At 34.7% G+C, this 58,694-nt stretch overlaps 2 protein-coding genes across 3 annotated transcripts; one reads left to right on the top strand and one right to left on the bottom strand.

Moving 5' to 3' along the window:
• Nucleotides 1-3,684: 3,684 nt before the first annotated feature.
• LOC132562560 (arylsulfatase B-like) lies at nucleotides 3,685-43,616 on the bottom strand. Of its 2 annotated transcripts, none has more exons than XM_060227308.1 (14): nucleotides 43,594-43,616; nucleotides 16,316-16,427; nucleotides 12,786-12,837; nucleotides 12,407-12,510; nucleotides 11,494-11,600; nucleotides 10,529-10,605; nucleotides 9,726-9,827; nucleotides 9,025-9,088; nucleotides 8,691-8,788; nucleotides 8,014-8,150; nucleotides 6,293-6,351; nucleotides 5,864-5,987; nucleotides 4,895-5,040; nucleotides 3,685-4,416 (listed from the first exon to the last, which is right to left on the bottom strand). In XM_060227308.1, the coding sequence occupies exons 3-14, from the start codon at nucleotides 12,819-12,821 to the stop codon at nucleotides 4,244-4,246; spliced, it is 1,227 nt and encodes a 408-aa protein (XP_060083291.1). In that variant the 5' UTR covers nucleotides 12,822-12,837; nucleotides 16,316-16,427; nucleotides 43,594-43,616; the 3' UTR covers nucleotides 3,685-4,243. The 2 variants fall into 2 exon arrangements, with proteins under 2 accessions (XP_060083291.1, XP_060083290.1); XM_060227307.1 differs by lacking the exon at nucleotides 43,594-43,616 and adding an exon at nucleotides 17,676-17,784.
• LOC132562562 (uncharacterized) lies at nucleotides 36,683-47,438 on the top strand. Its single transcript, XM_060227309.1, has 4 exons — nucleotides 36,683-36,811; nucleotides 43,992-44,154; nucleotides 45,119-45,199; nucleotides 46,810-47,438. The coding sequence occupies exons 2-4, from the start codon at nucleotides 43,999-44,001 to the stop codon at nucleotides 47,131-47,133; spliced, it is 561 nt and encodes a 186-aa protein (XP_060083292.1). The 5' UTR covers nucleotides 36,683-36,811; nucleotides 43,992-43,998; the 3' UTR covers nucleotides 47,134-47,438.
• Nucleotides 47,439-58,694: the final 11,256 nt, after the last annotated feature.

Here is a 58,694-nt window from a genome sequence, read left to right as displayed (position 1 = left end):
CTCACCTGAGTATTCTATACGCTTATAAAATACATATAACTTATAATAACTGCAAGAAGTTATAAAAACAGCTACAATAATAACATTCCTAGCAAATACTAAGATACAATCTAAGAAAGGACACCCTAGTGTAGCTTCATACATAAAAACAACAATGCTACGCACAAACAACGAGTGTTTATCAAAGATATTTATTAAGAAAAAGGCTAAGAAAGCAATAATGCGAAGAAAGAGATATTAAGATAGACTTACCACAGTCTACAATCTGTGCCTGTATATTGTCCCTGTAGTGGTTACATCGGGTAAATAACCCGTAAACAACCGCCTGCGGAATTCACTCGACCTCCATGAACTCCCACTCACCTGGTCACTCGGTCGCTCGACAGGGATAACGAAAATACCGAACGTAGACAACAACATATACATACATACGACGTGACATTTGTTTCATTTAATATATTGTCAGTGTCAGTGAATCCAAAGAATGGTTTTTCATTTAGAATTTTTTATATCATGCAATGTCTATGGTGGTGTTGCAGGCATTGTAATCCTCAAGTTTATTATGTCCTTATTACACTAGTTAAAACGTAATTAATCATAATTTAGGTTCCATCCTGTCGATATCCATTACCAATTTATTGTGACGTTTTCTGATCCAAATACGGATACCAGTACCCGTAATCCCACCTTGAATTCTAAATATATACTCATATTTTTTGTCAAGTGTTGCATTTGCTCCACCTTACTGTATTTTCGTATTTCTATATATAGTAACAGTCCGAGTACAGTTACAACGACGAATACACCACAGTGAGGATGCATATCTGTTTAGCGTTAGGACATGCGTATAATTGAACGATGGCGCCTGTGTGTTGGATATTACAAAATTAAAAAAGACATAGGCATCCTTTCTTTTTCGGATAGCTTTAATTTTCAATTAAAAAAAAGTTTAAGGATAAAATACTTAGCTAACACTGATCCAAACATAAGCAGCCACTGTATTCGTTTCGGAAAGAAATAGTTGTGTGACTGATCTGTACTGTTCCAATGGTGAAGGTGAACCAGAATGCACATTTTCTTGAAAAATCTGTTGAAAGCATGCAGTCTCAACCGGGGTCGTGCACAGTGCATAGAGGTAGCTCAGTGTCAAATTCAATTAAATTTCGTCCACGTGTCTAAACCTTATATAACAAAAACCGAAGTTGCGTTTCTTTTTACCTCTTGAATGCATTGTTGAGGAGATGAATTGATTAAAGAAATGATACTCTTATACATACAGACAAATTATTTGAATTAGATTATAATATATAATTAGATTAAAACTTCAAAAATATGGTGAACGGTGTTTTAATAGTACCCAGGCTTAAAATGTTTTAGTGAGATATATATTGAATGTTACATCTAATGATGAAGACCTCCAGGTTCTATAAGCTTGTGCTCTTCTACAGGTAAAATTAGTAATGACCTCATGAAAATGGGCGGTGATTAATTTACACACGGAGAGGACAAAATGTTCCAATACGTGTACTGTAAAACTGTAATTGCATTATTACATACAAATTCAAAACGAATCTGGCATGACCAAGGACCAAATAGTTAAACAGTTCACCATTTAACTTCACATAATAGTGAGAAGCTGAAATATTTTACACCGACATTCCTTAAACCTGTATCCTGACCATTATTTTTCAATAAATTGATAATAGGATATAAAATTAATAAAATATGTATTGTTAAGTCACTAAAATATGTACATTTTACACAAATAACTACTTATCTTTTTTAATGATCAGATTGTTTTCCCTCCATATTCAGATGAAAAAATAGAAAAATAAATATAAAAGATTCATATAGCGCCCTATGTAATTTCACAAATTACTCTAAGGCTCTTTACAGTACATGTAAAAATTTCAGTCATGGTATCAATAATAAAACACCACATGTACATGTAGCAAAAATTACTAGTCATAGAAAAAGCACACCTGAACGGATGGGTCTTTTAAAAGTGGCGAGTGTTGTTGCTTTCCTGGTTTGTGATGGTTGGTTATTTCACAGTGTGGCAGCTACTATCCTAAAACATCGGTCACCACAAGTCACAGTACGCGACTTAGGCACACATAGCAGGGGCTCAGCCTCTGACCGTAATGAACGTGAAGGCTGGTAGGGAGTGAAGAGCTCTAATAACAGGTGCGCTGATTTGACAACAGGATATCTAGGTATCAACAAATTATTTAAGTTGTGTTAATGATACAATTACAGCATAAAAATGCAGATTACATTACAATTTCTGTTGCAGTCTGTAATTGACGTGTTTTTTTCTTCTTTTGTTTTTTGGTTTAGCTAGTTTACAACGGATCAACAGTCTGTACAAATTACAAGGATATATATTTCATTTTCTCAGCAAGGCGACAGCACTACCTATATTATTTGCTGGTGTTGTGCATTTTTCTGGTTACAAGAAATAACACTTAAAACTTTACTATATTTTTCAGAGTTTTATTTGTATAAATTGTTATCGCTATGACAAAAATAAATATTTCAAAATCAAAGACAAATAGTTTATTATTAAATCGACATATTTTGTCCAATGAAAACAAGGCACAACACAACCATATAATACATAATGATAGCAGTTATAGTGGTAAGTAGTATAAATATGTTTACATATGATCCATACCAACTAACTACATTTTGCTTCCATTCAATAAGATTATTAATGTAATTAAGACAAAGAAAAGACCAACCAACAATTTTCACAAACAACTGAATATTCACCTCCTTCGAATCCACATACACACGTGTTATATATCTGTTTCCTCGTTTCCCGGATTCTCGTTTATGACCGCTGTCATAAATGGACATTTTTGATGCTCTTGAGTTTGCCTGCTGGTTTGTTTGTTATATACCTTGCTCTTGTTTGAGAACGTGACATTACTTACTTGGATTGGCCAAGTACTCTTTCGGAAAGTTAGGTCTTATTCTCCTTGTCTTTTTTTGCAAGATTCATCATGTAAATCTTTGTTTTGTTCATATTAAACATCCCTTGGTCCTAAACAGGAATCTAATAAAAGGGACGACGCACTTACCAGAGTAATCCATTTCCCTAATCGTCATCGATTTCTAGAAGACCATCAAATATCTAAGTTATACAATTTTACAAAATCTTATGTCGTTTGAATACAGTGTCCATGGATAATGAAACCACTGAAGGAAGATCTTATAGTGTCTGCAAACTTGAATGGCATAACAACCTGTACACAATCAAAATCTAACTCATGTAATCATAAGCCCCACACAATATATTTCAATGAAGTCAAACACATATCTTATACAACATTAAAATGTAAGAGAATATAAAATACGTCACAATGGATAAAAAGTCAATATTGCTCTTTCGACATGGTGAAACGAAAGTAGTACTTTTCTTGTTGTAGCATTTCCTACGGAATAACTGAATAAGGAAGTTATATACAATATTATGTCACGGGGGTGTACCACGTCACTGTCATCTATATTTGATGATGAACTGATGATTGTTATTGCTAATCATATTAATATTATTTACGCAACTAAGATGGGTACATAATTTGACAATTCAACATAAAAACTTTAAACAGACAAACTTATTAGAAATACTGTAGCTGATATAGGAAGCGAAGTCTTACACTTCCAACAATAGTCAGTATTATCCCTCTTTAACAATCAATGTAGATATGTTTATCAGAATCTTGTTTAGGAACACATTGGTGCTGAACCCTTATCGAAATCACAAGTACGTGTACTTGAATGAATAATCTACTAATACAATGAAGACAACGAAACCATCGTATACAAAGGACTTTTTTCTTATGATTGCAGCGGTGAAACGTTATGATAATGGTGATCTTGAAAACAGTTCGAGTTTTCCACATGCTGTCTGTGAGTGTTTATTCTATATTCTTTAAATACAATTCACATTATCGAATCCTTGTTGCATAAATCGCGCCGTATAACAAGTATATTAAAACTGCGAATAAACAGTAGGTAAAACAACTACAGTAAAGATTGTTTTAAACAGGGCCTCTATTTTTCACTAGATTACGGAAGAGAAAATAATAGGGAAAAGGAAAAAAAGATACTTTGAAATAAGATTGGTAATGTAAGCTCAAGTCAATTGCAGTAATTCCTCTAAAATACATTCCTTTTCAAAGTTAATATTTTGGTGGAGCAACGAAAATTTGAACAAAAAGAAAAAAGAATAACGTTAGCACCATCCAGGGGTCCAGAAGCCATTATAGTTCTTCGGGTCGGCCGTTGACGTACCCGCTGGGTAGTTAGCCGGAACCATCTGTTTGTGATACTCCGCCATCCTTGTCCGAAGTTTCTCCACCAAGTCAGGAAGTTTCGTCGATAGATCATCGTGTTCGTTTGGATCATCTGTAAGACAAGGGATCAAATGTGGATCTGGATGTTTTAAGCGTAATTTTCACATCTTTCCATTCAAAATAATAATACTTTAAAAACAAAAACTGACACAACAGGTTGCTATGGAGATAATTGTAATAATGAAATGTCAAAAATATGCCAAAACAAATAGTGATATAATTTTTTGGCGTGAATTTTACGTCCAGACGTCTTGCCGTCTATAAGTGTTAGTTTATTCCTTTTCATTTTTTTTCACTTATTATGTTTTCATTTCTGTAGCAAAGATTTGTTTGGTTTTTTTCGTAAATAAGGTAAAAAGATTTTATATCAAATTCGTCCCTAAGAAATTATTAAACGCTTAAGCTCAATCGAAAAAAAATACTAAAATTTAAGTAGAGGGATGGATATCCCATATTGTTACGCCATACATCTATTTTGACGAGCTGGTTAGTGTAGTTAATTAAGATAGATATACAAGAAAAAAAATCACCTTTTAGATTGAACAACTGTGTTTTGTTATTCTGGCTGCCGTCGTAGGGCACTTCCTTGATATAGTTATCATCTGTGTATGTGGGAGGGGGATACCAGTTAGGGTACAATCCCGGGTAACCGACAATCAGCTTATAATCTCCCATACTGTTGATAAATAGCAAACTTGAAAAAACTGTAGAATCATGACATCCTTGTGTATTTTGATATGTTACGAAACATACTTGACATACCACAAAAACGACATTTTGTTCTTAAAATAGACCTGATGAATCACCCAACGTAATTCTGAAAAAAAATCTTTAAGGGGATATTAAAGAAGCTAAATTGTAGTAAATGTGTAGTCACCACATATATCCGTAAATAAATGCACATCATCACGGACGTTAATGCATACCATAAATGGGTACATCGACATATCTACATGTAAAACTGTGCCGAGTGATTATCTATTGAAAGTGTTATCTCTTATCAAGAGCATATTTGAAAGATTTGATATTTGATTCAACTCTGTCAACAAGTGAACTGCCGTAATGTAACTAAATTATACAACAAAATGCGTGAGTTGCTCGACTTTCCTAATATTCAATAGTTCACAACTCGACACCATGTGTAAGTTTTTTTTCTCCATTTGTGACTATTCATTATACCATCCGCGCAATCTAATAATGATTTTTAATTTCTGAATGAATGCAAACTTTTATGAAATGCCAACTCTTAAATAGTTATTAAAAACGTTTGTGGCAATTATAAATTATGTGCTCTTATTTGAAATAATAAACTTATATAAATTGACTGACGACTAGTCCAGCATGTAATGGAATGCATTTGTTCTACTACCAAACCGCAGTAATATGCTCCATTTCTTATAATGTTGCATAGATGTTTTAACCATATGAATCAATGGAAAAAGAAAGGACTTTTTGCTGAAAAAGAGAAATATCTTTAGATCTTCTAAATGTACTCTCACCGGATAGCTGCGTGACCTGTCTGATACGGAGGCAGATCATCAAGGTTGTATATAAATTCTGTCCGGCTTGACTGACCTCCCGTCCTAATATTATCCCACTGGTTTATGCCGTCAATGTTCTTATCTAAAAAAAACACAAAGAAAGGTATTACCACTGATTCCCTGTCTTATTTAGCAGAATTTTTATATCTTATAATAAAGAAAAATCGTTGATCGTGAAACTGTTTTTGTACATGTTCAATATTCCACAATCATTTATTCTACTGATAATAATTCATGATCGCTAAATCCATAAGCTAATAACACCCGAAGGTTTACAGAAAACAATGATTTGAACAACAAATTCATTATATGATTTAAGGCTTCTCAACACATATAGTTTAAATAGATTCGTTATAACGTTATGTCTCAAAGATACAACTGTAGTACCAGGAACTCCACCGGCAGCCGCTACTATCGTTGGACTCCAATCAACGGCGTGAATCATCCTGAAACACATATAGATTGCTGATATATTATAACCTTTAATTCTCCTACATACTCCGTTTATTGATACTGCCGCCTTTTATACTTTCTTTACATATGCGCTTACAAACAGTGTATGGTATTGTCTCCCTTTTTTCTGTCATTATTTCAGTTGGTTGTAAGTCGTATTATTTAAAACACAAGCTGCTTTTACATATTTAACTGTATAGTCACGTGTGCATCCGCCTGAATTGAATGAGATTGCTTCATACAATACATTGTAACTATTGAATATGCCAAGGTCAATAAAAAGGAATGTTAAGCAATCTAATTGCCATGGGACGCTTTTAGCTTGATCGACAGTTTCAATTGACGACGAGAACGGATAGAGGATATGTAATCAATGTTCCCGTGGACAATAGAAAACGGATTTTTAAGCACTACAACCTATCTCGCAGGTGCATAATACCCGCTTTCTGCTATACCAATAGCTTGCATAATGTAAACAATTTGTGTGTGTGCTATATTTGCTGAACAGTCTAGTGCTTAGACTACATCTTGCAATGGAACGATCATGCTATTTTTGTTGATTAAATATATTAAGGTGTCAGCGCATTACAGTTAGTTGAGTATATCAATTTGTATATGTACGAAAACAACAACATCCAAATATGTCAACAAATCCAAACTCCTTGAAAATGTACAAGGAAACTTAAATAAGGGGTTCCGGAAGGGTAAGCGTCTTCTGCTTCATCACCCGCCTTGTAACTCTTGTTCCAACCAAGTAAGAAATGCCACGTTCTCAACGACCCTCACAATGGTTTACATTTCCTGTCCTACTTGAATACATAATATCTTTTATCATCACTTTACCTGTTAACCGACATTCACCAATGAGAGCAATGTTCATACAATAATGTTCATAAAATAATGTTCATATGATGAAATAGTCTAAATACGATGAATTCAATATCTGTGTTTCAAGTTTTAAAAAAGCGTATTTTTTTCTTCAGCATGAATATTTACATTAATGAGTTATCATCGCTTTGGAGGACTTACACTTACCATTAATGTTTTACTTTAATTCCATTTTTACAATATGTACATGTATATATACTCATTTTTTCTCGAAACTATTCGAGATATGTATATATATATGAAATCAATGAAATTTTATTGTGCAGATCGATATTGTAGATCTAGAAGGTATCAAATATCATCTTTGCAACAACTAATGATACCTTATATTAATCTTATTTGAAAAACGGCACGGTTTAGAATATACACATGCAATTGACGCTGTTATAGAATTACCAGAGCTATGAATATTACATCATTAAGTGCATTATGGGGATATTACATATCCACATCTAAATATTGGCTTTTCTTTTTATCACTCCTCCTCAGTCGCTTCCCGGGGTTCAAAATTTAATACTTAATATATATATTTCAATATTTAGGTCCACAGCATCACTGGTAAGTCCTAGGACAAAACAGTTATATTTTGCAGTTTTCTTTATTGTTCTCATCTACTGCATCAAACTCTAAATGTATGAAAAGGTGGTACTTATTGCTGTGGCATTTCTACAATATCTTTACCAATGTAACTATTAGTGAACAATACATCTCAGGTAATTTCATATCGCCTTTGTAAATCGAATCTAGAGGTGCAAATTTGAACATACCCACGATAAGTGTATCCTGTCTTTTTAAGTCCGGTCCCATGTATAAATGACGTCACTCTGGTACCACCCTCGTATACCGTTATCTTAGAGCCTCGTAATGGGAAATTGTTTCCATACTCGGTGGGCCAGCCGCCATTCTTTGAATCAAAATAAAAACAAAGGTGATAATAAGACACATTTAAGATTTCAAACATTCGCACAAATGAAGAAGCATGTTCTTTTGCTCAAATACCTCAAACCGATATCGAATCCTTACAAGATTATACTTTCTCAAAAAACAAGTTTACAGATTACTAAAATTTTAATATTTATCGTCACAAATTACAATTGTTATATAACATTTTTCACATTTAAAGAAAACTTCAGCGGGTTTATAAAAAAAAATCCTGCGACGACATAAACACTTAAATATGCTATCCAGACTATTATTAAAGTAACAATAGTTGAACATAGACATTTTCAAGAGAGCACCTGATTTTAAAACTGCTAGTTCCAGACACGGCGTTCACAGATCACACACGGCGGGTATAGTGAGAAGAGACGGAAAGAAGCATATCATAAGAATACGTTGTTGATCAAGCAGATTTTACGACGGTAATTTCAAATTATTAGAATCATGTTCCAATTTATATTCTAAATGTTGAATTTCGATATATTTCCTAAACAGTTGAACTCACATCTGACGAAAAGATAATAAGTGTGTCGTCATACATGTCGTTTGCCTTCAGAGCCTCTGTGACATTACCGATGACGTCATCCATTGCTGTCACCATTCCTAGAGATAAATGATAACCACACATTAATTTCATTGAACGACGATATCCTTAAGTTTGCTTAGGTTGTATATACACAATGATCTGCAGCATCTCACCATGGAAATTATCCCGAAACATTTCTTTCAGGAAAGGGACATAGTCATCATATCACAATCTGATACTGATAATTAACACATCATCTTATAAAGTTCTGTTCTTTACCTATATTCCATCAAGAAAATAAATTGAGTCTCACCAGAAAATTTTCTTCTGCCTTCATTACGTATATGGTTGTACATATTTTCATACTCAATGGGCACCTGAAATACAATTACTCTATTCATCAAACTGTCTTTTTGTGTTTTTGTTTACAAATTGTAATGAATATGGAAAAAAACTGCAATCTATAATATATCTGAAAGATTCCAGAAGATGTCTCACGTAAGGAGAATTTAGAGGTTAGTATCTAATTACACAATACTATTTGGTTTATACATTATATATGCTGTGCCTTCTTTCTGCTCTAATTCTCATTATTCAAGTATTCATATTCGACTTGTTTCTACGTTGGCCACCAGGAGCCTGACAAAATGATATAAATTTTCATATTTTTTATCTATCGTGGTGCACTATGATACACAGTGATTAAACTTTTAATGTCTCGATGTACCATGGTTATATATATTATTAGATATATTTGGCAGGCTGTTGTCGGATATCGTCGATTTCTAAGTTTTCCAATCATTTTTTTTTTAACAGTCGGATGTAACCTATGTAGTTAACAACTATTCGTTATACTATTTCTTCAAATCCAGTCATCACATATTCTGTGCACGCATTTTTTCCTGAAACAGATGACTTTTAAAAATATTATTACATTGTATAAAGATGGAGATTAATGTTATATCCGGTAAATAAGAATTTCGTTCTGTGTAGAACAAATTAGTTGCCAGTTACCTGAATCGGCTCGTGAACAGATTGTAGAGGCATATACACGAAAAATGGTTGACTCTTGTTGTGTTGTGCAATCAAATTCAGCGCTCGGGTAGTATACTGAAACTGAAAAAGAATGTTGGGTTTAGAAACAACATTGATATAAAATATTGGTCTATACAGACAGCAGGAAGGATAACATCATTGGTCAAAGGTGACATTTTTCACTTATAACAATAAAAAATAATTTACTAAAAATACACTGTTTTAAAAACTTAAATAATTTGTATCTAAATGGTCTCCATTTAACTTAATGAAATTAATAGATGGATCTAACGTGAACAGCAGTAGATATGCGGATATGTTCCCCGTAGATAACACCAGTAAAGTGTTACGTACACATCTTAGTGGATTCCTCGGAATTTCAACAATTGAACCAGACAGGTCAGATACAGACACGAGATGAATTCATGATATTTTAATCAACTATGTATGTGAACACAAGACAGATTTATATACATTTTGACATGAGATGCGGTAATTTTAGAGTGGAAACATAAGATTTCCAAATAATTCTTATCCCGTTAAATCCTTGCTGGTGTATGTATTAGTACTACACGCTGATTTATTAGTACTATGAATAATTTGTAGAATTTTGAATAAGAGATAAGTTGACCAACCAAATCCTAGAAGTAATGAAACGGTTAGTTAGGATTGAAATATTGTGTTAATCAAGTCACGTAAGTGTTTTAATATCCATGTTGACTATTCTCTTTACATAGATACTTTAGATAAAACTGCCACATTGTGAAAATGTTTTATCTCACCGTAGAGTACGTGCCAATCGCTTCTTCATCAGTTTCCATGTTCTTCCTGAAGTCAAATCCAAGAAGTTTATCATGACCTACAATTTGAGATGGAATAATAATTGTTTTCAGGAAATGCTACCTATTCTTACTAATAAATGGCGATATTTATTGTCTCGATTAATATGTTAACAATTCTGGAATATAATTTAGTTTTAGTTGTTTGTACGGTAAATACTACATGGAATTCAATGTCGTGCGAAATTTCTCTTACAGTGGCGTAAAAAAATTAATAAAGCACGCTCCTTGATTCTGGTTGATTCTTCGAATAAACGCACGCGATCTGACAAAATTTTTTTTTTTTATGTGAATGGAATTCATGATCTACAACTTTACTACAATGTACCAGTCACGCACACAGCAAACATTACATTCGATAAGTGTTTAAAATAATTTTAAATATCCACACAGTAAGCTAATATTAGCAGTACGCTTTCATTCTCGGCTTGTTTAACACCTAACAATCAATCACAGCTGACCCTCATTCACGCAGTTTGCAATTCGTCTTTTCTTTCATCTCTGCATAAAAATATTGTCATGCTTCCAAAGCTGGAGTATAATAGAAACTGCTACATGAGCTGCCAACATGGAAGCTATGAATTTTTTGTATGATGTAGTACATTTGTTTTTAAAGGTTCTATATATTTGTGTTCCGCTAGTATCATCTTCCTATTCTTTTCAAATGAAATCATTAGGCATTGCAGACAGATTATTATTTGAGGCAATCTAAAAGCATTTACATAACAAAATCTATACACGTAAACAAATGGTTATTACTTTCATACCACAACATTGAAACACTTACTAAAACAATCAAAGTAGACTCAGATATGGCCGGTGAACCATTTCAGATTTATTCTCCACTTTTCCCTTGAAAATTATAAACCATCATACACGTTGATATCTTAACCCGTGTTGATACATACTGTTATTTTTTCTGTAGTAATCCTCTCGCCCCGTGTAATAACCATAGAAAGAATCAAATCCGCGGTAGGTGGGTGTACACTGCCACTTACAGAATCCAAGGTGCCATCTACAATGGTAACATCGTCATGTATATTATATACATGATAAGGTAGCCCATGCATCGGTTAAAAAGACCAGTTATGACTTTGAGTAAGATTTTATATATGCAGTACAAACAGCGACATACTGGTAAACAGTACATGTATGTATATCTGCTATTTTATAATATTGTGGAGCAAAATGGGTTTATCTCTTTAAATGTTTTCAATTTAAAACTCGTTCTCATATCCAATCGATTCAATGCAATCTTTTGAAAAGGAAATTACATCTTTAATTGAAGACCGTCGCGTATTTTTTATGTGGCAGAATTGTTTTCAGTGTCTTCTATTAATTTGTCTTTTAGCTCAAATGTTTTATTAAAATATTTTGTGTGTGTTTGTCTCCAGTGTGTGATTCCTGAGTGTCCCTGAAGTGTATATGTCAACCATCAGACCTTCACGTCCATTTCTATGTTTATCTGACTGTGTCTCTCCTTATCATATTTCATTTCCGTTCTCGCATTGGCGATTTCCGTTTTACTGTCTATCATATGCTTCAGTTTTGTAGTCAAGTTTTCATCTAGTGTGTTAATCCGGTTCTAGATACACAGTATGGTAACGTAATTTACAATTTTTATCATATATTTGAGTAAGAAAATTCTTGTAGATTACATAAAACACAAAGGCGTGACAGTTAATGAAAAGACATCTGTTCACGCATTCAAATTAATGTGGTAATTACTATTTCTCGCCTATGATCAAATAACATGAGTTAAAATACACTGGTTATGTTACTTATTGATACATTAGTAGATTGCCTTTCTTAAATACTTACTTTCCTATCATATGCGTTGCATATCCAAGTTTTTTCAGGTGTTGTGGTAGGAATGTAAGATTAGTTGGCGCGCACACCTTCTGGTCAGGCCAAACCACCAAATGCTGCAAATGTTAAGCAAAACGTAATTAAAACAGAAATAGAATAGATTCAGTGTTATAATCCTTTAGTATCATTCGAAACATTGACTGAAACTTTACTTTGCTATTATTGTTAGAATGTTATAAATATATACTAAATATTTTTAATTTGTCATGTGTTGTTTTACATTGTTTTAAGTCCTACATTCCAAACTAATGCTCATTTGACTAGTCGTCATGAAAGAATTTTTTTGTAGATTTGACTTTAAGATAGTATAAATGCAGCAATGAGAGATTACCTGTAGTCCCGTTTTGAAAGGATACATCCCTGTCATGAAAGCACTCCGGGATCTACGATACAAAAATATTCATATTACTATAAACAAAAAATATCATTTAGATTATCGTCGATACCAGAATGCTTTGCTGTAGTATGCAATGTGTTTGTAGAAAGTTACGTTTCTCTGTTACCTAATTAACCGAAAGCATTGTCTGGCGATCTATCAACTTGTTTTATATAGGTCAGGGGTTCATTGACTCCAGACCAATAGTCAAAAGAACGCCAGAATAGGTTTGAATACCTAATAATGTACCTGTACATATTCAAGAATATCAATATATCTGTTGAATGACCGATATTACATGACAATTAGGTGTTTGTGGTAATATGCACAACATCTCATACAAAAAACACATATTACAAAAACCAGCAAGTATATCAATGTGAATTTCCGCTGGAAGGCAATAGCAAAAATACCAGAGGAATTTGATGTTAATGGCAAAATCCATTTATGGTGATATACTGTAAAAGGATACTATTTAATGAAGACTATAGATGTGTTGTGGAATAGAAACAGATTCGTTTGAGGAATTATGTTTTCATTTCGAATATTGTAACATCTGTATACAAAATGCATTTTTACATTATTACAATAGCTAGCTAGTGAACAAACATATATAACACACGTGTAAAATTACACACGTAGAACAAAGATATATCACACACGTGTAAAATTACACACGGTGAACAAAGATATATCACACACGTGTAAAAATATATACGGTGAACACACATCACACACGTGTAAAAATATATCCGGCGAACAAACACATCAATACACTTGTAAAATAGCGACGGCAAATGTACATCACAGACGTGTAAAATACTTACGGAGAACAAAAATATATCACACACGTGTAAAAATAAATACGATGAACACATATATATGTGTAAAAAAATACATTTTTAACATCTGTAAACGAAATGCATTTGTCCATTATCATAATAGCTAGCTATTTTGCACAGTAAAACAGTTCTCATGATGTTTTGTTCTACAACATCTATTTACAAATGGTTTCTTTATTTTTTTTATTTTTTTTTTTTTACGTCGTGGCGGAGAAATCTTCAACACGAGGGGTGATTTTTGTTTTCTAACCCGAGGCTCTGCCGAGGGTTAGACTACAAAAAAATCACCCCGAAGGCTGGAGATTTCTCTGTCACATCCTCTGAGGGTAGGGGTTGATTATTTTTCTCCCACCCCATTATTTCCGCCATGATGTAAAAAAAAAAAAAAAATCCCACGGTACAAGTGTCTGAATGGCGCATGAATATCACCATTCACGTTTCCAAAATTCTACATTCTTCCGCGAGAGGAAAATGACTACAAACGCAATATGAATAACCATTAGAAATATTTATTTTTTTGGAAATCAAATATTTTAATTAGCTATAGATACATGGAAATACTTGCATTGAACAACATTTAACTCCGTATCATTTATTAAGGTAGGGTAGGCTTGCCGCGATGTCATGGACAAAAATGGTATTTCCCAGTTTATAATGACGTCAATTGTTGATGCGCGCGAAAAATTGCAATGGTGTGAGTGTCACGCGTGTGTTCATTCAGAATCAGAGTCATAGATGATCCTCCGACGTTTATTTGTGTTCACTGGACAAGGATTGTTATAGTTAATGTTAACTGTGATGTTACAGTCGCGCATTACGGAACCTGCAAACAAAGCATCCACTCGTCGGTTTGAGTCCGTTGTGATTGCCGACTGAGGTCACCGAGTGCAGCCAGGTGGGATAGATTTATCCTCCATGGGTGTTCCACATGGGACATGTCTATCCTACATGGGCAGAGGTGGGATAATATGACATCAAATACACGCAGGATGCATACGGTGAAAAAAATTATATTACACACTTGTAAAAATGCTTACAAAGAACACACACACTTACACACACACCCACACACACACACACACACACACATATATATATATATATATATACTGAAAGGATAAAGAAACGCAGGGTAATATTTATTCCGATATTTTGAAAACGCGTTCTCCAAATAAAGTGAAACTTTGTGGATTGAGTAATTAGGTCATATTACACCTTGTCATGTATCGAAAATTTAGTCACGGTAGAGTGCGCAGCTCTGGTAAATGGAGGAAGGAAAAAACAGGAATCTCGTGCACCGTGTTGTTCTGGTCTCATGCAGCGTTGGTCAAGTCACTCTTCGTTAGTCTTTATACAGACCAACTGCTTCCCTAAAATTAATTAAGAATTTGATTCGTTTTAAGAATGGCACGACTCACAGAAGTTCAGAGGGGTCAGGCCATTCAGCGCGTATCGTCACGACGTCAGGATCGCTATATCGTCGTCTCTCATGTGCGTAATCGGCGCCTTACTGCCGTTGAGAGTGCACTTAATGTTCGTGGAAATCATGGGCGTCCTATAAGTTCACAAACTGTAAGAAATCGATTACGAGAAGTTGGTGTAAGAGCACGTCGCCCCAACGTAGGTCTACACCTTGCCCCTGCTCGACGTCAGCGTCGTATGGCCTGGGTCGCTGCACATGCTCCACGACGGTTTCCACTGAGGCAGTGGAGGCAAGTTTTCTTCAAGGACGAGTCTCGATTCTGTCTTTATCGATCTGACGGCCATCAACGTGTCTACCGACGTCGTGGCGAACGTTTAACTTGCGTTGTAGAGGGATAGGTTTAGGGGTGGTTCAGTAATGGTGTGGGGAGGAATCTCACACGGGTTAAAATCACAATTGGTTGTTATTGATGGCAATTTAACAGCAGCAAAGTATAGAGATGAGATCCTCCGACCCCATGTTATCCCTTTCTTACAGCAGCATAATCTAACCCTCCAGCAGGATAATGCCAGGCCCCACGTAGCAAGGATTTGCCAAGTCTTTCTGGCCGACAACAACATTCAACCACTAGATTGGCCGCCATATAGCCCTGATTTGTCCCCGATCGAGCATCTTTGGGACCAGTTGGAAAGACGGGTTCGAAAGCGCCAGCCACCCTGTGCTACTCGAGAGCAGTTGACCAGAGCTCTGATTGAGGAGTGGGACAACATCCCCATAAGACGGATTAATTCTCTCATGAACTCTATGACCAGAAGAATAAGGGCCGTGACCACAGCAAACGGCGGACACACAAGATATTGATGACTCAATTCAATTTCAATTTCAAAATCCTATGGGTCCATTCAATGTAATCGTTAGTACCTCTAAACCAATTGTCAGATGCAAAATACAGGAAATTTTTAAGCTTTAATTTATATGTAAGTCTACACAATTTCGTTTTAAATGAAGCCCGATATCATACTTAATTTCTGGTTTAAAGTTCACCCCGCGTTTCTTTATCCTTTTAGTATATATATAAATATAAAACATTTTAAAAATGCAAACGGCGAACAAATAGATAACACCTATGTATGAAAAATACATATTGCGAACAAACACATTTGACACACTTTTAAAAATACCTACGGCAAACATACATCACACACGTGTGAAACACTTACGGAGAACATACAGGCTGTACATATGCCTGGTCCAGTATGATTCCCTCCTTTGCCAATTTGTCGATGTTTGGGGTGGAGATGTTTGGATTACGGAATCCCACATCATTCCATCCTGAAATACACAACATTAAGTTGATAGAATTGAAAAAATATCATTCTTTTCACCGATATTATTCTTTATGTACATGCATCTGGTTATTGTTTTCGTCTGTTCTGTTTATGATATACATAGCGCCAATAGCTGCGTTTAACAACTATATTACAATACAGGGAAAATTAATTACTATTGTTTTTTGGGTCTGTTTTTTATCTACAATTAAGCAATATACGGAAAAGGATCAATAAATAGATATACGATACTTATTTGAAGTTGAATGATAAATATTGAAAAATGTAAGCATTGTTTATTTTGATTAATATTTTTGTCTTATCATGACAATATTTGTGTACTTCATACGAAATATATACTGGGTACGGCGATGAAGCTACTGATAAATGACTTTTGTTTCACACACAAATTGAACACGACGAACTTCCTATCGTACGAGAAAACAGAGTATTTCCCAGAAATATATCATGACTCCAACTATTAAACATCCCCGTGTTTGTCAATTAAACATATTGAAACCTTAAACACTGTCTGTTGGAAGCTGTGTTGTAACAATGGAAGGTGGGAAGTTATATACAGTAACGCCAGTACAGTACAATAATGCTCGGGTCCTAAAGTTTGAAACCTAAGTGACAACTTGTGATGGTGACGGTAAAACTTTATAGATTTCGTGATTGGCATATATCTAATAATTTCAAAATTATGTTAAATTACGTCCAGGGATTGTGAAAAAATGGGAAAAGCCAACCAGTGTCTAGCACATTAAACCAAAAAAATCGAAAAAGTAACCCAACTTTTGTAGAATTGAACAAGATCTATCCTGCTTTCCATCAGCACCTTATGCAAATTGCAACTAAAACCACAGGTCCTTCTTGTCATTTGAGATAACAAGAAACAGTGTCACAGAATTGATCTTACAAAGAGCATTTTCCCTTTGTTGATGACGAGTGCTTTTTCATTGATTGTGTGTGGGATAAGACAGAATTATGATGCGTCAGTTGATATTGGATCCTTATAGTCAGCGATATATAAACGCGACATTAAATAATGATGTATTCTGTAGTAAGTTTATATCTACATTCTAGTTTATTAATTTGTGTAGCAGACCCAACTCATCTAGCTGTACAGTGTAAATACTAAATTGATTGGATCTCATTCATATTTTACTGTTCTATATTTAGACTGATGTTGTGGTTTGTGAAGATATTATGCATATCCTGTACGAGGGTTAACACCCGTGAGTTTACTTACCAAAGTCGTCTGCTACTATGAAAAGTATGTGTGGTGATTTGGCTTGCCCATGTGCCGTCGTTAACATAATACAGATGAAGAACAGTAAGTTTTGTAAACAATTACACATGTTTCATGCCTCTTACGCGTGATCACAGTAGTTGAGCAGCTGGTATTCTCGTCCCTAACAGGTCATCATGTGACTGCAGCCGAGCTTGTTAATTCAGGTATATCGCTTTGCTCTATTCAAAACTTGTGTTATTTATACACAACCGTGTTTAATGTAGTTACTATTCAAGTAAAATGTCGCAGTAGCAAATTGTTTTGAAGTTGATGGAATGTAAATGCAAACCGTATTTCTTTTGGCCTTTTCTTGACGATTTTAAATAAACTCATGCGAAAAAACGTATAATGCATTAATTTACCCACAGTACGATATAAGCGGAAATATTTCTTGTGAAGTGTTCTGTTATGAGAAAGACAATAAAGAGATCATTGCCAACAAGCTATTCCTGTGAGTGAATAATGAAAAAACCATCTAACCAAGAATTTAAAACATTGAAGTAACCGTAATAGACAGTTGGATAAAAGCATGATGGACAACCGCGTTCAGGTACAAAATCATTATAACTATAGTATTCAGTATGCCAGATGACAGAATCCTCCAAATCGAAAGTACCAAAACGAAAACAGCTGATCATTTTGTATGGGCTATATGATAAATAGCATATATGCATATATATCATTTACATTTGCGATTAAGTTAAGAATGGACTTTGCGAGAAGTAGAACAAAAACCGAACAAATCATGGTTAACTTAATTTAAGGAACATCATTCTCAAACGTCACGATATGCATGTTCTCATGAATATGGGAAATAAAGATAACACAAAAATACAATATTCAATCTTTTTTACCTTACACTTACAAATAGAAGATAACAGTAAAAAACCAATAAAAACATGGTCAACATGTGCTGCTGACTGAAGGCTAGACTTATAATTTCTTTGCCAAAAAAATAATACTAAATTTCTTTGTGCGAAACAAGTTTGGTTTAAACGAACTCGTTAGTTTGCCTGGCTGTTTCAATGACGTATACCTGAAATTTTTCATCAGAACGTTTCACTACATGGATTGAAGCTAGATTTTCATAACATGTCGGTAATGGACGATAGGAGCAACCTGTCTTGAATTCTTAGACTTTCTATTCTTTTTAAAGGATTCCATATACTGTAAAAGTTGCTAATTCATCAAAGCTTGGCACAAAAGGGATTGTTTCCAGCAGCTATGAAACAGATTCTGGTCTGTTTTTTTCTGCAATCTTTTTTTCGAGATTCCAATCCATCCTCGAAAATATCATTATCTGCCCAAGATAAAAATACCATTCTTGGTCTTAGATGGAAATCACATTATTATTTGAGGGTAAATAAAGTGATCGTGAGATTTTCACATGTAGCTGAGGATGCGAAAATTACGACAAAAAGATTCCCTCATCAAAGAATAACAAACATAATAGTTTATATCTGTTTATATTCTCGTTAGTTTAACTTTGTTGATCGAAATAAGCCAGATGTACGGTAACATATCTATGACGTCATTCCCTTGTATGTTTCTAGTGTTTACTCTTGCTCAATGTTTACTTTACACAAACACAAACCACAGCAATACATGAATATCAATCTAATGTTTTGGCTCTGTAAACCATGTTATGGTCTTTCATTTTGATAACACAATAAAAACTCAACAAATAGATCAATATAGCACAATGGTCACAAGTAAAGATAACTTCCTGCACAGGTTCTGAATAATTTAGAAAACAAGCCCCCAATCACATTGAATGTAATCAGATTGTCTATCAATGAGATAATATAAATTTAACATGCCTACAGCAACCATCACCGAGATCCTTATTCCCTGTATAGATAATAAAAATAGCCTCCTACAAAGTTATATTAGTGTGTATGGAATAGTTTTTTTCTGATCCTGACAGGAGTAGGAAAAACACACATCTAATCTGCAATAATTTATTCGCACACATATTTCTAGTATCTGCTAGTGTCCCTTAATTAATTTATTTGTTGTGGAAAGAAAGTAAATAAGTTGTAATAACTGTTGTCATTGGTTTGCAATAAAATTGGTTTAAATTAAAAATTATGACGTAACACATTCTGCCAAGTCTATCACATGTTTAAATTAAGTATTGCTGAATCAGCAATTAAAATAACCATGTTTTCTCGATCAAGGTAACAGCTCAATGGCTGTAATCACCTCCTCCAACGGCTAAACCCATTAAAACATACATTTGCTGTGGATATTTACAATAAACATACATTAAAATGAATTAATTAATACAAGAAAAATCAACATATTAACTATCTTAATTAGTGGATGTTATTTCTTCGAGTCAATAAACTGAAGTACATATGTCTACTATAAATGCTGTTTAACCTGAAAAGTAATAATTATACACCTGAAAAAACAAGAGAGTTTTGTATCTTTGTACATTACATTACATTTTGCTATATGTTAAAGTAGTTAAAATTGTAGATAGTATTACCAGCTAGCCGATACATAATCTGTTATGATGAATATAGGGAAAAAAATGTCAGGGTTTGGGCAATGTTACATAGATACACCAGATAGATAACTCCTAAGAAATAATACAGGTGTCACCCTCGCAAACATTTAATTACAAGGTATCGTAGTTTAATGCTACAAATGAAGCGCCGCAAGAAAACTGGTAGGTAAATTCCCTAACCTACATTGTATGATATGTGTTTATTCTTAGAATCATCAACACATTACTATGAATGTTGCTTTTCAGTATTTTATTCATACCATGCCTTAGTGTCATTGTTTTCCTATCAGGTACAGGTAGATACACAGTCCTATGGTTTATAGTATCGTCCATGATGCCATGGTAACGCTTCGGGTTTACTTGCACTTTGAATTAGGTCATGTGATAGTGATATTCAGCAAAAATCAACATTGACCTCGGGTTGCGCAAAGTGCAACATTCTAAATGACATAGAATGATACCAAATTTATATTACCAAAAACAATGTTGTCAAAAACATTCAAAACCTACTACCCATGTAAATAGTTTTGATGATTTGTTTTTTTAAGAGGATAGTAGAAACAAAAGATGAGGTCAGGGCCCGTATTCATGAAACCGTTCTCATTTTTTTACCCACATTTCTTTCTTCTCGTTGTTTACTTTAATATACAGAAAAACGATATATGATACTTAATGCAGACTAGATATCTTAGCTTTTTGAATGTTATTTCCTGATATATAATCTATACCAACCATGAACTAAAGCTTTGCATTTTTTATAAATAACCTCAGACGAATTTAGTAAATGTTACGTACTCAAAACTTGTATCAGATATTATCAATCATATCATTATTGATCAACAATTAAAGTTAAGTAAAGAAATGTCTCATGACTATAAATTTTTTCTCGTAAAAAAAGGATAGAAATCAATATCACAATACAATAATATCTGTCGACCGTAAATAATATCTGATTATTTACAAATGGAACTGTCACAATTTCTGTCTTTTTACCAGTTATACGTCAGCACATGAGATATTTACTGATGTCCATTCAAGTTTTGTCATAGAACTGTTAGTGGTAATATGTCTTAATCAAATACATTGTCAAGCGTACATTACCATATTATCACAACGATTATGTTATTCCATGTCAACGCGCCAAATGTCATCGGCGTATGTCGGTATTGATGTGCAGCAATTTCAAACTCTATCTGGATGTTCTCAGTAGTAGCCTTGTACTACGGCACTTCTTCTTCTTAACACAAAAAAAATCGTTCATGCATATCTGCTATTGACCTCCTCCGTAACATGGGAATTATATGAAGAAAATGCTGAAAGGTGTCCAAAACTGCAGAACTACTTTAGATCATTATCGATAATCTACCACCAAGGTAGACTTGTGTAGATGTTTCTCTTATTGTTTTTCCTTTGTCCTGGACAGTTTACATTAAATCAGAACAATTCTGTCTACTATTTTGCAGACCAGACAGATGGCATAACCTTTTAACAAACTAACTCAAATTCCCAATTTTAGCCTCGCAATCCCAAACAAAGCAAACATAAAATATAGTCTAGTTTTAGGGATGATACATTATTTTGAAACAGGTAAACACACCACTGACCCCTTATTTAAGTTTGCTGATGGAACCTCAGTTACTTACTACTCTTTCGTTTACAAATCTATTCAATTAGTCTTGAAATTCTTATAGCTGGACACCAAACTCTGTAAAGGTCATTTTTTTCTCTGTAAAGGTCATTTTTTTCTAATTGGAGCTGTCACTTTAGCTAATCAACTTGGGATTGCACAGTTAATTAATATTGCAAAAGCATGTCGATGAAAATTTGATAGCGTCCAATCATACATTCGTATAGAAATATTTAAATAGAATTTTTGGATGCCAAAGATACCACTTAAAAGTTTGTTTGACACAAATGTATTGGTCCGTTGTACTTTCTGATTCTATTTTAAAATCATCAATTGCTGAAACATCATGATGAAAATCAGTACTGCCTGCTTCCTCCTGTTCTAAATATGTTGATCCTTATTTTATTGTATTTAGTGTACTGTAAAGATAGTTTGTGTAATGTTAAGAATATACATTTGTACTGTTTTAAAATTATCTAACATATCAAAACTAAGAAACTTAAAGCATTAAAAGTGCGGTTCATTTGTGTGTCTTTGTACATCTCTCAACGAAATGTGAAACCTATACTGATTTGTAACAAGGGAGGTCAATACTATATACACTTCCTCGCTCCTGTTTTGAATATTTTTGTTCTCAATTTCGTTGTATTGTAGACATTTTTCTAATATATCTTGTTTTTTTTTTTTTTTTTTTTTAAAAATTTTTTCATTTTTGAAGAATTATACATGTAAAACAAAAAAAATTACAATACATGTACATGAAAAACCCATAAACTCTGATTCGTTAATCGATAATTATATACTGGATCATTCTCACTTGCACTCACACAAATAAAAGATGAAGAGAGGATAGAAAAAAGGGTGATGGAGGGCGTGGAGGGGAGGGGGTCAGAAAGAAAGGATTGATGGGATCATTGGAATGTGAGGAGAGCAGGGGTTGGGAGAGTGGGATGAGGTGGGGGATAGTCTGTAAGTGAGGTAGTTTCTCCAGACTACTTAAACTTATAAATCAGATATCATTTCTGATGAATTTTTATGTAATAAATATATAAACTGTGCTGTGTCGGCTTGATTTACTATGCGGTTACCAGCATCATGAAATATAAGGCAAATTCGAAGTATTAATAGTGAAATCACACTAGAGATAAATATATAAATAACTAATGGGAACTTCATAATAGACTAACATTCAAATACAAAAATTGAGTATATACCATAACTGGTTACTCATATTTCGATTGAAGTGGTTAACTTAACTGATTACCAATAAATCAGATAAAACCACAAATATTATTTAAGTAGGTAGCCAAGTATACCATAACTGGTTACTTATAGAATGGTTTAACAAATATGAGATGAATTATCAGATATACCATATACTAGTTACCTATAGACTAATTGCTAAATCACATAAATAGGTAATCAGTTTTACAATACACTAGTTATTAAGAACTACTGGAAGTAAAGAAGTTATTTATATATATATGAACAATCAGATATGTCATATACTGGTTACTAATAGACTGATCAAGGTAATAAGCTAGGATACAGATCCGGACACTAGAACAGAGGTCACTTATGCTACTTGTTTAAATGGGAGTCAAACATACCATAAACTGGTTACTTATGTTACTGTGAAAATAAACTACTAGTCACATGAGTAACTGTATAGTTGATATCACCACAAATTGGTGACTTATATATAAAACAGGGAAAAAAACAATATGGTCTGGAGCAAAAATAACTGCTTGCATATATATAACTACATTTTGTATATATAATGAAACCAGTCCATTGTTTCCTGGTATAACACTGAGTGATTACAAATCAATACTGGTGATATATCCATGAGCTTGAGTTATGTCTTATTGTGATAGCTAGAATTTCAGCGCATAAAATGGAGATGTATGGGGCGATCGGGTCTCCCTGACGACAGACTCTTTCAATATTAACATTATCTGATAAATTACCACCTTGGTAAATTTTTGCAAAAACATTATTATTAAAACATATGATCCATTTTCTTATACCATTATCAAAATTAAAATACTTTGATACTTTTTTAGTCGACATAACCATTCCTGATCAGTGTTTACTTCCCTCTCTATAGATTCTATGGATTTCTTAAGGTTTTCTTCCCGAATCATTCTCTGCTTCTTAATGACTGATGCATATGATATAGTTTTGCCCCAACAAATTTCCATTAATAAGGTTTCTAAAAAAAGTTGATCATTTATCATAAACTGTAAGTCATTATCTGGCGTGTTATTTAGGTTCTCCAAATTATAAACTGGTAAACAATACTGCCGCTTCACATCATCAATACAAGTATTTACCATTTTCACATATTCCTGATCAGATAAAAGTGAGTTATTCAATTTTCATAAACCCTTTCCCTTTTTAAATCGATTAAGTGTTAGAAATATAACTGGCATCGAGTGATCAGATCTGTAGCTAGGTTCTATTTTTGATTTTTTTTACACTGGTTAATAAGGAGTCAGAAATAAGAAAAAAAGTCTAGTCTAGCTTGCTTAACAGGATTGTTTTTGCGCCAACTGTATCGTTTAATGTCTGGATGGTGTTCCCTAAAAATATCAATAAGACTACAGTTTAGTATTATATTTAGAACTTTATTCCTAGCCACAGTGTTGTTTTCATGTCTATAATTATCATAATCTATTGAGGGTTCTAATACCAGGTTAAAATAACAACAAATTATTACATTTTCATTATTAAAAGTATCTATAATATCAACAACTATATCATAGAAACCCGGTGTGTCATGGTTTAGACCATAGAGTGTATTTAAAGTCGTCCTACACCCATCAATATCAATATCTAAAGCTAAAAAGTTACACTCTAAATCTGTTTTCTCTTTAAAGATCTTAAATTCAAAATTATTATTTAAAACAATTGCCACGCCAAGAGCATTTGACCTAAACGAACTTAAATAAGCATTATATCCCCATTCATTTCTAATGATATGTTCCTGATTCTGTGTGAAATGGGTGTCCCGAAGACAAAAACAATATATGTTAATCTTATACAGATTTGTAAGGAAGGTCCGGGACTGCCAATTATTTCCTGTTTAGATTTCAGAGATAAAACTTTTAAACATTTGTGACAAAGAAGATCAGTATTACATGCTTCCTCATGTGCACTCAATAGTTAAAACCCGTACCAATTGGTTCAGGGCAGGTAAATACTGTCTGTCTGCTTCTTTATTATTTGAACATACTCAAATTACACACCCCTGGCACATGTAGATCAGTGAGACTCAACCAGCTGTCTACTACCATAGTAAACAGTCATGTGGCCGTGACTTTATGAGTATAATGCATTCGCGAGCAACAAATGATTACAGAGCTTAATACATTGACTGGACATGATTGATTGAACAAAATTATCTGAGAAATATGAGCTATGTAAATGGTGATATGTTGATATTGAGCAATTAACTGATTAATAAAGATGGCAAAAAGAACGAAAACCTTGAACATAATGGTTGCAGGAATCGAATCTGGAAATAGTAATATATTCTTATATGTAAATATTCATTTGATATCTTTACATATATTAAGTTCATTGATTTACTTTAGTTATATATTTACTTGATATATTTCACTGGTCTGAAATCATCTACCTCTGCTGACTTGATGATAACATAAACTTGTACATACAACAAGAAAGTCTTTCCCGGAAGGAGTAATTTTACGAGAGATTCTATATAATATATTCAGAATGATATATATATATACATGAACATCGATTGTCACTCAACCTGTCCTCAGATGTAGACCAGTTGAAGAGTATGACCTCCATAATAAACTAATCCCTCCATTTGTAAAGTGCGTCTTCTATAAAAAAACAGTTCCCGTCAATTGTAGAATGTGACCTCAATATCAATTAGATCCTTCTCTTTGTAGAGTGTGACTTCTATATCAAATAGATCCCCCTCGTTGTAGAGTGTGACCTCTATATCAACTAGATCCCTCTCGTTGTAGAGTGTGACTTCTATAACAAATAGATCCCTCTTGTTGTAGAGTTTTACCTCTATATCAACTAGATCCCTCTCGTTGTAGAGTGTGACCTCTCTAATAAATAGATACCTCTCGTTGTTGGGTGTGATCTCTATATCAAATAGATCCCTTGTTATTGTTGAGTATGACCTCTATTACAAATATATCCCTCAGTTGTAGAGTGTGACCTCTATCAAATATATCCCTCAGTTGTAGAGTGTGACCTCTATATCAAATAGATCCCCCTCGTTGTAGAGTGTGACCTCTATATCAAATAGATCCCCCTCGTTGTAGAGTGTGACCTCTATATCAAATAGATCCCCCTCGTTGTAGAGTGTGACCTCTATATCAACTAGATCCCTCTCGTTGTAGAGTGTGACCTCTATATCAAATAGATCCCTCTCGTTGTAGAGTGTGACCTCTATATCAACTAGATCCCTCTCGTTGTAGAGTGTGACCTCTATATCAAATAGATCCCCCTCGTTGTAGAGTGTGACCTCTATATCAACTAGATCCCTCTCGTTGTAGAGTGTGACCTCTATATCAAATAGATCCCTCTCGTTGTAGAGTGTGACCTCTCTATCAAATAGATCCCTCTCGTTGTAGAGTGTGACTCTCTATCAAATAGATCCCTCGTGTTATTGTTGAGTATGACCTCTATATCAAATATATCCCTCAGTTGTAGAGTGTGACCTCTATATCAAATAGATCCCTCTCGTTTTAGAGTGTGACCTCTATATCAAATATATCAAATAGATCCCTTCGTTGTAGAGTGTGACCTCTATATCAAATAGATCCCTCTCGTTGTAGAGTGTGACCTCTATATAAATATCCCTCTTGTAGAGTGTGACCTCTATATCAAATAGTTGTAGAGTGTGACCTCTATTACAAATATATCCCTCAGTTGTAGAGTGTGACCTCTATCAAATATATCCCTCTCGTTGTAGAGTGTGACCTCTATATCAAATAGATCCCTACCGTTGTAGAGTGTGACCTCTATAACAAAAAGATCCCTCCTGTTGTAGAGTGTGACCTCTATATCAAATAGATCCCTTGTTGTTGAGTATGACCTCTATATACAAATATATCCCTCTCAGTTGTAGAGTGTGACCTCTATATCAAATAGATCCCTCTCGTTGTAGAGTGTGACCTCTATATCAAATAGATCCCCCTCGTTGTAGAGTGTGACCTCTATATCAACTAGATCCCTCTCGTTGTAGAGTGTGACCTCTATATCAAATAGATCCCCCTCGTTGTAGAGTGTGACCTCTATATCAACTAGATCCCTCTCGTTGTAGAGTGTGACCTCTATATCAAATAGATCCCTCTCGTTGTAGAGTGTGACCTCTATATCAAATAGATCCCTCTCGTTGTAGTGTGTGACCTCTATATCAACTAGATCCCTCTCGTTGTAGAGTGTGACCTCTATATCAAAAATAGATACCTCTCGTTGTTCTCAACTAGGTTGTGTGATCTCTATATCAAATAGATCCCTTGTTATTGTTGAGTATGACCTCTATTACAAATATATCCCTCAGTTGTAGAGTGTGACCTCTATCAAATAGATCCCTCTCGTTGTAAAGTGTGACCTCTATATCAAATAGATCCCCCTCGTTGTAGAGTGTGACCTCTATATCAAATAGATCCCCCTCGTTGTAGAGTGTGACCTCTATATCAACTAGATCCCTCTCGTTGTAGAGTGTGACCTCTCTAATAAATAGATACCTCTCGTTGTTGGGTGTGATCTCTATATCAAATAGATCCCTTGTTATTGTTGAGTATGACCTCTATTACAAATATATCCCTCAGTTGTAGAGTGTGACCTCTATCAAATATATCCCTCAGTTGTAGAGTGTGACCTCTATCAAATAGATCCCTCTCGTTGTAGAGTGTGACCTCTATATCAAATAGATCCCCCTCGTTGTAGAGTGTGACCTCTATATCAAATAGATCCCCCTCGTTGTAGAGTGTGACCTCTATATCAACTAGATCCCTCTCGTTGTAGAGTGTGACCTCTATATCAAATAGATCCCCCTCGTTGTAGAGTGTGACCTCTATATCAACTAGATCCCTCTCGTTGTAGAGTGTGACTTCTATAACAAATAGATCCCTCTTGTTGTAGAGTTTTACCTCTATATCAACTAGATCCCTCTCGTTGTAGAGTTTTACCTCTATATCAACTAGATCCCTCTCGTTGTAGAGTGTGACCTCTCTAATAAATAGATACCTCTCGTTGTTGGGTGTGATCTCTATATCAAATAGATCCCTTGTTATTGTTGAGTATGACCTCTATTACAAATATATCCCTCAGTTGTAGAGTGTGACCTCTATCAAATAGATCCCTCTCGTTGTAAAGTAGAGTGTGACCTCTATATCAAATAGATCCCTCTCGTTGTAGAGTGTGACCTCTATATCAAATAGATCCCTACCGTTGTAGAGTGTGACCTCTATAACAAAAAGATCCCTCCTGTTGTAGAGTGTGACCTCTATATCAAATAGATCCCTACCGTTATAGAGTGTGACCTCTATAACAAATAGATCCCTCCTGTTATAGAGTGTGACCTCTATATCAAATAGATCCCTCTCGTTTTAGAGTGTGACCTCTATATCAAATAGATCCCTCTCGTTGTAGAGTGTGACCTCTCTATGTAGATCCCTCTCGTGTGACCTCTATATCAAATAGATCCCTTCGTTGTTGAGTGTGACCTCTATATATCAAATATATCCCTCATTGTTGAGTGTGACCTCTATTATCAAATATATCCCTCAGTTGTAGAGTGTGACCTCTATAAAATACAGCCACCTGTTTTAGTGTTTGACCTCTATCAAATAGATCCCTCTCGTTGTAGAGTGTGACCTCTATATCAAATAGATCCCTCTCGTTGTAGAGTGTGACCTCTATATCAAATAGATCCCTCTCGTTGTAGAGTGTGACATCTATATCAAATAGATCCCTCTCGTTGTAGAGTGTGACCTCTATATCAACTAGATCCCTCTCGTTGTAGAGTGTGACCTCTATATCAAATAGATCCCCCTCGTTGTAGAGTGTGACCTCTATATCAAATAGATCCCTTGGTATTGTTGAGTATGACCTCTATTACAAATATATCCCTCAGTTGTAGAGTGTGACCTCTATCAAATAGATCCCTCTCGTTGTAGAGTGTGACCTCTATATCAAATAGATCCCCCTCGTTGTAGAGTGTGACCTCTATATCAAATAGATCCCTTGTTGTACTCGTTGTAGAGTGTGACGTCTATATCAAATAGATCCCTCTCGTTGTAGAGTGTGACCTCTATATCAACTAGAAATAGATCCCTCTCGTTGTAGAGTGTGACCTCTATATATCAAATAGATCCCTCTCGTTGTAGAGTGTGACCTCTATATCAAATAGATCCCCCTCGTTGTAGAGTGTGACCTCTATATCAAATAGATCCCCCTCGTTGTAGAGTGTGACCTCTATATCAATATCAGATCCCTTGTTATTGTTGAGTATGACCTCGTTGTAGAGTGTGACCTCTATATCAAATAGATCCCTCTCGTTGTAGAGTATCATATCAACTAGATCCCTCTCGTTGTAGAGTGTGACCTCTATATCAACTAGATCCCTCTCGTTGTAGAGTGTGACCTCTATCAAATAGATCCCCCTCGTTGTAGAGTGTGACCTCTATATCAACTAGATCCCCCTCGTTGTAGAGTGTGACCTCTATATCAAATAGATACCCTCTCGATGTGACCTCTATATCAAATAGATCCCTCTCGTTGTAGAGTCTATATCAAATGATCCCTCTTGTAGAGTGTGACTATATCAAATAGATCCCTCTCGTTGTAGAGTGTGACCTCTATATCAAATATATCCCTCTCGTTGTAGAGTGTGACCTCTATATCAAATAGATCCCTCTCGTTGTAGAGTGTGACCTCTATATCAAATAGATCCCTCTCGTTTTAGAGTGTGACCTCTATATCAAATAGATCCCTTCGTCTATATCAACTAGTTGTTGAGTGTGACCTCTATATCAAATAGATCCCTCTCGTTGTAGAGTGTGACCTCTATATCAATAGATATCCCTCTCGTTGTAGAGTGTGACCTCTATATCAAATAGATCCCTCTCGTTGTAGAGTGTGACCTCTATATCAAATAGTCCCCCTCGTTGTAGAGTGTGACCTGTGACCTCCTCTATATCAAATAGATCCCTCTCGTTGTAGAGTGTGACCTCTATATCAAATAGATCCCCCTCGTTGTAGAGTGTGACCTCTATATCAAATAGATCCCCCTCGTTGTAGAGTGTGACCTCTATATCAACTAGATCCCTCTCGTTGTAGAGTGTGACCTCTATATCAACTAGATCCCTCTCGTTGTAGAGTGTGACCTCTATCAAATAGATCCCCCTCGTTGTAGAGTGTGACCTCTATATCAACTAGATCCCCCCCTCGTTGTAGAGTGTGACCTCTATATCAACTAGATCCCTCTCGTTGTAGAGTGTGACCTCTATATCAAATAGATCCCTCTCGTTGTAGAGTGTGACCTCTATATCAAATAGATCCCTCTCGTTTTAGAGTGTGACCTCTATATCAACTAGATCACTCTCGTTGTAGAGTGTGACCTCTATATCAAATAGATCTATATCAAATAGATCCCTCTCGTTGTAGAGTGTGACCTCTATATCAAATAGATCCCTCTCGTTGTAGAGTGTGACCTCTATATCAACTAGATCCCTCTCGTTGTAGAGTGTGACCTCTATATCAAATAGATCCCCCTCGTTGTAGAGTGTGACCTCTATATCAACTAGATCCCTCTCGTTGTAGAGTGTGACTTCTATATCAAATAGATCCCTCTCGTTGCAGAGTGTGACTTCTATAACAAATACACTCTTCCCGTTGTAGATTATGACCACTATAACCAATACACTCTTCTCATTGTAGAGTGTAATCTGTATCATAACTGGATTCCGTCCGTAGTAGAGTGTGACATCTATAACAAATACACTTTTCCCGTTGTAGGGTGTGATCTCTACCACAACTGGATTCCACCCGTAGTAGATTGTGACCTCTATCACCAATACACTCTTTTAAATAATATATTACAATTTACATTTTTCACTTACAGAATTACATTTCTATCATCATTATTTATTTCAAAGTATGCTGCTATTCGATGCTGTTGTTTCCTGCTGTTGGCTGTTGTTGGCTACTCTTTTTCTATTGTTTGTTGCTATTTGCTGTTGTTATGTACTTGTATTTGCTTGCAAAATCTTATTTTTTGCTGCTTCATTGTCAAAATTGTTTTTAACACTTTTTACTTACAAAAAAATGCTATTTTTGTCATTATTACATATTTTTTTAAAAAAGAATGATAAATATAATTTTTGTAAGTGCAAAATGCAGATTTTGCAAATAAAATATGTGGTAATTCTATGCTTTTTTCAGTAAAATATTTTGTAAGTGCGAAATTACAATAAGCTTAATTTGTCATTAAAAACAGCAAAAAACGTATGCGCAAACCAGCAGTAAGCAACAGCAAAACAACAATAAATATGCAACTGCGATAGCAAATAAACAACAATCTGCGTCACCTGTCTGCTGATGGTTGGAAATGTAATTTATTTTCTACTCTGCAGATTGTGTTCTGACAAGTTCAGCACAGCTTTTTTAGAGTTACTGAAGATGTTTATTTCCATAACGACATACACCAAGACAGAATTTTCGTACTCCGAGCTTCAAGCAGTGACCCAATAATTGTTGTTAACATTCATGATCTGATCAAAGGGTTACTGTAGCTATCAAATAGTTGTCCTTTACCTGTTGTTTAAAAAGGTTACAACCTTGTAGTCCCGAAATGTCGGAGTGAAGTGCAGAGAAAAGCTTTTGGATCCTGTTACTTGCTAGACCAATGGTCGTAGATTAGGTCGACAGTATGTGGAAATGCATATGCCTCAGTAACAATACTTTCGCTACCTTTCGGAAAATAACTTCCAGAATGGTCACTCGATATGCTCACGCCTGGTTCATCTTCTACGATTATCGAGAAATACCACGTTCGTTGTCTGAGCAGCGAGTGAAGGGTCATATTATGCCTTGGAAAGAGAATATAATCTGATTTCCCATCTTGGTCCATATCCATATTTAACTTTTAAATATGGTTTAAGATAAATAAACGCGACATATCATCCAGCAATTTTCCATTTCTTATGAGAGTAGTTTGACCTTGTGGTACGGCCAGGTAGAAGAAGGCTTTAGAATATCACATTTCCTTCCATCCTTCCTTGTATCTTTTTGTCGAAACGGCATCGACTTTCTGTAACGTTAGTAGTGTTATTTGTACTTGCTATTAGATTGTTAAATCGCTGTACATTTCTACTGTACACGTGTTCACAAGTACACCAATATGCCAATTATATATACCAGTATGAGGCAGACAGTTTAAAAACACCTGATCTGAAGAAAAAACAGACATTCCCGAACGCATCATTACTTGAACATTCCTATCCTATTCCATCATTTTCTCACAGCTTATCGTACCAGATGTCCTGCGTAATGGGCTCTGCACTGTCGGTCGGATTTCGCTTTTACGATATCAAATAGTGTTCGTGAATGGTAAGGTAAATAATAGATCTCTTCAAAAATACATATATTTTTATTTGAGTACCTTAATACTGCTTGATTGCAGAATCCACCACGAATCAATCAGGATTGCCTCACACTTGGCGTTTCGACTGCGATCCTGGATCGCCCAAAAGGTGACGATTCGATAGTGATTGGTAAAATCACTGCCCGTCAGTGGATGACTTCCATCATCTTTCCTCCCTTCTCCACCAGAGCCGGCTTGACAACTTATCTGTTGTCGTTGCCAGTCGTTGTACAGCTGACGTCAGGTCTCTTTCCCTGATGCCTAATGCTGTAAATATCATCAACATGGTCTGTGCAGGGAAGCCCCATCTCCAATAAGACCCACACACTCTATCCTTTTACCCTCACTTCCTCAGGATACTTTTCCTTTTTAAGTTCACCGGCCTCCTGGCATCGCTCATCCTAGGGGACAGTAAGCTCTATCATGACTATTATCTTCTCTTGCTGTGACCAGAGTAGCATATCTGGGTTTAAATTGGTTTGGTTGACCTATGGGAAGACCAGTCTTTCTCCCACGTCAACCCGCACATCCTGGTGTGCTGTTGTCACATTGCTGCCCGCCGCTTCAGCCCTTGCAAAGTTCATGTAAGGTCGTCGTTTTGTACATCTCTGTTTTTCTATCTTTCATGCTCCAGCATGTCTGCTTGTTCCCGCAAAACATTGTTATGCCTACATGTATATCTGCCCTTGGTTAAAGCATTTGTCACGACAAGAGCACATGGGCCAGGTTATCTGGTGGGTCATATAATGGACAGTTTCAAACCCTATCGATGTATGAGGAGGAGCTAGATTTTACATAGTTTCACTTTCCAGACGTTTGTCAAAGTAAGATCTCTGTCTGTAGTCTCCCATCTTGTCACACACTGCTCCCACATCTACCACTTTCGTCTTCCAAATAGCTTCCTCTCTCTTCACATTGTTTTGGACCATCTTAATTCTACCAACTTTGTCTGCTGATCCCCAATGTTTAACCAGTGATACCCCAAGCCCCTGTTTGACTATGCACATGGTACCAACAATGTCGTTGTGCTTTAGTCTACTTTCTACCTGCTGGACGACGTTGCTTGTTGACCACTTCCGATCGGTTCGAGTCGCGACTCCAGCATTCCCGATCTCCTGATATTTGGAGTCCTTTATAGACATCACAAACCTAGCCTCCTAATCTTGAATTCTTCCACCAGTGATGATATTAGGAGTTATAGTTAGGTTGTTTATCTGTACAGACTGATGTTGTTGAAGCTTGGGGAACTCCAAGCCAACGTCGAAGACATTTGCTGCTCTTCTTTTCAGCAGCTTCCACTATTGACGTGGTAAATTATTACAGTGTGAGAGTCCAAGTCAGGCGGGAAGGATCCCTAGCTAGTAAATCCATGATATGGCAGCTCTGTGTTGTCGATATTCCTCAGTCTTCCTTTCCTGTGTCTGCAACCGTTTGATATTCTTGTTTTCGTTCAGGGAAGCATCAAACCAATCCAAACCAAACACTTGATGGAATTATCATCATCGTCGCTGTCACCTCCTGCTGCATCAAGCGCTTGCACATTTGACATTTAGGTTACCTTCTTTTTAATCTTATCCTTGTCCACCAAACAGATTCGTCAAAAGTTGATTAAATTCATCGCGCCTGCACATGTGTGATGGTTGTTATGGTCAAGTCTTCCATGAAACCTTTGTTTGATCATAATCACAAACCTGATGAAGTTTGAGGTCCTCTAGTTTCACTGGCTGCAGCCTTGATGATCAAGTTTATACAAATTACGGAGAGGATCACAAATATGGTGAATTTTGTCTCGATACCCTTCACAAGTGCAGAAGATGAGGGCAATATCTCTCCTACTGTGAATCGAATACGAATTGATGAGGAGAGGAGAACTTGAACAACAAATAGACAAATAATCCTTTGATGTACACGTTCATCTAACATGTATAATATGTGCCCTGAAATGGCTAGTATTAGGATGTTGATTGCTATATACTTTATAATAAATATAATCTTTCAGCGAGATCTTGGCGCTCAACATCTGTGGTCACATAAATAAATTTGTAATAGAGGTCACACTCTACAACGGGAGGTATCTATTAGACATAGAGATCACATTCTACAATGGGAGGGATCTGTTTATTATAGAGGTCACACTCTACAACTGGAGCGATGTATTTGTTATAGAGGTCACACTCTACAACGGGAGGTATCTATTAGACATAGAGATCACATTCTACAACGGGAGGGATGTATTTGTTATAGAGGTCACACTCTACAACGGGAAGGATCCAATCGCTATAGACGTCACACTCTACGTTGGGAGGAATCTGTTTGTTATACAGGTCAAACTCTACAACGCGAGGTAACTATTTGTTATAGGTCTCACAATCTACTACGGGAGGGATACATATGTCGTATAGGTCACACCCTACAATCGGGGTAGGGGAGGATGTATGGTTATACAAGTCACACCCTACAATCGTGGTGGGGGAGGATGTATGGTTATACAAGTCACACCCTACAATCGGGGTAGGGGAGGATGTATGGTTATACAAGTCACACCCTACAATCGGGGTAGGGGAGGATGTATGTTTATAGAAGTCACACCCTACAATCGGGTAGGGGAGGATGTATGGTTATACAAGTCACACCCTACAATCGGGGTAGGGGAGGATGTATGGTTATACAAGTCACACCCTACAATCGGGGTAGGGGAGGATGTATGGTTATACAAGTCACACCCTACAATCGGGGTAGGGGAGGATGTATGTTTATAGAAGTCACACCCTACAATCGGGGTAGGAAAGGATGTATGTTTATAGAAGTCACACCCTACAATCGGGGTAGGGGAGGATGTATGGTTATAGAAGTCACACCCTACAATCGGGGTAGGAAAGGATGTATGGTTATACAAGTCACACCCTACAATCGGGGTAGGGGAGGATGTATGGTTATAGAAGTCACACCCTACAATCGGGTAGGGAAGGATGTATGGTTATACAAGTCACACCCTACAATCGGGGTAGGGGAGGATGTATGGTTATAGAAGTCACACCCTACAATCGGGGTAGGGGAGGATGTATGTTTATAGAAGTCACACCCTACAATCGGGGTAGGGGAGGATGTATGGTTATAGAAGTCACACCCTACAATCGGGGTAGGGGAGGATGTATGGTTATAGAAGCCACACCCTACAATCGGGGTAGGGGAGGATGTATGGTTATACAAGTCACACCCTACAATCGGGGTAGGGGAGAATGTATGGTTATAGAAGTCACACCCTACAATCGGGGTGGGGGAGGATGTATGGTTATAGAAGTCACACCCTACAATCGGGGTAGGGGAGGATGTATGGTTATAGAAGTCACATCCTACATTCGGAGGGAGTTATATTGCAATATTTTCGTTATGAATGCTACAATCTTTAATTGGATTATATAGTGATAGAAATACATACTTCAACTTTGTGATTATTTACGTTTCATTTCAATGGAAAACGGAATTAAGGAATTAACGAGGTTGACACACTGTATAGTTCGATATTGTTTATCATATATTTCGCATTCTCGATTCAGCGGAAATATAACATTGAAAGCCTTTTAATGAGGCAACTGACTTTAGAAAGATGTATATTTGATTTGAGAATAAAAGGAATCATAAGACAATTTATCTTACCTTTCTATTGTCTATTTACTATGGACATCATGTTCGTGTCTAAGATTTCTTACATTAATCTTTGACCTATCACTATATTCATTCGAATGTTTTTGATATTCTGTCTGTCTTTAAATACTTATCTCCCTATTGCGAGTATTGTATCATTCTGTTGCTTTTAAAACCAATAAAATGCTTATATATCCAGTATATCCAGTCCATTTATTACAAAGTGCCGCAGGTTCATATCTGAAAACAAACACAAATGGAAATGCCGAGGGCATTACTCACTTACGTTTGCGTTCTGCATGAATAAATAAAACAAATACTGTATTTCGTCTAAAAAAAACTATGATCTGTTTGTTTTATTATCATGTCTAATTACTATATATTAGATATATGTTCTAAATTTTTAGATATAGCAAGTAGATCATTAAAACGTGTTGGAGTACATGACACGTGACCGATATTTGAGAGCAGAGCATCCATGTAAACAGGCTGAGCTTCAGAGCTTTTAAAAGACTCTGTATTGGGAGTGTTTATGAAGGATGGTGTTACAAAAGTCTGACAACAGTGTTTCTAGTTGATGCAGTATTGTTGCTGCCGATTTACAACTGTTTTACTGAATATAAACAACGTACTGAAACACACTGGAGGTTCAACACTCTAACGTAAGTTTCAATAACATTTCTGATTAGAAGAAGACCTGGTATAACTGTGTATATAGATACACTACCTAGAGTCCAGACCGTCAATATGTTGTAACTGTTTTCCCGTATGTTATCATCAAGTCTCATCTAATTTCTATTTGCTAGACATATACTAGTTACTGTATATTAAGCAGAGGCTAAATATTGTCATATTATAGTTTAATGTGCTAGTATGATATATTGTCGGATATCATATATGTATTCATCAATTATTTCTGTGCCTATGTGTACATTTCCCCTTCAATTCAGTATAATTCATATCTTAACAAATGTTTACCTTGAAAGTAAATACTCTTCAGTGTCCCAAATAAAAAAAACAGAATTTTTAAAACTATATACCTACCTTTCCATCCGACATATAATTTAGCTGCACCGCAATCATTTGATAATTCAAGACAGGAATGTAATGGGTTTTACTATCCGCTTTCTTTTCCAGACATTCCCCTATACATATGTCTTTAGTTTAAACAATATTTTATTCAATATTCAACTTTGAGATATACATATAATTCAAAACTTAATGAAGAGGGTTTGGTAACAAGCTTGAAGCTTATGTAAAACCATCTCCTAAATTGTTTTTACCATAGGTATATTAGCAGAGTGGTCTTATTCAACTAAAAAAGGAATGCTGATGTCAACAATAAGATTACAATCCGAGTACTGACCATGTGTTTGAAATGTTATAGCGTACAGCTTAAATATGAGTTATTATTATTCCCTATATTACCTCGAAGATGAATAATGCAGAGAGTAAAGAACATTTATACATAAACTTTACGGTACAGATAAACAAAAAAACATTATAAATAGTATACAAAATTAGACATGTACATAATAAGATGGTTGCACATGCACATGAAAAAAAATCTAATTAATATAATTCCATAGAGTATATGTAGAAGAGTTATAGATACAGTTTTAATTCCACATGTCAAGGAAATTGTCATACAAATTAGGATTATCTTTGAGACATATATAAAGTGAGTAGCATAATGATAAATAGGTATTAATACGTTTGTGTAAATACAATAATGTGCAAGATATGTACTATAATGATAATTTTGTAAGCCTACATCACACAGGGGTTGGGGAGTCCCCTACCAGCAAGGTGTTGAAGGCCCAATAATTTTCACAAAATATGTAAATATGCCATGCACATATATCATCATTCCTTAGCATAATTGATGCATACATTACTTATAGTAATAGTAATATAGTAATTTGCAATGGAGACTGTTATACAATACTTTACTTACGGATGTTTTCTTGAGGAGCGACAATAACTTCCCACGTAATTGATTATACCTGTGATATCAGTGACTTTATGTGTGCAAATGAAATAACAGTTTAATTGAAAATAAAAATCTATTTCTTATACATTTGAATTGATCAGATATGACATAATATACTTCATTCTGTTTACAAGATCTGGTTTTTTTCTCGTGTATTATAAATGTGTTCTTTGTGTGTTAGATATAATTCCTATTACATTTAAATATATATATACATATTAATAGAAGAGACATGAAAGGATTGTGAATGTGTTTACAAGCTACAATAATACTATTGTTAACAGTAATTAAGTACAAATGGTAGTGTTTTTTTTATAAATATGAAATATCATGATATAACACGCCGTTTCATACCAATACAGTTACTTTCAATGTTTACTCAGTTGTAGAAACAATTTAATATGTACACGAACGCCATCATAAAACTGGTAAATGTTTATATGTGTTTATATATATATATTTCAATATCTACCCAAATCAGACTCCATGAAACTACTAAATGTGATCTGTTTCATTTACCGATGAATTTGACCAGATTAACATTGCCAGTGCGTATGAATACAAATGTTAGGTAAGGGCAGAAAACTCCCCAACTTCTACTAGACTGGCAATATACCACAAGTATGAGATTTAAAAACATCAAAATAAAAATCTAAAAAACAGAATTTTGTATTCAACATTTAATAACTGTAACTTTACGTTTCAAAAGATGTGAAGCGACTGAAGCCTGATATTTCTTGTTCTCCGCTTCGGTGCATATAAAAAATGGCCGACACCGCTTCGTTTGCGAACCGGCGCACCACGTCTAGACGTTATTATTCCGCTGGAAAAAATGCATACATCATTAAAGTTGTCGAAAAATATGTTAAATTTTGTTCTTAAGTTTCATTGAATATTAAGTAATCACGCTGAAATATATTTCAACCTGTCACAATAATCTGTCTTTAAATGACGGACTATTTGCTTTTATGATGCCAAAAGATATGACGACTAGAAACGAAAATTAAAGTAGAAGATAAAATGCGTCAATTTCCATGCTATAGAAAAAAGAAGCGTGAATTGAAATATAAGGATTGAATCTTGCTTATGTTGATTTCATGGGATGATAAATTAAGTTGGTCTTGAGACAAATTCAACATGAACTGCTTCGCAGTTCATTAAAGGGCCTGTTTCCAGTAATGTTAATTCTCCATAGGAGCCTGCCCCCGTATAATTTCTTATCTAGCTCAACTACTGTTTTTTTCTTTTCCGAAAAATAATTTTACACCTTTCCGACACCCAGATTTCATAATTTCAGTGAAAATGTATTTTTATAAAGTTGTCAATTTCAGCATCAAAGACATAAGTTTGTAAATAAAAGAAGGTTATCTCGAGATTGTAATTCGCAACATAGTATAAATTTCTTTTGATAAATATTTCCAAAACATCGTGTTTATTCATAAAACATAAAAAAAACAAATATTCTCGGATGAAAATGCACATACAGAGATACAAATATGAAGAAAATGCCATAAATTTGCAATTTTCTCCCGTTATGTAGTTTTGGATGCAAATTTCCATTAGAAAATCGGATAGAGCTTTACTTCTTTCATATGTGTACCAAAAATCAGCTAATTCCATGTGGTGGAACGTTCTCATATCGCCGCCTGAATGTGGTTGTAAATTGAAAGAAAAGGGGAAATGAGTAACAACCTTGTCTGAAACCCTATTATATAGCTTATTATATACAAACTTTTATATTGAATATCAGAGTGGATATTTTCATGACAGTTTTATGATGTGTAACTACTAAATAAATAGTATCGATATAAAGATTTACACTGAGGACACCCTGATACATGAATACTGTTCTATCTCAAGCTGTCCTCTTCTGAATTTTCTGATCGTGTGGCCTTGTACATTTATCCGTATCTTCTTGTCTTTGTCTATACGTTTACGAAATCATTCACTCGACGCTAGCTATTCTTGTGTCAATTTCCTTGTTTTATTGTCCCATCTCCAAAGCGTTGTGGCTCTGTCAGGGTTGGGACCCTGACTTGTCTCACATTCTTTGTGCCTGCCGACCATGCCACATCGAATAGATAGATTATCCATATGAAATACTTTATTTTGTTCTAAGTAATCAATCAATTCTGCGCTTCTTGGAGGTATTGAATGTGATTTATTATATTGTCTTGTTATTTTGTGTAATTAGTTGTTCGTTATTTATCACACATTTTCGCATAATTGTACCAAACTACTAAGTATTAGCTATTTACAACAATCATCGGTGGCTTGCTATTTTGTTACTTTATCGACGCTTCATAAACCAATCGTTATTGTTTCAAGATGGAGGGTTAATGTGTTGGAGAAGAGTGTCAAGTATACTTCAAGAAACGTAGTGGCAATAACAACAAAAGTGCACGCAATGTAAATAGTCCACAATATAAATGGCTCCTAGATACGCTGGTGAAACAAGGATTGATGTCAGCAAAGGAACAAGCATTTATTTGCCAGAAGTGCTACATGAAGTATCTTCGGAACAAAAATCAGCCTGAACCTGAACCCGAGCAGAACCAGGAAATAGAGGACGAAGACGACTCCCCGTCCCATATCCTGCCGTTGCTGACCCTTCATGATCTTTTGAATGGATCATCTTCACACGAAAAATGCTGTCTCTGTCTTGTTACCTTTCCAAAAAATGGACAAAAATCATCAGTCCATCACGTTACCAAAACGTGCAAGACATCACCTGATCTATTCACACAAACTGTGGTGTCCCACCTCATCCCGCGTCTGCTCCATTCACCTTCTTGGTAACGACTTAGATCCGTCTACAGAGGTTGTCCTTGATGGTAGGGGTTCCTTGGAATCTCAGTTACCATCAAAATCGTCCGAAATCATTAAGGACCTCCTAGAGGTGTCGCACGTCCTTTCACAGAACCAGTCTGCGTTTACACTAAGCTTTTCTTCTCTTGATGACTCGGCATGCATGGCCTGGACAGGTTGGTCCAAAGATCAGTTCCTCGAAATCCACTCCCACTGTTCCCCATATCTTTCATCTGGTATATATACCAAGACTACACACGATGCTCTATTACTGTTCTGGGTAAAACTGAAAACCGACATTTCCTGGAGTCAGTGTTCTTCTCTTTTTGGAATTTCCAAGTCAAGTGTGTCCAAAACTTTCTACTCCATAGTACAGGCATTAGACACATCGATAGTCCCACAATTTCTAGGTCCGGATCACTTGACAAGAGAACAATTGCTCGGGCACAATACTGTCTTTTCAGAAGCATTTTTTGGAGATAAAGCCACTGCCATATTAGATGGCACCTATATTTATATCCAGAAAAGCTCCGACCACAAGCTCCAGAGAATGTCCTACTGTGGCCAGAAGAAGAGAAACTATGTCAAATTCATGAGCATCGCCTTACCAGATGGCTACATTCTGAACACCGTACGACCATTCACTGACAGCGAAAATGATGCTACAATTACAATAAAAGTCATGGACAAGCTAGTTACTTGGCTACAACCAGACGACAACGTTGTCGTTGACCGAGGTTTTAGAGATGTCCTACCAGTTCTCGAAGCCTCTGGCCTCAATGCTAGCATGCCGTCATACCTGAAACCCGGTCAAAGTCAACATTCTGACGTCCAAGCAAATCTTGACAGAACTATCCCCAAAGCGAGGTGGAGTTTGGAATCCTATCATGGTCGTCTGAAACACTGGACGTTCTTCCGAACGCAATTGGTGTCTAACAACTTTATCAATGTCATTGAGGCTTTGCTTCGAACCGTCACAGCCTGTCTGAATGGCATTAGAGGACCGATCTACCAGAGATCTCCAGAGAGAGAGATGCCAAAGATAGGCTAATGGCTGAACGTATGAAGGACCGTTTGACAACACCGAATGGTTCAGCTCAGAGAGTCAAGATAGATCCGGATCTATCTAGACGGGCAAGGTCCGAGTTTGTCAAGATGGATGCATCTTCCGTACTGTTTCCCCGTCTCGATCTTGATTACTTGAGAACCATTACGTGTGGAACGTATCAGATATCTCTGGCTCCTGGTTACATCGCCGAACATTTAAGTGACTATGAGGTGTGGCTTTACCAGCACTCCCCACACCTTCTCCGATGTCAAATACATTCTCGACACAAAAGCCAAACGAAATATAACGTTTGGATACGGTTCACCGTTTCACCCGATGTTGAGGCCCCAATAAAGGACTACTACTGCCAGTGCCCAGTTGGAGAGAGAACGATGGGAATGTGTGCGCATATCTCCAGTATCTTGTACTACCTTGGGTATCACAGGACGCTGGAAAACCCTCGACCATTACAATCACAGGTAAAGAAATTCCGACAAAACTTGAAATAGTTTCCATGCGGCAACGGAGTGCATATGTCGAAAGTATGTTTGGGGCTCGATATGAAAGATCCCCGTTACCATGTGACTTACCAAACTTATAAATATAGGTATTATACAATCGCCCGTAGCTATGAACACTCCCGTAAATGCGAAAACCAACCAAAATAATAAGAAACACGTTTTGTTTGTTGTTCTGTCTATTTGTCAGCCAATGTCTTCAACCACGGGGACTTGTGAAGTAGCCATCTTGGATGTTTTTATGAAAAAGTGTTTCTCTCACTTTTTTTCATATCTGTGTACATATTCTCAACATACCGAGCAAATACTCTCGTTTTTTGTTAATTATCTAAAGAAAGTCGAAAATCGGCAATTCAACCATAGGCTAATTCAACCCAACATTTGAAAATGTTCCACCACTTACATTTTGATGATTTTCCTCTCATCAATAGCATATTACGTACTATTTAATAGGGTAAAAATTGGTTTGCATCCAACGCCCATAAAAGGGTGTATTCTCTAAAAAACACAGTTTTTGTGTCTAAAATGTTATCATCGAAAATGGCATTTTTGAGATTGTTTCTTCCATGAAACAGCCAAATGGCGCGATGAAAACATGATTTTTTGTCACAATCATGCCATGAATGTATTCTTTACGGTGACTATCATTTGATTAAATTTTCATTAATATTTTACATAACATGCACATTTTATCAACACTTAGACAGCTTCTGAAAGGTACAACTTTGAGGAGCCATAAAAAACAAACCAAGTGACCTAAATCTTTATACTTTATAGATTTGTGACCACAACGGCATGTGCAATGCACCATCAACAGGAAATTTGAATCAGAGAAGGGGCTGTTTTGGAAACCGGCCCTTTGTCTCAAGACATATATTGCGCATAGTTGTTTTAAAATGTAAATTAGAACCAACAGTTCGTGTTTAAATAAAACAAACAGCTACATTTACTTAGTGACGTGTCAAAACTACTTGGTCGCGATGGTGGCTTGTTTATATTTTGACATAGATACAGTATATATAAAATATCACCAGAAGGGCAGGTTAAAGTGCAATTGAAACAAAATTACACACTTACCCTCAGTAGCGTCCCTATAATCTGATCTCCTATCACTGTGAATGTGCACCACACAAATCTCTTTGTCCGATTCACTATTGTCCTTGTAATTTTAGTATCATATTTCCATGAGAACATCCGCTCAGAAATAGCCGGACGATCATATCTTTCACGTCCATTGGAAGTTTTCAGAAATGTAAGCAGACGACAACAAAAAAATTACGTCACATAATGTCACGTGACTACGAAATCTAAATGTACAGTCATAGAGAATTAAACACGTCGCCATTGTGACCGATTACTTGCTGGTACCTGGTACGTACCCTTTCCTCATAAAGATGGAAGCAAATGTTAACAATTAGATTAGATGTAGTTTTCCTGCGTTGATATAATAAAATTCTGATGTTATTCTTTTCCAGTAATAGGATGGAAATAGTAACAGAACCCAGACTCAGTCTAAGACTGATATCAAAATGTCTGTTCATCTTGGACGTGCAGGTTCTCGTGCTAGGTGTCGTCATATGGACAAGCCATGAAGACTTCAAGCTCCTGTCTGCGTTCTTGGTGATTTCTGGAACACTGGTACGTTGTTTTAGCTCTACAGCGCATAAAGATACATGGCCATCGTTGTAATGTATATTTATGGATACTATCAAAAACCGTCATTTTAATTTCGAGAAAGTATAGGTAGAGAATAAGAACACATTATGCCTGACGATTAATGGAATTTCTTGTTTTTTCTTTCTAATTATCATTTGTTTCAGACGAAAGTAACTAGCTTAACTATTTGCTTTGTATCTTAACAACGTCCTGAGTATGTACAGGTAAATTAGGGCTGCTGAACTGATTTGTACCATTATTTTCCATCATTAAAGAATAATTGCTTAGAATTGTTGTTTTAGATAAAATCAATTTTGTATGTAGCACAGGTGTGCTAGATAACATTTAATATTTAATGATTTAATGATTTTGATGACTGATAAAATATTCAGTTTTCAATGCAGGGAATAGAAAAAAAATAATGTGAAATAACAGGAAATTGTTAATGTAATATTATACATGTTCTAGCATGTCGATGGTTGTAGGGGACAGACTCTATTTATATCCAACAACAATAATACAGTCGGGTATCCAATGATTTACAATATGTGGTTCAATGATAGTCATATACACCTGGTGTGCTGTAAGCACGAGTGCACACGGTGGTTCTTAAATTACACACACACATGTATATTACGTGGAAGTAATATTGAATTCATGTGAAATGCCAACATAACACTAACAAGGTGTTGAGCAACAGCCATCTGATCTAGCCCAACGAGAAAATATCATAATGTCAACATAATCATATTCAAACTTTAATTCAGTAAAACAAAGGCGAAATATGAACAAAAGAAAGATTTACACAAAGGCTCCTAAAAAAATACAAAGCGAATAAGAACAGATGTTCCGGAAGAGTAAGTTCTGCTTCATCGACAACACCAATGTAAATCTTTTGTTGTTGATAGGTGAAGATAAGCTATATTTATTTTCATATATTCAAAAGGGGATGTTAATTGGAACTAGCGCATGTCTAGCAGAGACAGGACACAAGAACTCCTCAGCCAATTTTATGACTCGGGTTTGTGTAAGTATTTGGTTCACCATTCTTTTGTTTGCTCCTTTTTGACACGAAATAAGTTCTTACAATGTCTTCGTATTTGTATTGTACACTTCTATCCATATATCAATGATTAATCATTTATCAATTACGTGAATTATCATTCAACATTTAGTTTTTTAGTGTTTTAAATACGCAAATGTAGTGATTTTTGCACATTTATTTCATGCTTGAATTATTTAGTTTTTAGAAATGAAATAAGGTTATTTTCATCCGTCAGTGTAGTCTTGCATTGGAATATAGAATTATAATAAAATGATTTTGGCGATAAGAAATAAATCGTTTTGTAACTTCTTGATACCGCTAGAACTACATCTGTAAAGGAGTAAATACGAGAAAATGTGTGGTCTTCATGCAATATTGTTGTCAGCGAGTTTGCGTTCAGGCTGGTAAGGGAATTACAAAATGCATTAATTCCCAATATAGATGAAATGCATCACAGGTAAGAAATAAAACCAATGATGACAGACAGAATTATGATATTCGGTTTTAAGGCAGACAAACATATGAAAACAGCACGATAACAAATGTAATTGCCATAATTCGCCTTGTCTCTTGGTATACTGCGCTGTCCTGTTATCATTACCACGCTGTCGTTTTAAGGGCATGGCATGATCTTGATATTACAGTTTTTCACATTGCGGATATTGTTGATGAAAGAATCACACAACACAATTTCCTTCGAACATTGCCAAGGGTGTCAGTATATTAATATATAATATATTATATAAATCTGTTCATTGTTTGTTGCATATGAACACAAAAGAAAGCAAACACACATGACTGTCACACAGCTACACATTTCTAGACGCAGTATGTGTACTGAACATGCAGTCTAGAAATGGACAGATACTCCAAGATGTACGAAACGTGTAGCTTTGTATCTTCAATATGCATGCCTCACCACAATTATAATCCCAGATCCTTGTTCACGAACGTAAAATACAATGATGTACAATATTCAAATACATCTTTTTCTTCGACCAAATGTTCAAACTTAGAGAACACGTTGTAGAATGAGGCTTATGTAATAATTTTCTGTAATTTTCTAGTTTTATTGTAAATTAGTATGGTGTTCGCATTTAAGTGGAAATAGTTTTCACAAGTGCATGTCATGGTCAACCTATTAACTCTATATTGGTTCATCTTGAAGAAATAGATAAGAAGAACAACCCGGCCCCGTGCACAATTTGAAAATATCTTAAAACACAGAAAGAAATTAATTAAAATGTGGGGTCTGTATACTTTTAAGTCGGAGATTACCTCTCATAAACAAAGAACTCTGAATCAAGGCAATAATTTAAGGGGCCGTTAACACCCACCCTAAACCTGAACTTGTACTTCCTTGGGTATCACAACATCAACAAGATATCAGGACTGTTGTCTTTGTGATTTTTACATGTCATTTTTAAGAAAACGAAAACTTTCAGAAAAATTAAAAAAAAAAAAATTATTTCTGTACAGTAGCATGCATGACATATTTTGTTTATTGTGCTGTCATATGATAGATCAAAGCTGACTTTCATTGGAAATAGTATTCCGTGTGATGACACTTAATTTGTGCTCTTATATTACAGGGAAGGATTTTCAACACTGACTTCATTCTGTTCGCCGGGATTCCATTGGTACTCGTTACCATCATAACTTGTGCTTTTTCCATCTTTTCCTTACAAACGACTACCCTGACCTTCCATAAGTCTCCGACCCCGTACTCTTTCCTTATCTGTGCCACTGCATTGACAAGCATGTCGGTAGTCGCGGTATCTGCTTTTGTGAAGTCAGTGTTAAATCACCAGCTAACAGTTGGAGCATTACTCACGCCATATCAGTCTCTTGAGAATGACATAGAACCACGAAAGACTGACATGAAATCAGAAAAGAAACTGATGTTTAACGTGTAACATATTAATGTATCTCACCAAAAGAAATCTCCAACATTTACGAATAGTCCAACAGATGATACATCAATGTCTCTTTCATGGCCATATGTGTGTCGATGAATATTGATGTTTTGTATATATGATGGACTTGAACATTACATTGTACGCTGTATCTGTATATCGTAGCAATCACCTGCTATTTCCTTCGATTAAATGTGATTTGTTTACATATGCAATGATGATGTGGTGCCTTTATGACCACTGCGTATCAATATTTCACGGGGAAATGGAACGGTATTATGGAAAATCCATAGGGACAAGTATATTAGGATATATTAGGATATATTAGGATATATTAGGATGTATTAGGATATATGATGGACGCAGGCTGGGAATAAGCCTCTGTGTTCATATCTGTTAATGATACATTCTTGTTAATAGAATATTGTATATGTTCCTTTATATGTGTGTGTGTGTGTGTGTGTGTGTGTGTGTGTGTGTGTGTGTGTGTGTGTGTGCGTGCGTGCGTGCGTGCGTGCGTGTGTGTGTGTGTGTGCCACAGTATCGCCAGATCAAATTAAGTGAACATTTAGATATATGTGGATAGAAGAAATATATATATATATAGAAAAAACTTGATTTGACGAGATGCGAGTAAATTATAAATAAAAATGATTTTTGACAAAAGAAGAAAGACGTTACATTTTGCACTAGCGCTTTCACTGTATTAGATCTTCAGGTGCATAGTAACTGTACATAAGGGTGTGGCGTCACAACATATTATCTGTTGATGACGTCATAATATAAAAGGGGCATAATTATATTTTACAAACTTTACAATGCGGTTAAACATTAATATTCAAGTCTGGATATATATATATATATATATATATGTAAATGTACCACAGTATCGCCAGATCAAATTAAGTGAACATTTAGATATATGTGGAAAGAAGAACTATATATATATATGTGTGTGTGTGTGTGTGTGTGTGTGTTGTGTGTGTGTGAGGGTGTGTGTGTGTGTGTTTGTGTTAGGGTGTGTGTGTGTGTTAGGGTGTGTGTGTGGGGGGGGGGGGGGGGGTGTAAATGTACCACAGTATCGCCAGACCAAATTAAGTGAACATTTATATATATGTTGAAAGAAGAACTTTCGTATATTTCCATTTTATAACGTTTTATCAGACAGTCATATTGCTAGAAATGAGAAGGAAAAGTATTTTATAAAGACATTCAATCCCAAACTAAATAGTTTAACCTAGGATTATCCATTGTAGTTTTATTATCTCCCATATGAATATGACGTCACTATTGAACTGCATTATTAATGACGTCACAATTGTATCTATGTACATTATGTAAAACATCTGAAGAAGAAATGAAAGCGCCTATGTTTTACAGCTCTTTATTTTTTTTTATATTTTTGCTGGGCACGGAGAATTCATCACATTTTCACAATATATATATATATATATACTGATTCAAAATTCAGACTGGGATGTTTGCTTTCCCTGTGAAGCGTAATCCATAAGATTCTTCTTGTAAATACATAGATTTTGGATGAAATGCTTTCATTGTTTTCTGAGCTGAATTTACGCGATACTCCATATTGTATTGTCAGTGTGACTAATAAACTATATCATTACACTGCAGCTAGTTATGGTAGCAGTACACAGTTTCTCGGTGTGGCCATGGGTGATTTTTTTGCTCATTAGATTACCCCATTATAAAGTTTTAATTAAAAAAGAAAAAAAAATCCTTGTTAAAATTGGTCCTGTCATGTTAAAGTGGACAATGTGGGGTTTCATTTTTTTCAGGATAATATTTTAGCTTTGTGTTGGAGATTACTACTTGGGCAGTCTCGAATCTGTGTCTACGCACCAAAAACTAGCTTTACAGGAAGTCAAATTTTCATAGTGTTTACATGTGGTCATGTTATGAAGAATTTCCGAGTTGGAATTTGCTGAAATGTAAGTACTTTGTTACCATGACAGTGTTGTTGATTGTAAGATAGGTGTTTAGAATTAAATTTCTCCTAGAAAGTTGTAGTGTTGGGTTGGAATTAGCAGTATTTTTGCATTTTTAGCATTTTTTCAGTAGGTAACCATGACAATCAAATGTCAGAAATCAGAGGAAATTTTTTTTACACAAATTTCATCTCTCTACTGTTAATGTAATTGTTATGCAGTTTATAAATATATATACATGTAATGATGTATTTTTCATAACCAATCTGCTATACCTGTATATCTCAAACATGACAAATAATTTCAGGAAAAATGCAAATTAACTGTTTACTGCTACATATTGTATTGTAATTAACAGATTAATTATATTCTTCGACGTTGCTTTTCATTATGAAATTAAACTACTAGTACAGTAACTAGTATTACCTGTGTTTTCAGTTTAGTTTAAACATATCTTATTCAACAAAGTTTTAAATGATTTGGGCACAAGTTATTTCAACTTATAAAACGGCCTCTCCAAAATACAAAAAAAAGATACAATGTACATAATACAATTATGACAATACGTATTTCATATCAACAATAAATGACTATTTCTAGAAAGAGAATGAGGAAGTAAGGGAGAGAGAGAAGGAAAGGGATGGGGATGAAGAGAGAGAGGTGGGGGAGAGATAAATCAGTTACATCGGATTTAAATATTGAAAATGGCATGAAACGTTATACTCAAAACCTGCTACTGGACTTTAAAAAGTGCTGAACACGTAAGAAAATTTTAATCTCTAATCATTCCAGCCATTAACATACACTTCACCTACAGCATCTTCCTATTTTAGAGGAATATACTAGCATATGACTCATATGAAATACAATAGAACGCAGATTTACAGATTTTATTGGTACTCTCAGACATACAAAGTATGTTACAAGGAGAGGAGAGTGATCTACCCTTGACTAAGGTATAGGGTCGATTTCTACTCAGCGTTAAAACATATCGTTTTGGCAAATTTAAGAGTCCATTCAAAGTGCTTTCTGAGACAGTCTGAGAAGAAATACGTTCAGAGTAACGGACGTTCAGAAAATCAAGACTGAGGTTGGATTTCAAGGTGTATTTTCAAGAAAATGCAAGGCCAGGCGGACAGCGAGGGTGGAGAAAATGGCGGGCCGCTACAACAAAGGTCAGTTTCGTATGCGAACGTTACTAAACCAAATCCAAGAACCGTAAAGCCTGTATTTCTGAAAGAAATAGAATTCTTTGGAACTAAATCTCCTCCTAAAGATTCCTGGCTCAACCATGTCGAGTTATACAAGGTTATCGCCAAGACAATCAAAATTGAATGTCTCGTAGGACTACAGAGAGTCCGAGGAATGTGGCGCATTTATGTTGATAATGAACAATCGAGAACTAACCTGATCACAAAAGGAGTAGCCATTAGAGGGAAATCGGTTAGGATACATGCGAGCAATCCAAGCTTTCCTTCATATGGCGAAGAAAACAACACCACAATGATTAGAGTTAAAAATGTCCCACTTTCGGCAGAAGATGGCCAGATAAAGCGGGCAATATCACTTTTTGGTTGTGAAATTATCAAAATGTACCGGGAGAGGCTGCGAGTAGATAGCTTCCTCACGAACTGTGAGACTGGTGACCGGTTATTGACTGTCAAAGATCTAAAATCTCCAATACCATCTGTCATAGAGATTGGTAAATATAGAGCGACGGTGAAACATAAAGGCCAGCCAAATGAGAACGCTACATGTAGCAACTGTTTGGAGAAGGGCCACTACGCCAAGGAATGCACAAAGGAAAAAGTGTGCAGGGAATGTAAACTCCCTGGTCACATCAAGTCCGAGTGTCCTAAACTGTGGGTTGATCAGGATCAGTATGGCGATGCTGATGATGAGGACTGTAAAACTGAAGACGACATGTGCTCCACGGACAGTAGCAGTGCTGGTAATGATCAAGAGGACGATGATGCATACACCAGTACTACTGCTGATGCTCCAGACAATAAAGAGATTTTCGTGGAGGCCTCTGAGAGCAAATCGCGTTCGCGAAAACGTAAAGAATCAAAAACCGCGAAAAACAAAGAAGGGAAAAAGGATACACAAACTATGCTAGATAAATTCATGAAGAACACTCCTTCCAGGAAATCAACTCAATTGAGTGCAGACCTACGCTCTCCTCCTGAGGACATAGGTCAAACAGCAAAGAAAAAATGTGAAAAAAAGAAAGACTAACTTATTCACCTTTTATTCAATTTATTCAATATAAATGTATGTACAACTGTGAAAAGCAGGAATATGTTGACTATAATCATTGCTATCCACTTATGTATGTACGATTTAGGTTTTATTTTCTTTTCCAATATAAAAAATAGACAATGTAGTATACAGTCTACATAATTTAGATGAAAAAGATATGTATGCTAAACAATACAGAATGAGTCTGGAAAAATATACATGTATGCATGTAAAGTACCAACAAATACACACTGAGATGTATAGTATATATCAATATTATAACAGGTGTTTATAATATACAATTTACATTTCACAATGGAAAATATACCAATATATGAACATATATATAAAGTACCAACAAATAATATATAGTGTACCATTGCTATAATATGGCACAGTACAAATGTATGTGCATAAAAAAAAAAAAAAAAAAAACCAAAAAACCAAAACACTATACAATCTTATCTATAAATATACACTCTATGATTTGTCAATTTTATCTAACAAGAGTACAATATGTACTTCGAAAAAGAATAAATAATTAGAAAAAATAAGACAATGAAATGTATATGTGATATTGTTATTTTGTGTAATCTGTATATAGAAGGTGAAAATATGTATACTAAACAATACAGAATGTATGTGTATAAAATGTAAAAATATACAGTACCATCAGTCACAATATTATGTGTTCACAATATACTGTAATTACCTTGATTCTAAAGTATACTGAATGAGCAATAGAACTTGTAGCAAGTGCAGTACGGTCAGTACTTTGATATAAGTACTATAATGTAACGCAAGTGTAGTACGATCAGTACTTTGATATAAGCACTATAACACAAAGGAAGAGTACATGTATTATTTTTTGGGTAAAAGCAAGTGTATATATACATTTATTTAAAAAAAAAAAATTTGTTTGTATGTATATACCTTAATATATGGAAGTAACCTCAGTTCACTATAATGCTTATATGTATGTATTCACTAGATATGTTCAGTATAAAAATACATATAAAATGTATATACCTTAATATATGGAAGTAACCTCATTTCACTATAATGCTTATATGTATGTATTTACTAGATATGTTCAGTATAAAAATACATATAAAATGTATATACCTTAATATATGGAAGTAACCTCATTTCACTATAATGCTTATATGTATGTATTTACTAGATATGTTCAGTATAAAAATACATATAAAATGTATATACCTTAATATATGGAAGTAACCTCATTTCACTATAATGCTTATATGTATGTATTTACTAGATATGTTCAATATAAAAATACATATAAAATGTACTATTAATTTTAAAATATATCTATATTACTATTACCAAATTGATCATATTTTTTAATTATTATATACAGCAATATTATTTGCATGTATCGTATGAAATTTTCTAATCTGTATATACGGTACTAACTATTATTTGTTGTGTAATTAGATTATAATTTCAAATCCATGACTAGTAAACTACATATTCTTACAATAAACTCCCAAGGTTTAGGAGAAAAGCAAAAAAGAGATAGATTTTATGCCTGGGTTAAGCAACAGAAAGGCAATATTATCCTAACACAAGAAACACATTTTAAACAAACAATGGTACCATATATAAAAACAGAGTGGCAAGGGGAGGTAATTCATAGTTTTGGCACAACACAGAGTAGAGGAGTTAGTATTTTCATAAGTAAAAAGATAAATCCAGAAATAATTGACATACACAAGGATAAAGAAGGAAGACTATTACTTGTTAATGTGAAAATTAATGACAATATATATACTATTGTAAATATATACGGACCTAATGACAGGAAAGGGAGAAACACATTCTATAAACGGGTGAAATCATTTATATCAAACCATAGCCTAGGTTTCATTATTATAGGTGGTGATTGGAACGAAATTCAACAAGCAGATGATAGATTATCAAAAAAAATACCAACAAAACCAGTAAATAGCCATAAAATGTTAATAAAAGACTTAAAATTGAAAGATCCATGGAAACTAAAAAATTCCAAGAAAAAACAATTTACCTGGAAAAGGAAAAATTCTACCACAGAAGCAAGTAGAATAGATTACTTTTTGGTACAGGAAGGAATTATACATAAGGTAATTAAATCTGATATTCGACCAGTTCTTATAAAATACACAGACCACCAAGCTGTTTCGCTAATGGTCGACATAAAACTTGTAGCACGAGGCCCTGGTTACTGGAAAATTAATAATAGTTTATTGAATGATACAGAATATCAAAAAATGATAATCAAAATTTTAAATAGATATAAACAAATGGAAGGTAATGATCAGTTATCAGCTCAAACTATATGGGATTTATGTAAAGTAGAAATAAGAGAAACATCTATATATTTTGGGAAGGTAAAAACAAAACTAAGAAAAAATAGGTTGAAAGATCTAGAAGAAAAACTTCAAGAAAAAAAAAATAAAAATGCAAACACAGAGGAGATAAAGATAATTGAAGAAGAGATAGAAGTAATTTATGCACATCGAGCAAAGGGAAATCAAATAAGATCTAGATCAGAGTGGGTTGAGAAAGGTGAAAAAAACAACAAATATTTCTTGGGGTTGGAAAAATGTAGACAAATGAAAAAGTCAATAAACAAACTATATGATGAAAATGGGGAAATACTGACTGAGCAAGGTGAAATACTGAACAGACAAAAACAATTTTATGAAAAATTATATACAACAAAAGAACCAAACATTGAAGAAATTAAACATTATATCAATTCTGTTAACTTAGAGAACAGAGTAAGTGAAGAAGATAGTAACAAATGTGAGGGTATGGTAAATGAAGAAGAATGTCTTAAATCTTTAAAAAAAATGAAACTAAATAAATCTCCTGGATCTGACGGACTGACCGTTGAATTCTATAGAAAATTTTGGACACATCTTAAAGAGTTATTAGTGAATTGCCTAAATAATGGTTATGAAAATCGAAAACTATCAGAGTCTCAAAGAACTGGAATCCTCTCACTGATTTTTAAAAAAAATGATCCCTGTGATCTAAATAACTGGAGACCCATTACACTCTTAAATGTGGACTATAAGATATTAGCTCATTGTCTAGCAGAAAGAATAAAGAAGATCCTACCAAAAATCATTAACTCAGATCAAAATGGCTTTGTGATGGGAAGAAATATTAGATACAATATTCGACTAATTAATGACATAATTGATTATTCAGAAAAAAATAAATTAGATGGAAGCATATTATTTCTGGACTTTGCAAAAGCGTTCGACTCAATAGAATGGCCCTTTATGTTATCTGTATTAAAACACTTTGGTTTTAAGGAAAATTTTATGAATTGGATATCAACTTTATACAATCAAATAAATTGTTTAGTCTCAAATAATGGATGGTTATCAGAACATGTTAGTATCACACGCGGAATTAGACAGGGATGCCCAATATCGGCACTTCTCTTTGTTATAACAGTAGAAATAATGGCCATTAAAATCAGACAAGATGAAAATGTACAGGGCATAAAAATCAAACAATCACAAAGTAGAGACTTTAAAATTTCACAATTAGCCGATGATACTACATTATTTTTAAAAACTAAATCAGATGTAACCAAAGCTCTTAATATAATTGAAATTTTTGGAAGTTTATCCGGATTAATTTTAAACAGAAACAAGTCGCAAGGAATCAGGTTAGGAAACAACAAAATATTAATAGATGATAATCATGAAAACATAGACTGGACCAATGAAAGTATTAAGGCATTAGGAATATATTTCAGTTTAGACATCAAGAAAATAGAGCAATTAAATTGGGAAACTAAGTTGGAAAAAATGCAGAGGATTGTAAATCTATGGGATAGAAGGAAGTTAACTATGATTGGGAGAATTCAAATATGTAAATCACTTCTAATACCAAAATTAACATATCTAATTTCTGTAATATCAGTACCAAAACATGTAATAAAAAAGGCTGAAAAAATCATGTATAAATATATATGGGATGGGAAAACAGAAAAAATTAAGAGGAAAAACTTATGTCAATCATATGCAGTCGGGGGACTGAAAATGTTAGATTTAACATCTCATGTGATAACTATACAATGTAGCTGGGTCGAAAAACTTAAAACTGATAACAGCTTATGGACATACATACCTAAGTATTATTTAAATAAATATGGAAATAATCTCCTTATTTTTGCAATGAACCCAAAAAATTTAAAAAACATACACGGTTATCTGAATATCCCTCTATTTTACCAAGACATTTTGAAATCCTGGATTGCAATCGGGGGAGGTGAAAGACAATATCCAAAAAAAATAGAAGACATAGCAAATGAGTTAATTTGGGGAAATCAATATATAAAAAATGAAAATAAAGTATTAATATATAAAAACTGGATTGACAGTAAACTCTTACGACTACAGGACATTTTAGATCAAGAAGGAAAGATAAGTGAAAATATCATTTTTAATAAGCTTAAAAATAAGAGAGATTGGATCTCACAAGTTTCTGTAGTTAAAAAATCTGTTCCTAAAACATGGAAAAAAAAATTAAAATATTCAGACATACAAAAATTCAAAATAAAAAATGATTATGACGTGCTAACTGTTAAACTTAGGAATAAAGTGAAAAGAGTTTGTGTAGATGAAATTTCGAATAAACAAATATATGACAATTTCCTTAAAATGAATTCAATAAAACCAATTGCATATATTGCTTGGGAGAACGAATTTGACATAGGCACAACAGAGTTGGGAGACAGATTTAAAAAGATGATTAGCTTCACTTTAACAAATATTAGTGATAACAAATTGAAAATGTTTAGATGGAAATTGATACACAGAATACTACCAAATAGTCAACTACTATATAAGTGGAAAATTAAAGATAGTCCGTTATGTAATGTGTGTGGGGTTATAGAAACATATGATCATTTCTTCACAAATTGTAGATACATTGCAGCATTTAAAGCGAAAATGAACAATCTCTTTGGAAAAATGGGGTACAAAAAAGATATGATAACTTTACGAAACATTGTTCTTGGATACAAAATTACCTATGAGAAATATGATGTAATAAATCTCTTATTAACCTATATAGCCTATGCAATATATAAAGGATATTATGTAAGTGAACAAAAAACAATAAACATCAACATAGACAATATTCTAAAGAGTGAACTGCGTATGACTATAGCTATAAAGAAATATACCGGAACCGGAATTCATCATCTTATCCAAGTAGCTTGTGAACAGTTGGGTATAGACATATAATCCACCTTTTCATATTTTTATGAGAATCACATCTTGTATTTATGTTGCAGGCATATTAATCTCCTTCGATCCGGAAGCACGACATACAATATTGTAATCCATACACTGCATACCTGTAAATAAAAAAGATCAGTTATTTACAAACAAACATACCACGTGGTTTAGAAGCGTCTGCCGACCTTGACCCACCGACTCACATTTGCATACTAATAAGGGCATATAGTTATTAACTTGCATTAACAAAACACTATTATTTTAATTTTTTGTCATATAAAGATGTATATTTATATATATAGAAGGTAAAAAGATAATATAAACTGATAAACATAACTCGTCTGTATGACTAGGCAGGCCAACTGTACAACCTGTATTTCTGAGTTATCCGATAGTGTTACATATAGCTCGAAAATATTACAATGAAAAAAAAATCTTTTCTGGTTCTTGCACATATGGAAATGATATTATGGATAAAATTAGTATTTACTTACCCTACAGGAGTGTAAATTGTAGGACTGGCTTGCTCCACGTGGCGACAACCTGGCGACTTTCGTGTACACGTGCCAGTGGTAACATAAGAGTTATTCCCCCTGAACGATTTGGGGTTGCGCTAAATTCACGAAATTTCCAATACCAGGCTAATTTTTCTATTTGTAGGTGTGTGTGTTGGTGTGTGTGTGTGTGTGTGTGTGTGTGTGTGTGTGTGTGTGTGTGTGTGTGTGTGTGTGTGTGTGTATTTTTAGTATATTCATTAAGTCCGTGGTGTAAAGTAAAAGAGTGGAAACAATGTAAATATCTATATTTAGTCCGTGGTGTAAAGTAAGAGAGTGAAAACAATGTAAATATCTATATTTAGTCCGTAGTGTAAAGTAAGAGAGTGAAAACAATGTAAATATCTATATTTAGTCCGTAGTGTAAAGAAAGAGAGTGAAAACAATGTAAATATCTACAACTGTATATTTAGTCCGTGGTGTAAAGTTAACAATGTACATGTTTTGTATGTAACACGTAATGTATTGTTATATAACATATGCTTCTTTGAATAAAATGATTGTTTAAAAAAAAAAAAAAAAGTATGTTACAAGAGGTCAGGTTACAACAAAAACATTCATGGCATGGCGGTACACAGTTACATACATAATGATATTTTAGATACGTAGATTCAATAGATTATCAAGCTTTTCTAGAAATTTACTGAGATTTGATAAAACTTTAACATTACATACAGAAAAAAGTCCATGCATTTTTGTAATACTTGGATAAGTAGAATAGTAATGTGGAATAAATTGATCTCTTATTCTCTTCACTGATTCATGATCGCATCTAAAAAGATAGTGGTATTCATCGCCAATTTCATTTGAGCAAAGATTACAAACTCTGTTCTCCTTCGGTATTCCGATCCATCTTCCTGTTTCTATAGGTAAACGCATATTTGAAGTTCTAAATTTAACGATAATTTGTCTTTCTCTAGGTTTAAGTCTCAAAAGATATTTTTCTAATTCAAAATTACTTTCCATTATACAATAGGTATTTCCTCGAGAGGAATTAATTACATCACTGAACCATTTTTGTATGAACTGGTGTTGTAGTCTTTGCTTAATGACAAGTTTTAAATAATTTCTATTAAACGTACATATTTTCTGGAAGTCCCAGATAAAGTTTAAACCAGTTTCTATAAAAATATTTTGAACATTTTTCAACCACTTGAAATCCATATTGCCATTAATATGTAGATTGTACATTCAGTTATACATGATACTTGACAAGTTATTACAGGTAATTAATTTATACCAAAACATAATAACTCTGCTTTTAGCTTCAATAAGTAAAGGGAATCTCCCCAATTCACCATAAATCATAAAATTTGGTGTACTTCTTCTAATACCTAAAATACGTTTGCAGAATTGTAAATGAAGTTTTTCAATGACACTTAAATTTTCAAAACCCCATACCGCAGGGATGTATAACAACAACTCACTTTGTTCGTCAATCTTACCTGTATGTAATTGAAACTTACCTGGAGACTTACTTCACTCAGGTGTGATGACTGCCCGAGGCCACTACGTTATATGGTTATTATTTAGCACTGATATTCACCTGAGCG

Source organism: Ylistrum balloti, unplaced genomic scaffold (genome assembly GCF_031769215.1).
Source record: "Ylistrum balloti isolate Yb309-2 unplaced genomic scaffold, AGI_CSIRO_Ybal_v1 Utg371448, whole genome shotgun sequence".
NCBI lineage: Eukaryota > Metazoa > Mollusca > Bivalvia > Pectinida > Pectinidae > Ylistrum > Ylistrum balloti.
This window is presented reverse-complemented; position numbering and strand designations above follow the sequence as displayed.

What these genes read in the sequence shown, in the direction of transcription:
- LOC132562560 (XM_060227307.1), bottom strand. Translation starts at nt 17,784, where the DNA reads ATGTGTAATTGTTTACAAAACTTACTGTTCTTCATCTGTATTATGTTA. An exon ending in CATAGTAGCAGACGACTTTG is followed by an intron (nt 16,428 to 17,675) that starts GTAAGTAAACTC and finishes TGTGTATTTCAG; the next exon opens with GATGGAATGATGTGGGATTC. An exon ending in CGATTGGCACGTACTCTACG is followed by an intron (nt 9,828 to 10,528) that starts GTGAGATAAAAC and finishes ATTCTTTTTCAG; the next exon opens with TTTCAGTATACTACCCGAGC.
- LOC132562562 (XM_060227309.1), top strand. Translation starts at nt 43,999, where the DNA reads ATGGAAATAGTAACAGAACCCAGACTCAGTCTAAGACTGATATCAAAA. An exon ending in TGGTGATTTCTGGAACACTG is followed by an intron (nt 44,155 to 45,118) that starts GTACGTTGTTTT and finishes TATATTCAAAAG; the next exon opens with GGGATGTTAATTGGAACTAG. An exon ending in ATTTTATGACTCGGGTTTGT is followed by an intron (nt 45,200 to 46,809) that starts GTAAGTATTTGG and finishes CTTATATTACAG; the next exon opens with GGAAGGATTTTCAACACTGA.